Raw genomic sequence first — 72,089 nt, 5'->3', positions numbered from 1 at the left:
AAGAAGACATTCCATGGACAGAAATAGCCCAAAGACGGATGGATGAAGGAAGACTGGCAGAAAACCAAAAGATGAACATAAAGGCAAGTAAATATCAATTAACATCAATTATTTCAAACATTAATCTTCTCATTATCTTTCATCTCAGCAACGTGGACATCTTCATCCTGGTGACAGAAATGGACTGTGAAGTCCCCCAGAGGCAGTGACGACTCCGAAAAAGACGCTCCAGGGACAGAAATAGCCCAAAGACGGATGGATGAAGGAAGACTGGCACGAAACCAAAATAGGAACATAAAGGCAAGTAAATATCAATTAACATCACTTATTTCAAACATTAATCTTCTCATTATCTTTCATCTCAGCAGCGTGGACATCTTCATCCTGGGGACAGAAATGGACTGTGAAGTCCCCAGAGGCAGTGACGACTGGCAGGAAGACTGGCAAGAAGCCAAAAGAGGAACATAAAGGGAAGTAAATATCAGTAAACATCAATTATTTCAAACATTAATCTTCTCGTTATCTTTAATCTCAGCAACGTGGACATCTTCACCCTGGGGACAGAAATGGATTGTGAAGTCCCCCAGAGGCAGTGACGACTGGGAAGAAGACACTCCATGGACAGAAATAGCCCAAAGACGGATGGATGAAGGAAGACTGGCATGAAACCAAAAGAGGAACATAAAGGCAAGTAAATATCAACTAACATCAATTATTTCAAACATTACACTTATCATTCTCTTACTACTAGGACCATGGAAATCATCATCCTGGGGGGACAAATGGACTGTGAAGTCCCCCAGATGCAGTGATGACTGGCTTGAAGACTGGCACGAAGCCAAAAGAGGAACATAAAGGCAAGTAAATATCAATTAACATCACTTATTTCAAACATTAATCTTCTCGTTATCTTTCATCTCATCAACGTGGACATCTTCATCCTGGGGACAGAAATGGACTGTGAAGTCCCCAGAGGCAGTGACGACGGGCAGGAAGACTGGCAAGAAGCCAAAAGAGGAACATAAAGGCAAGTAAATGTCAGTAAACAACAAATATTTCAAACATTTATCTTCTCGTTATCTTTAATCTCAGCAACGTGGACATCTTCACCCTGGGGACAGAAATGGACTGTGAAGTCCCCCAGAGGCAGTGACGACTCGGAAGAAGACACTCCATGGACAGAAAAACCCAAAGTTGGATGGATGAAGGAAGACTGGCACGGAACCAAAAGAGGAACATAAAGGCAAGTAAATATCAATTAACATCAGTTATTTCAAACATTAATCTTCTCATTATCTTTCATCTCAGCAGCGTCGACATCTTCATTCTGGGGACAGAAATGGACTTTGAAGTCCCCAGAGGCAGTGACGACTGGCAGGAAGACTGGCAAGAAGCCAAAAGAGGAACATAAAGGCAAGTAAATATCAGTAAACATCAATTATTTCAAACATTAATCTTCTCGTTATCTTTAATCTCAGCAACGTGGACATCTTCACCCTGGGGACAGAAATGGATTGTGAAGTCCCCCAGAGGCAGTGACGACTCGGAAGAAGACACTCCATGGACAGAAATAGCCCAAAGACGGATGGATGAAGGAAGACTGGCATGAAACCAAAAGAGGAACATAAAGGCAAGTAAATATCAATTAACATCAACTATTTCAAACATTAAACTTATCATTCTCTTACTATTAGGACCATGGAAATGATCATCCTGGGGGCAGAAATGGACTGTGAAGTCCCCCAGAGTCAGTGACGACTGGCTTGAAGACTGGCACGAAGCCAAAAGATGAACATAAAGGCAAGTAAATATCAATTAACATCAATTATTTCAAACATTAATCTTCTCATTATCTTTCATCTCAGCAACGTGGACATCTTCATCCTGGTGACAGAAATGGACTGTGAAGTCCCCCAGAGGCAGTGACGACTCCGAAGAAGACGCTCCATGGACAGAAATAGCCCAAAGACGGATGGATGAAGGAAGACTGGCACGAAACCAAAATAGGAACATAAAGGCAAGTAAATATCAATTAACATCACTTATTTCAAACATTAATCTTCTCATTATCTTTCATCTCAGCAACGTGGAAATCTTCATCCTGGTGACAGAAATGGACTGTGAAGTCCCCCAGAGGCAGTGACGACTCCGAAGAAGACGCTCCAGGGACAGAAATAGCCCAAAGACGGATGGATGAAGGAAGACTGGCACGAAACCAAAATAGGAACATAAAGGCAAGTAAATATCAGTAAACATCAATTATTTCAAACATTAATCTTCTCGTTTTCTTTAATCTCAGCAACGTGGACATCTTCACCCTGGGGACAGAAATGGATTGTGAAGTCCCCCAGAGGCAGTGACGACTAGGAAGAAGACACTCCATGGACAGAAATAGCCCAAAGACGGATGGATGAAAGAAGACTGGCATGAAACCAAAAGAGGAACATAAAGGCAAGTAAATATCAATTAACATCAATTATTTCAAACATTACACTTATCATTCTCTTACTACTAGGACCATGGAAATCATCATCCTGGGGGGACAAATGGACTGTGAAGTCCCCCAGATGCAGTGACAACTGGCTTGAAGACTGGCACAAAGCCAAAAGAGGAACATAAAGGCAAGTAAATATCAATTAACATCACTTATTTCAAACATTAATCTTCTCGTTATCTTTCATCTCATCAACGTGGACATCTTCATCCTGGGGACAGAAATGGACTGTGAAGTCCCCAGAGGCAGTGACGACGGGCAGGAAGACTGGCAAGAAGCCAAAAGAGGAACATAAAGGCAAGTAAATGTCAGTAAACATCAATTATTTCAAACATTTATCTTCTCGTTATCTTTAATCTCAGCAACGTGGACATCTTCACCCTGGGGACAGAAATGGACTGTGAAGTCCCCCAGAGGCAGTGACGACTGGGAAGAAGACACTCCATGGACAGAAAAACCCAAAGTTGGATGGATGAAGGAAGACTGGCACGGAACCAAAAGAGGAACATAAAGGCAAGTAAATATCAATTAACATCAATTATTTCAAACATTAATCTTCTCATTATCTTTCATCTCAGCAGCGTCGACATCTTCATTCTGGGGACAGAAATGGACTTTAAAGTCCCCAGAGGCAGTGACGACTGGCAGGAAGACTGGCAAGAAGCCAAAAGAGGAACATAAAGGCAAGTAAATATCAGTAAACATCAATTATTTCAAACATTAATCTTCTCGTTATCTTTAATCTCAGCAACGTGGACATCTTCACCCTGGGGACAGAAATGGATTGTGAAGTCCCCCAGAGGCAGTGACGACTCGGAAGAAGACATTCCATGGACAGAAAATGCCAAGGACAGATGGATGAAGGAAGACTGGCATGAAACCAAAAGAGGAACATAAAGGCAAGTAAATATCAATTAACATCAATTATTTCAAACATTAAACTTATCATTCTCTTACTACTAGGACCATGGAAATCATCATCCTGGGGACAGAAATGGACTGTGAAGTCCCCAGAGGCAGTGACGACTGGCTTGAAGACTGGCACGAAGCCAAAAGAGGAACATAAAGGCAATAAATATCAGAAAACATCAATTATTTCAAACATTAATCTTCTCGTTATCTTTAATCTCAGCAACGTGGACATCTTCACCCGGGGGACAGAAATGGACTGTGAAGTCCCCCAGAGGCAGTGACGACTCGGAAGAAGACATTCCATGGACAGAAATAGCCCAAAGACGGATGGATGAAGGAAGACTGGCACAAAACCAAAAGATGAACATAAAGGCAAGTAAATATCAATTAACATCAATTATTTCAAACATTAATCTTCTCATTATCTTTCATCTCAGCAACGTGGACATCTTCATCCTGGTGACAGAAATGGACTGTGAAGTTCCCAAGAGTCAGTGACGACTCGGAAGAAGACATTCCATGGACAGAAATAGCCCAAAGACGGATGGATGAAGGAAGACTGGCACAAAACCAAAAGATGAACATAAAGGCAAGTAAATATCAATTAACATCAATTATTTCAAACATTAATCTTCTCATTATCTTTCATCTCAGCAACCTGGACATCTTCATCCTGGTGACAGAAATGGACTGTGAAGTCCCCCAGAGGCAGTGACGACTCGGAAGAAGACACTCCATGGACAGAAATAGCCCAAAGACGGATGGATGAAGGAAGACTGGCACGAAACCAAAAGAGGAACATAAAGGCAAGTAAATATCAATTAACATCAATTATTTCAAACATCAATCTTCTCATTATCTTTCATCTCAGCAACGTGGACATCTTCATCCTGGGGACAGAAATGGACTGTGGAGTCCCCAGAGGCAGTGACGACTGGCAGGAAGACTGGCACGAAGCCAAAAGAGGAACATAAAGGCAATAAATATCAGAAAACATCAATTATTTCAAACATTAATCTTCTCGTTATCTTTAATCTCAGCAACGTGGACATCTTCACCCTGGGGACAGAAATGGATTGTGAAGTCCCCCAGAGGCAGTGACGACTGGGAAGAAGACACTCCATGGACAGAAAATACCAAGGACAGATGGATGAAGGAAGACTGGCATGAAACCAAAAGAGGAACATAAAGGCAAGTAAATATCAATTAACATCAATTATTTCAAACATTAAACTTATCATTCTCTTACTACTAGGACCATGGAAATCATCATCCTGGGGACAGAAATGGACTGTGAAGTCCCCAGAGGCAGTGACGACTGGCTTGAAGACTGGCACGAAGCCAAAAGAGGAACATAAAGGCAAGTAAATATCAATTAACATCAATTATTTCAAACATTAATCTTCTCATTATCTTTCATCTCAGCAACGTGGACATCTTCATCCTGGGGACAGAAATTGCCTGTGAAGTCCCCAGAGGCAGTGACGACTGGCAGGAAGACTGGCACGAAGCCAAAAGAGGAACATAAAGGCAAGCAAATATCAGTAAACATCAATTATTTCAAACATTAATCTTCTCGTTATCTTTAATCTCAGCAACGTGGACATCTTCATCCTGGGGACAGAAATTGACTGTGAAGTCCCCAGAGGCAGTGACGACTGGCAGGAAGACTGGCACGAAGCCAAAAGAGGAACATAAAGGCAAGCAAACATCAGTAAACATCAATTATTTCAAACATTAATCTTCTCGTTATCTTTAATCTCAGCAACGTGGACATCTTCACCCTGGGGACAGAAATGGATTTTGAAGTCCCCCAGAGGCAGTGACGACTGGGAAGAAGACACTCCATGGACAGAAATTGCCAAAGACGGGTAGATGAAGGAAGACTGGCATGAAACTAAAAGAGGAACATAAAGGCAAGTAAATATCAATCAACATCAATTACTTCAAACATTAAACTTATCATTCTCTTACTATTAGGGCCATGGAAATCATCATCCTGGGGGCAGAAATGGACTGTGAAGTCCCCCAGAGGCAGTGACCACTGGCAAGATGACATTCCAAGGACCAATGTGGACCAATCAGGGACAAAACAAGGGAGGACAGATGCCACTAGGGCGACAGCGATCCAGGAAGGCAAGTGTTTCAATCTTTTGATGTTTACCATGACGTGATGTGCACCTTAAAACGTCTATTTTAGGATACAGTTTTTCCACAATTATGCATACATGTATATACATACTTTTGGCATTCCTTACCTATGTAGTCAATGTCCATGGCTTAAATCATTAACTTCTTCTTTATATATACAATTAGGACTGTGGACATCATCTTCCTGATGGCAGAAATAAACCATGAAGTCCCCCAGGGGCAGTGATGACTGCCAAGGAGACACTCCATGGACAGAGGTGGACCAAGGACGGAGGGATGAAGGAAGACTGGCACGAAGCCAAAAGAGAAACATAAAGGCAAGTAAATATCAACTAACATCAAATAGTTTAAACACTAAACTTCTCATTATCTTTACTATTATTACCGTGGACATCGTCCCGGGGGCAGAAATGGAGAGTGAAGTCCCCCAGGGGCAGTGACGACTGGCAGGAAGACTGGCAAGAAGCCAAAAGAGGAACATAAAGGCAAGTAAACATCAATTAACATCACTTATTTCAAACATTAATCTTCTCATTATCTTTAATCTCAGCAACCTGGACATCTTCACCCTGGGGACAGAAATGGACTGTGAAGTCCCCCAAAGGCAGTGACGACTGAGAAGAAGACACTCCATGGACAGAAATAGCCCAAAGACGGATGGATGAAGGAAGACTGGCACGAAACCAAAAGAGAAACATAAAGGCAAGTAAATATCAACTAACATCAATTATTTCAAACATTAAACTTATCATTCTCTTACTGTTGGTACCATGGAAATCATCATCCTGGGGGCAGAAATGGACTGTGAAGTCCCCCAGAGGCAGTGACGACTGGCTTGAAGACTTGCACGAAGCCAAAAGAGGAACATAAAGGCAAGTAGATATTAGCAAACAACAATTATTTCAAACATTAATCTTCTCGTTATCTTTAATCTCAGCAACGTGGACATCTTCACCCTGGGGACAGAAATGGACTGTGAAGTCCCCCAAAGGCAGTGACGACTGGGAAGAAGACACTCCATGGACAGAAATAGCCCAAAGACGGATGGATGAAGGAAGACTGGCATGAAACCAAAAGAGGAACATAAAGGCAAGTAAGTATCAATTAACATCAATTATTTCAAACATTACACTTATCATTCTCTTACTATTAGGACCATGGAAATCATCATCCTGGGGGCAGAAATGGACTGTGAACTCCCCCAGAGGCAGTGACGACTGGCAGGAAGACTTGCACGAAGCGAAAAGAGCAACATAAAGGCAAGTAAATATCAATTAACATCAATTATTTCAAACATTAATCTTCTCGTTATCTTTTATTTCATCCTGTTGACAGAAGTGGACTGTGAAGTTCCCAGGAGGCAGTGACGACTCGGAAGAAGACACTCCATGGACAGAAATAGCCCAAAGACGGATGGATGAAGGAAGACTGGCACGAAACCAAAAGAGGAGCAGAAAGGCAAGTAAACATCAACTAACATCAATTATTTCAAACATTAAACTTATCATTCTCTTACTATTAGGACCATGGAAATCATCATACTGGGGGCAGAAATGGACTGTGAAGTCCCCCAGAGGCAGTGACGACTGGCTTGAAGACTTGCACGAAGCCAAAAGAGGAACATAAAGGCAAGTAGATATTAGTAAACAACAATTATTTCAAACATTAATCTTTTCGTTATCTTTAATCTCAGCAACGTGGACATCTTCACCCTGGGGACAGAAATGGACTGTGAAGTACCCCAGAGGCAGTGACGACTGGGAAGAAGACACTCCATGGACAGAAAAAACCCAAAGACGGATGGATGAAGGAAGACTGGCACGAAACCAAAAGAGGAACATAAAGGCAAGTAAATATCAATTAAGATCAATTATTTCAAACATTACATTTATCATTCTCTTACTATTAGGACCATGGAAATCATCATCCTGGGGGCAGAAATGGACTGTGAAGTCACCCAGAGGAGGTGACGACTGGAAAGAAGACACTCCATGGACAGAAAAAGCCCAAAGACGGATGGATGAAGGAAGACTGGCATGAAACCAAAATAGGAACATAAAGGCAAGTAAGGATCAATTAACATCAATTATTTCAAACATTACACTTATCATTCTCTTACTATTAGGGCCATGCAAATCATCATCCTGGGGACAGAAATGGACTGTGAAGTCCCCCAGAGGCAGTGACGACTGGCAGGAAGACTTGCACGAAGCCAAAAGAGGAACATAAAGGCAAGTAAATATCAATTAACATCAATTATTTCAAACATTAATCTTCTCATTATCTTTCATCTCAGCAACGTGGACATCTTCATCCTGGTGACAGAAATGGACTGTGAAGTTCCCAGGAGGCAGTGACGACCGGGAAGAAGACACTCCATGGAGAGAAATAGCCCAGAGTTGGATGGATGAAGGAAAACTGGCACGAAACCAAAAGAGGAACATAAAGGCAAGTAAATATCAATTAACATAAGTTATTTCAAACATTAAACTTATCATTTTCTTACTATTAGGACCATGGAAATCATCATCCTGGGGGCAGAAATGGACTGTGAAGTCCCCCAGAGGCAGTGACCACTGGCAAGATGACATTCCAAGGACCAATGTGGACCAATCAGGGACAAAACAAGGGAGCACGGATGCCACTAAGGCGACAGAGATCCAGGAAGGCAAGTGTTTCAATCTTTTGATGTTTACCATGACGTGATGTGCACCTAAAAACGTCTATTTTAGGATACAGTTTTTCCACAATTATGCATACATGTATATACATACTTTTGGCATTCCTTACCTATGTAGTCAATATCCATGGCTTAAATCATTACTTTCTTCTTTATGTATACAATTAGGACTGTGGACATCATCTTCCTAAAGGCAGAAATAAACCATGAAGTCCCCCAGGGGCAGTGATGACTGCCAAGGAGACACTCCATGGACAGAGGTGGACCAAGGACGGAGGGATGAAGGAAGACTGGCACGAAACCAAAAGAGGAACATGAAGGCAAGTAAATATCAATTAACATCAATTATTTCAAACATTAATCTTCTCGTTATCTTTAATCTCAGCAGCCTGGACATCTTCACCCTGGTGACAGAAATGGACTGTGAAGTACCCCAGAGGCAGTGACGACTGGGAAGAAGACACTCCATGGACAGAAAAAGCCCAAAGACGGATGGATGAAGGAAGACTGGCACGAAACCAAAAGAGGAACATAAAGGCAAGTAAATATCAATTAAGATCAATTATTTCAAACATTACACTTATCATTCTCTTACTATTAGGACCATGCAAATCATCATCCTGGGGGCAGAAATGGACTGTGAAGTCCCCCAGAGGCAGTGACGACTGGCTTGAAGACATGCACGAAGCCAAAAGAGGAACATAAAGGCAAGTAAATATCAATTAACATCAATTATTTCAAACATTGAACTGATCATTGTCTTACTACTAGGACCATGGAAATCATCATCCTGGGGGGCAGAAATGGACTGTGAAGTCCCCCTAGAGGCAGTGACGACTCGGAAGAAGACACTCCATGGACAGAAATAGCCCAAGGTTGGATGGACGAAGGAAGACTGGCACGAAACCAAAAGAGGAACACAAAGGCAAGTAAATATCAATTAACATCAATTATTTCAAACATTAATATTCTCATTATCTTTCATCTCAGCAACCTGGACATCTTCATCCTGATGACAGAAATGGACTGTGAAGTTCCTAAGAGGCAGTGACGACTGGGAAGAAGACACTCCATTCACAGAAACAGCCCAAAGACGGATGGATGAAGGAAAACTGGCACGAAACCAAAAGAGCAACATAAAGGCAAGTAAACATCAACTAACATCAATTATTTCAAACATTAAACTTATCATTCTCTTACTATTAGGACCATGGAAATCATCATCCTCGGGGCAGAAATGGACTGTGAAGTCCCCAGAGGCAGTGACGACTGGCTTGAATACTTGCACGAAGCCAAAAGAGGAACATAAAGGCAAGTAAATAATAGTAAACTTCAATTATTTCAAACATTAATCTTCTCGTTATCTTTAATCTCAGCAACGTGGACATCTTCAATCTGGGGACAGAAATGGACTGTGAAGTCCCCCACAGGCAGTGACGACCGGGAAGAAGACACTCCATGGACCGAAAAAGCCGAAAGTTGGATGGATGAAGGAAGACTGGCACGAAACCAAAAGAGGAACATAAAGGCAAGTAAATATCAATTAACATCAATTATTTCAAACATTAAACTTATCATTTTCTTACTATTAGGACCATGGAAATCATCATCCTGGGGGCAGAAATGGACTGTGAAGTCCCCCAGAGGCAGTGACCACTGGCAAGATGACATTCCAAGGACCAATGTGGACCAATCAGGGACAAAACAAGGGAGGACGGATGCCACTAAGGCGACAGAGATCCCGGAAGGCAAGTGTTTCAATCTTTTGATGTTTACCATGACGTGATGTGCACCTAAAAACGTCTATTTTAGGATACAGTTTTTCCACAATTATGCATACATGTATATACATACTTTTGGCATTCCTTACCTATGTAGTCAATATCCATGGCTTAAATCATTACTTTCTTCTTTATGTATACAATTAGGACTGTGGACATCATCTTCCTAAAGGCAGAAATAAACCATGAAGTCCCCCAGGGGCAGTGATGACTGCCAAGGAGACGCTCCATGGACAGAGGTGGACCAAGGACGGAGGGATGAAGGAAGACTGGCACGAAACCAAAAGAGGAACACAAAGGCAAGTAAACATCAATTAACATCAATTATTTCAAACATTAATCTTCTCATTATCTTTCATCTCAGCAACCTGGACATCTTCAATCTGGGGACAGAAATGGACTGTGAAGTCCCCCACAGGCAGTGACGACCGGGAAGAAGACACTCCATGGACAGAAAAAGCCCAAAGTTGGATGGATGAAGGAAGACTGGCACGAAACCAAAAGAGGAACATAAAGGCAATTAAAAATCAGTAAACATCAATTATTTCAAACATTAATCTTCTCGTTATCTTTAATCTCAGCAACGTGGACATCTTCACCCAGGTGACAGAAATGGACTGTGAAGTCCCCCAGAGGCAATGACGACTGGGAAGAAGACACTCCATGGACAAAAATAGACCAAAGACGGATGGATGAAGGAAGAATGGCACGAAGCCAAAAGAGGAACATAAAGGCAAGTAAATATCAATTAACATCAATTATTTCAAACATTAATCTTCTCATTATCTTTCATCTCAGCAGCGTGGACATCTTCATCCTGGGGACAGAAATGGAGAGTGAAGTCCCCGGAGGGAGTGACAACTGGCAGGAAGACTGGCACGAAGCCAAAAGAGGAACATAAAGGCAAGTAAACATTAGTAAACAACAATTATTTCAAACAATAATCTTCTCGTTATCTTTAATCTCAGCAACGTGGACATCTTCACCCTGGGGACAGAAATGGACTGTGAAGTCATCCAGAGGCAGTGACGACTGGGAAGAAGACTCTCCATGGAGAGAAATAGCCCACAGACGGATGGATGAAGGAAGACTGGCACGAAACCAAAAGAGGAACATAAAGGCAAGTAAATATCAATTAACATCAATTATTTCAAACATTACACTTATAATTCTCTTACTATTACGACCATGGAAATCATCATCCTAGGGGCAGAAATGGACTGTGAAGTCCCCCAGAGGCAGAGATGACTGGCAGGAAGACATGCACGAAGCCAAAAGAGGAACATAAAGGCAAGTAAGTATCAATTAACATCAATTATTTCAAACATTAATCTTCTCATTATCTTTCATCTCAGCAACGTGGACATCTTCATCCTGGTGACAGAAATGGACTGTGAAGTTCCCAGGAGGCAGTGACGACCGGGAAGAAGACACTCCATGGACAGAAAAAGCCCAAAGACGGATGGATGAAGGAAGACTGGCACGAAACCAAAAGAGGAACATAAAGGCAAGTAAACATCAATTAACATCAATTATTTCAAACATTGAACTGATCATTGTCTTACTATTAGGACCATGGAAATCATCATCCTGGGGGCAGAAATGGACTGTGAAGTCCCCCTAGAGGCAGTGACGACTCGGAAGAAGACACTCCATGGACAGAAATAGCCCAAGGTTGGATGGACGAAGGAAGACTGGCACGAAACCAAAAGAGGAACACAAAGGCAAGTAAATATCAATTAACATCAATTATTTCAAACATTAATCTTCTCATTATCTTTCATCTCAGCAACCTGGACATCTTCATCCTGGTGACAGAAATGGACTGTGAAGTTCCTAAGAGGCAGTGACGACTGGGAAGAAGACACTCCATGGACAGAAATAGCCCAAAGACGGATGGATGAAGGAAGACTGGCACGAAACCAAAAGAGGAACATAAAGGGAAGTAAACATCAACTAACATCAATTATTTCAAACATTAAACTTATCATTCTCTTACTATTAGGACCATGGAAATCATCATCCTGGGGGCAGAAATGGACTGTGAAGTCCCCAGAGGCAGTGACGACTGGCTTGAATACTTGCACGAAGCCAAAAGAGGAACATAAAGGCAAGTAAATAATAGTAAACTTCAATTATTTCAAACATTAATCTTCTCGTTATCTTTAATCTCAGCAACGTGGACATCTTCACTCTGGGGACAGAAATGGACTGTGAAGTCCCCCACAGGCAGTGACGACCGGGAAGAAGACACTCCATGGACAGAAAAAGCCCAAAGTTGAATGGATGAAGGAAGACTGGCACGAAACCAAAAGAGGAACATAAAGGCAAGTAAATATCAATTAACATCAATTATTTCAAACATTACACTCATCATTCTCTTACTATTAGGACCATGCAAATCATCATCCTGGGGGCAGAAATGGACTGTGAAGTCCCCCACAGGCAGTGACGACTGCCAAGATGACATTCCAAGGACCAATGTGGACCAATCAGGGACAAAACAAGGGAGGACGGATGCCACTAAGGCGACAGAGATCCAGGAAGGCAAGTGTTTCAATCTTTTGATGTTTACCATGACGTGATGTGCACCTTAAAACGTCTATTTTAGGATACAGTTTTTCCACAATTATGCATACATGTATATACATACTTTTGGCATTCCTTACCTATGTAGTCAATATCCATGGCTTAAATCATTAAATTCTTCTTTATATATACAATTAGGACTGTGGACATGATCTTCCTGATGGCAGAAATAAACCATGAAGTCCCCCAGGGGCAGTGATGACTGCCAAGGAGACACTCCATGGACAGAGGTGGACTAAGGACGGAGGGATGAAGGAAGACTGGCACGAAGCCAAAAGAGAAACATAAAGGCAAGTAAACATCAACTAACATCGAATAGTTTGAACACTAAACTTCTCATTATCTTTACTATTATTACCGTGGACATCGTCCCGGTGGCAGAAATGGAGAGTGAAGTCCCCCAGGGGCAGTGACGACTGGCAGGAAGACTGGCACGAAACCAAAAGAGGAACATAAAGGCAAGTAAATATCAATTAACATCACTTATTTCAAACATTAATCTTCTCATTATCTTTCATCTCAGCAGCGTAGACATCTTCATAATGGAGATAGAAATAGACTGTGAAGTCCCCAGAGGCAGTGACGACTGGCAGGAAGACTGGCACGAAGACAAAAGAGGAACATAAAGGAAAAGTTAATATCAGTAAACATCAATTATTTCAAACATTAATCTTCTCGTTATCTTTAATCTCAGCAACGTAGACCTCTCCACCCTGGTGACAGAAGTGGACTGTGAAGTCCCCCAGATGCAGTGACGACTGGGAGGAAGACACTCCATGGACAGAAATAGCCCAAAGACAGATGGATGAAGGAAGACTGGCACGAAACCAAAAGAGGAACATAAAGGCAAGTAAATATCAATTAACATCAATTATTTCAAACATTACACTCATCATTCTCTTACTATTAGGACCATGCAAATCATCATCCTGGGGACAGAAATGGACTGTGAAGTCCCCCAGAGGCAGTGACGACTGCCAAGATGACATTCCAAGGACCAATGTGGACCAATCAGGGACAAAACAAGGGAGGACGGATGCCACTAAGGCGACAGAGATCCAGGAAGGCAAGTGTTTCAATCTTTTGATGTTTACCATGACGTGATGTGCACCTTAAAACGTCTATTTTTGGATACAGTTTTTCCACAATTATGCATACATGTATATACATACTTTTGGCATTCCTTACCTATGTAGTCAATATCCATGGCTTAAATCATTAAATTCTTCTTTATATATACAATTAGGACTGTGGACATGATCTTCCTGATGGCAGAAATAAACCATGAAGTCCCCCAGGGGCAGTGATGACTGCCAAGGAGACACTCCATGGACAGAGGTGCACTAAGGACGGAGGGATGAAGGAAGACTGGCACGAAGCCAAAAGAGAAACATAAAGGCAAGTAAATATCAACTAACATCAAATAGTTTAAACACTAAACTTCTCATTATCTTTACTATTATTACCGTGGACATCGTCCCGGGGGTAGAAATGGAGAGTGAAGTCCCCCAGGGGCAGTGACGACTGGCAGGAAGACTGGCAAGAAGCCAAAAGAGGAACATAAAGGCAAGTAAATATCAATTAACATCAATTATTTCAAACATTAATCTTCTCGTTATCTTTAATCTCAGCAACCTGGACATCTTCACCCTGGGGACAGAAATGGACTGTGAAGTCCCCCAGAGGCAGTGACGAGCGGGAAGAAGACACTCCATGGACAGAAATAGCCCAAAGACGGATGGATGAAGGAAGACTGGCACGAAACCAAAAGAGGAACATAAAGGCAAGTAAATATCAATTAACATCAATTATTTCAAACATTAAACTTATCACTCTCTTACTATTAGGACCATGGAAATCATCATCCTGGGGGCAGAAATGGACTGTGAAGTCCCCCAGAGGCAGTGACCACTGGCAAGATGACATTCCAAGGACCAATGTGGACCAATCAGGGACAAAACAAGGGAGGACGGATGCCACTAAGGCGACAGAGATCCAGGAAGGCAAGTGTTTCAATCTTTTGATGTTTACCATGACGTGATGTGCACCTTAAAACGTCTATTTTAGGATACAGTTTTTCCACAATTATGCATACATGTATATACATACTTTTGGCATTCCTTACCTATGTAGTCAATATCCATGGCTTAAATCATTAAATTCTTCTTTATATATACAATTAGGACTGTGGACATCATCTTCCTGATGGCAGAAATAAACCATGAAGTCCCCCAGGGGCAGTGATGACTGCCAAGGAGACACTCCATGGACAGAGGTGCACTAAGGACGGAGGGATGAAGGAAGACTGGCACGAAGCCAAAAGAGAAACATAAAGGCAAGTAAATATCAACTAACATCAAATAGTTTAAACACTAAACTTCTCATTATCTTTACTATTATTACCGTGGACATCGTCCCGGGGGTAGAAATGGAGAGTGAAGTCCCCCAGGGGCAGTGACGACTGGCAAGAAGCCAAAAGAGGAACATAAAGGCAAGTAAATATCAATTAACATCAATTATTTCAAACATTAATCTTCTCGTTATCTTTAATCTCAGCAACCTGGACATCTTCACCCTGGGGACAGAAATGGACTGTGAAGTCCCCCAGAGGCAGTGACGAGCGGGAAGAAGACACTCCATGGACAGAAATAGCCCAAAGACGGATGGATGAAGGAAGACTGGCACGAAACCAAAAGAGGAACATGAAGGCAAGTAAATATCAATTAACATCAATTATTTCAAACATTAAACTTATCACTCTCTTACTATTAGGACCATGGAAATCATCATCCTGGGGGCAGAAATGGACTGTGAAGTCCCCCCAGAGGCAGTGACCACTGGCAAGATGACATTCCAAGGACCAATGTGGACCAATCAGGGACAAAACAAGGGAGGACGGATGCCACTAAGGCGACAGAGATCCAGGAAGGCAAGTGTTTCAATCTTTTGATGTTTACCATGACGTGATGTGCACCTTAAAACGTCTATTTTAGGATACAGTTTTTCCACAATTATGCATACATGTATATACATACTTTTGGCATTCCTTACCTATGTAGTCAATATCCATGGCTTAAATCATTAAATTCTTCTTTATATATACAATTAGGACTGTGGACATCATCTTCCTAATGGCAGAAATAAACCATGAAGTCCCCCAGGGGCAGTGATGACTGCCAAGGAGACACTCCATGGACAGAGGTGCACTAAGGACGGAGGGATGAAGGAAGACTGGCACGAAGCCAAAAGAGAAACATAAAGGCAAGTAAATATCAACTAACATCAAATAGTTTAAACACTAAACTTCTCATTATCTTTACTATTATTACCGTGGACATCGTCCCGGGGGTAGAAATGGAGAGTGAAGTCCCCCAGGGGCAGTGACGACTGGCAGGAAGACTGGCAAGAAGCCAAAAGAGGAACATAAAGGCAAGTAAATATCAATTAACATCACTTATTTCAAACATTAATCTTCTCATTATCTTTAATCTCAGCAGCGTGGACATCTTCATCCTGGGGACAGAAATGGACTGTGAAGTCCCCGGAGGCAGTGACGACTGGCAGGAAGACAGGCAAGAAGCCAAAAGAGCAACATAAAGGCAAGTAAATATCAATTAACATCAATTATTTTAAACATTAATCTTCTCGTTATCTTTAATCTCAGCAACCTGGACATCTTCACCCTGGGGACAGAAATGGACTGTGAAGTCCCCCAGAGGCAGTGACGAGCGGGAAGAAGACACTCCATGGACAGAAATAGCCCAAAGACGGATGGATGAAGGAAGACTGGCACGAAACCAAAAGAGGAACATAAAGGCAAGTAAATATCAATTAACATCAATTATTTCAAACATTAAACTTATCACTCTCTTACTATTAGGACCATGGAAATCATCATCCTGGGGGCAGAAATGGACTGTGAAGTCCCCCAGAGGCAGTGACCACTGGCAAGATGACATTCCAAGGACCAATGTGGACCAATCAGGGACAAAACAAGGGAGGACGGATGCCACTAAGGCGACAGAGATCCAGGAAGGCAAGTGTTTCAATCTTTTGATGTTTACCATGACGTGATCTGCACCTTAAAACGTCTATTTTAGGATACAGTTTTTCCACAATTATGCATACATGTATATACATACTTTTGGCATTCCTTACCTATGTAGTCAATATCCATGGCTTAAATCATTAAATTCTTCTTTATATATACAATTAGGACTGTGGACATGATCTTCCTGATGGCAGAAATAAACCATGAAGTCCCCCAGGGGCAGTGATGACTGCCAAGGAGACACTCCATGGACAGAGGTGCACTAAGGACGGAGGGATGAAGGAAGACTGGCACGAAGCCAAAAGAGAAACATAAAGGCAAGTAAATATCAACTAACATCAAATAGTTTAAACACTAAACTTCTCATTATCTTTACTATTATTACCGTGGACATCGTCCCGGGGGTAGAAATGGAGAGTGAAGTCCCCCAGGGGCAGTGACGACTGGCAGGAAGACTGGCAAGAAGCCAAAAGAGGAACATAAAGGCAAGTAAATATCAATTAACATCAATTATTTCAAACATTAATCTTCTCGTTATCTTTAATCTCAGCAACCTGGACATCTTCACCCTGGGGACAGAAATGGACTGTGAAGTCCCCCAGAGGCAGTGACGAGCGGGAAGAAGACACTCCATGGACAGAAATAGCCCAAAGACGGATGGATGAAGGAAGACTGGCACGAAACCAAAAGAGGAACATAAAGGCAAGTAAATATCAATTAACATCAATTATTTCAAACATTAAACTTATCACTCTCTTACTATTAGGACCATGGAAATCATCATCCTGGGGGCAGAAATGGACTGTGAAGTCCCCCAGAGGCAGTGACCACTGGCAAGATGACATTCCAAGGACCAATGTGGACCAATCAGGGACAAAACAAGGGAGGACGGATGCCACTAAGGCGACAGAGATCCAGGAAGGCAAGTGTTTCAATCTTTTGATGTTTACCATGACGTGATGTGCACCTTGAAACGTCTATTTTAGGATACAGTTTTTCCACAATTATGCATACATGTATATACATACTTTTGGCATTCCTTACCTATGTAGTCAATATCCATGGCTTAAATCATTAAATTCTTCTTTATATATACAATTAGGACTGTGGACATCATCTTCCTGATGGCAGAAATAAACCATGAAGTCCCCCAGGGGCAGTGATGACTGCAAAGGAGACACTCCATGGACAGAGGTGGACTAAGGACGGAGCGATGAAGGAAGACTGGCACGAAGCCAAAAGAGAAACATAAAGGCAAGTAAATATCAACTAACATCAAATAGTTTAAACACTAAACTTCTCATTATCTTTACTATTATTACCGTGGACATCGTCCCGGGGGTAGAAATGGAGAGTGAAGTCCCCCAGGGGCAGTGACGACTGGCAGGAAGACTGGCAAGAAGCCAAAAGAGGAACATAAAGGCAAGTAAATATCAATTAACATCACTTATTTCAAACATTAATCTTCTCATTATCTTTAATCTCAGCAGCGTGGACATCTTCATCCTGGGGACAGAAATGGACTGTGAAGTCCCCGGAGGCAGTGACGACTGGCAGGAAGACAGGCACGAAGCCAAAAGAGCAACATAAAGGCAAGTAAATATCAGTAAACATCAATTATTTCAAACATTAATCTTCTCGTTATCTTTAATCTCAGCAACCTGGACATCTTCACCCTGGGGACAGAAATGGACTGTGAAGTCCCCCAGAGGCAGTGACGAGCGGGAAGAAGACACTCCATGGACAGAAATAGCCCAAAGACGGATGGATGAAGGAAGACTGGCACGAAACCAAAAGAGGAACATAAAGGCAAGTAAATATCAATTAACATCAATTATTTCAAACATTAAACTTATCACTCTCTTACTATTAGGACCATGGAAATCATCATCCTGGGGGCAGAAATGGACTGTGAAGTCCCCCAGAGGCAGTGACCACTGGCAAGATGACATTCCAAGGACCAATGTGGACCAATCAGGGACAAAACAAGGGAGGACGGATGCCACTAAGGCGACAGAGATCCAGGAAGGCAAGTGTTTCAATCTTTTGATGTTTACCATGACGTGATGTGCACCTTAAAACGTCTATTTTAGGATACAGTTTTTCCACAATTATGCATACATGTATATACATACTTTTGGCATTCCTTACCTATGTAGTCAATATCCATGGCTTAAATCATTAAATTCTTCTTTATATATACAATTAGGACTGTGGACATGATCTTCCTGATGGCAGAAATAAACCATGAAGTCCCCCAGGGGCAGTGATGACTGCCAAGGAGACACTCCATGGACAGAGGTGCACTAAGGACGGAGGGATGAAGGAAGACTGGCACGAAGCCAAAAGAGAAACATAAAGGCAAGTAAATATCAACTAACATCAAATAGTTTAAACACTAAACTTCTCATTATCTTTACTATTATTACCGTGGACATCGTCCCGGGGGTAGAAATGGAGAGTGAAGTCCCCCAGGGGCAGTGACGACTGGCAGGAAGACTGGCAAGAAGCCAAAAGAGGAACATAAAGGCAAGTAAATATCAATTAACATCAATTATTTCAAACATTAATCTTCTCGTTATCTTTAATCTCAGCAACCTGGACATCTTCACCCTGGGGACAGAAATGGACTGTGAAGTCCCCCAGAGGCAGTGACGAGCGGGAAGAAGACACTCCATGGACAGAAATAGCCCAAAGACGGATGGATGAAGGAAGACTGGCACGAAACCAAAAGAGGAACATAAAGGCAAGTAAATATCAATTAACATCAATTATTTCAAACATTAAACTTATCACTCTCTTACTATTAGGACCATGGAAATCATCATCCTGGGGGCAGAAATGGACTGTGAAGTCCCCCAGAGGCAGTGACCACTGGCAAGATGACATTCCAAGGACCAATGTGGACCAATCAGGGACAAAACAAGGGAGGACGGATGCCACTAAGGCGACAGAGATCCAGGAAGGCAAGTGTTTCAATCTTTTGATGTTTACCATGACGTGATGTGCACCTTGAAACGTCTATTTTAGGATACAGTTTTTCCACAATTATGCATACATGTATATACATACTTTTGGCATTCCTTACCTATGTAGTCAATATCCATGGCTTAAATCATTAAATTCTTCTTTATATATACAATTAGGACTGTGGACATCATCTTCCTGATGGCAGAAATAAACCATGAAGTCCCCCAGGGGCAGTGATGACTGCAAAGGAGACACTCCATGGACAGAGGTGGACTAAGGACGGAGCGATGAAGGAAGACTGGCACGAAGCCAAAAGAGAAACATAAAGGCAAGTAAATATCAACTAACATCAAATAGTTTAAACACTAAACTTCTCATTATCTTTACTATTATTACCGTGGACATCGTCCCGGGGGTAGAAATGGAGAGTGAAGTCCCCCAGGGGCAGTGACGACTGGCAGGAAGACTGGCAAGAAGCCAAAAGAGGAACATAAAGGCAAGTAAATATCAATTAACATCACTTATTTCAAACATTAATCTTCTCATTATCTTTAATCTCAGCAGCGTGGACATCTTCATCCTGGGGACAGAAATGGACTGTGAAGTCCCCGGAGGCAGTGACGACTGGCAGGAAGACAGGCACGAAGCCAAAAGAGCAACATAAAGGCAAGTAAATATCAGTAAACATCAATTATTTCAAACATTAATCTTCTCGTTATCTTTAATCTCAGCAACCTGGACATCTTCACCCTGGGGACAGAAATGGACTGTGAAGTCCCCCAGAGGCAGTGACGAGCGGGAAGAAGACACTCCATGGACAGAAATAGCCCAAAGACGGATGGATGAAGGAAGACTGGCACGAAACCAAAAGAGGAACATAAAGGCAAGTAAATATCAATTAACATCAATTATTTCAAACATTAAACTTATCACTCTCTTACTATTAGGACCATGGAAATCATCATCCTGGGGGCAGAAATGGACTGTGAAGTCCCCCAGAGGCAGTGACCACTGGCAAGATGACATTCCAAGGACCAATGTGGACCAATCAGGGACAAAACAAGGGAGGACGGATGCCACTAAGGCGACAGAGATCCAGGAAGGCAAGTGTTTCAATCTTTTGATGTTTACCATGACGTGATGTGCACCTTAAAACGTCTATTTTAGGATACAGTTTTTCCACAATTATGCATACATGTATATACATACTTTTGGCATTCCTTACCTATGTAGTCAATATCCATGGCTTAAATCATTAAATTCTTCTTTATATATACAATTAGGACTGTGGACATGATCTTCCTGATGGCAGAAATAAACCATGAAGTCCCCCAGGGGCAGTGATGACTGCCAAGGAGACACTCCATGGACAGAGGTGCACTAAGGACGGAGGGATGAAGGAAGACTGGCACGAAGCCAAAAGAGAAACATAAAGGCAAGTAAATATCAACTAACATCAAATAGTTTAAACACTAAACTTCTCATTATCTTTACTATTATTACCGTGGACATCGTCCCGGGGGTAGAAATGGAGAGTGAAGTCCCCCAGGGGCAGTGACGACTGGCAGGAAGACTGGCAAGAAGCCAAAAGAGGAACATAAAGGCAAGTAAATATCAATTAACATCAATTATTTCAAACATTAATCTTCTCGTTATCTTTAATCTCAGCAACCTGGACATCTTCACCCTGGGGACAGAAATGGACTGTGAAGTCCCCCAGAGGCAGTGACGAGCGGGAAGAAGACACTCCATGGACAGAAATAGCCCAAAGACGGATGGATGAAGGAAGACTGGCACGAAACCAAAAGAGGAACATAAAGGCAAGTAAATATCAATTAAGATCAATTATTTCAAACATTAAACTTATCACTCTCTTACTGTTAGGACCATGGAAATCATCATCCTGGGGGCAGAAATGGACTGTGAAGTCCCCCAGAGGCAGTGACCACTGGCAAGATGACATTCCAAGGACCAATGTGGACCAATCAGGGACAAAACAAGGGAGGACGGATGCCACTAAGGCGACAGAGATCCAGGAAGGCAAGTGTTTCAATCTTTTGATGTTTACCATGACGTGATGTGCACCTTGAAACGTCTATTTTAGGATACAGTTTTTCCACAATTATGCATACATGTATATACATACTTTTGGCATTCCTTACCTATGTAGTCAATATCCATGGCTTAAATCATTAAATTCTTCTTTATATATACAATTAGGACTGTGGACATCATCTTCCTGATGGCAGAAATAAACCATGAAGTCCCCCAGGGGCAGTGATGACTGCAAAGGAGACACTCCATGGACAGAGGTGGACTAAGGACGGAGCGATGAAGGAAGACTGGCACGAAGCCAAAAGAGAAACATAAAGGCAAGTAAATATCAACCAACATCAAATAGTTTAAACACTAAACTTCTCATTATCTTTACTATTATTACCGTGGACATCGTCCCGGGGGTAGAAATGGAGAGTGAAGTCCCCCAGGGGCAGTGACGACTGGCAGGAAGACTGGCAAGAAGCCAAAAGAGGAACATAAAGGCAAGTAAATATCAATTAACATCACTTATTTCAAACATTAATCTTCTCATTATCTTTAATCTCAGCAGCGTGGACATCTTCATCCTGGGGACAGAAATGGACTGTGAAGTCCCCGGAGGCAGTGACGACTGGCAGGAAGACAGGCACGAAGCCAAAAGAGCAACATAAAGGCAAGTAAATATCAGTAAACATCAATTATTTCAAACATTAATCTTCTCGTTATCTTTAATCTCAGCAACCTGGACATCTTCACCCTGGGGACAGAAACGGACTGTGAAATCCCCCAGAGGCAGTGACGAGCGGGAAGAAGACACTCCATGGACAGAAATAGCCCAAAGACGGATGGATGAAGGAAGACTGGCACGAAGCCAAAAGAGGAACATAAAGGCAAGTAAATATCAATTAACATCAATTATTTCAAACATTACACTTATTATTCTCTTACTATTAGAACCATGGAAATCATCATCCCGGTGGCGGAAATGGACTGTGAAGTCCCCCAGAGGCAGTGACGACTGCCAAGATGACATTCCAAGGACCAATGTGACCAATCAGGGACAAAACAAGGGAGGACGGATGCCACTAAGGCGACAGAGATCCAGGAAGGCAAGTGTTTCAATCTTTTGATGTTTACCATGACGTGATGTGCACCTTAAAACGTCTATTTTAGGATACAGTTTTTCCACAATTATGCATACATGTATATACATACTTTTGGCATTCCTTACCTATGTAGTCAATATCCATGGCTTAAATCATTAAATTCTTCTTTATATATACAATTAGGACTGTGGACATCCTCCTCCTGATGGCAGAAATAAACCATGAAGTCCCCCAGGGGCAGTGATGACTGCCAAGGAGACACTCCATGGACAGAGGTGGACCAAGGACGGAGGGATGAAGGAAGACTGGCACGAAGCCAAAAGAGAGACATAAAGGCAAGTAAATATCAACTAACATCAAATAGTTTAAACACTAAACTTCTCATTATCTTTACTATTATTACCGTGGACATCGTCCCGGGGGCAGAAATGGAAAGTGAAGTCCCCCAGGAGTAGTGACGACTGGCAGGAAGACTGGCACGAAGCCAAAAGAGGAACATAAAGGCAAGTAAATATCAAATAACATCACTTATTTCAAACATTAATCTTCTCATTATCTTTCATCTCAGCAACGTGGACATCTTCATCCTGGTGACAGAAATGGACTGTGAAGTCCCCCAGAGGCAGTGACGACTGGCAGGAAGACTGGCACGAAGCCAAAAGAGGAACATAAAGGCAAGTAAATGTCAAATAACATCACTTATTTCAAACATTAATCTTCTCATTATCTTTCATCTCAGCAACGTGGACATCTTCATCCTGGGGACAGAAATGGACTGAGAAGTTGCCTAGAGGCAGTGACGACTGGGGAGAAGGCACTCCATGGACAGAAATAGCCCAAAGACGGATGGATGAAGGAAGACTGGCACGAAACCAAACGAGGAACATAAAGGCAAGTAAATAACAACTAACATCAAATATTTTAAACATTAAACTTCTCATTATCTTTACTATTATTACCGTGGACATCATCCCGGGGGCAGAAATGGACTGTGAAGTCCCCCAGAGGCAGTGACCACTGCCAAGATGACATTCCAAGGACCAATGTGGACCAATCAGGGACAAAACAAGGGAGGACGGGTGCCACAAAGCCGACAGAGATCCAGGAAGGCAAGTGTTTCAATCTTTTGATACTTACCATGGCGTGATGTGCACCTTAAAACGTCTATTTTAGGATACAGTTTTTCCACAATTATGTATACATGTATATACATACTTTTGGCATTCCTTACCTATGTAGTCAATATCCATGGCTTAAATCATTAATTTCTTCTTTATATATACAATTAGGACTGTGGACATCATCTTCCTGATGGCAGAAATAAACCATGAAGTCCCCCAGGGGCAGTGATGACTGCCAAGGAGACACTCCATGGACAGAGGTGGACCAAGGACGGAGGGATGAAGGAAGACTGGCACGAAGCCAAAAGAGAAACATAAAGGCAAGTAAATATCAGTAAACATCAATTATTTCAAACATTAATCTTCTCGTTATCTTTAATCTCAGCAACGTGGACATCTTCACCCTGGGGACAGAAATGGACTGTGAAGTCCCCCAGGGGCAGTGACGACTGGGAAGAAGACACTCCATGGACAGAAATAGCCCAAAGATGGATGGATGAAGGAAGACTGGCACAAAGGCTAATGAGGAACATAAAGGCAAGTGAACGTCAATTAACATCACTTATTTTAAACATTAATCTTCTCATTATCTTTCATCTCAGCAACGTGGACATCTTCATCCTGGGGACAGAAATGGACCGTGAAGTCCCCCAGAGGCAGTGACGACTGGCAGGAAGACTGGCACGAAGGCTAAAGAAGAATATAAAGGCAAGTAAATATCAATTAACATCACTTATTTCAAACATTAGTCTTCTCATTATCTTTAATCTCAGCAAGGTGGACATCTTCATCCTGGGGACAAAAATGGACTGTGAAGTTCCCCAAAGGCAGTGACGACTGGGAAGAAGACACTCCATGGACAAAAATAGCCCAAAGACGGATGGATGAAGGAAGACTGGCACGAAACCAAAAGAGGAACATAAAGGCAAGTAAATATCAACTTACATCAAATATTTTAAACACTAAACTTCTCATTATCTTTACTATTATTACCGTGGACATCATCCCGGGGGCAGAAATGGACTGTGAAGACCCCCAGAGGCAGTGATTACAGCAAGGATGACATTCCAAGGACCAATGTGGACCAATCAGGTTCAAAACAAGGGAGGACGGATGCCACAAAGCCGACAGAGATCCAGGAAGGCAAGTGTTTCAATCTTTTGATACTTACCATGGCGTGATGTGCACCTTAAAACGTCTATTTTAGGTTACAGTTTTTCCACAATTATGCATACATGTATATACATACTTTTGGCATTCCTTACCTATGTAGTCAATATCAATGACTTAAAACATTAATTTCTTCTTTATATATACAATTAGGACTGTGGACATCATCCTCCTGATGGCAGAAATAAACCATGAAGTCCCCCAGGGGCAGTGATGACTGCCAAGGAGACACTCCATGGACAGAGGTGGACCAAGGACGGAGGGATGAAGGAAGACTGGCACGAAGCCAAAAGAGAAACATAAAGGCAAGTAAATATCAACTAACATCAACTAGTTTAAACTCTAAACTTCTCATCATATTTACTGTTATTACCGTGGACATCATCCCGGTGGCAGAACTGGACAGTGACGTTCCCCAGAGGCTGTTACCGCTGGCAAGAAGACACTCCATATACAGAAATAGTCCAAAGACGAATGGATGAAGGAAGATTGGCACGAAGCCAAAAGAGGAACATAAAGGTAAGTAAATATCAACTTACATCAAATACTTCAAACACTAAACTTGTCATTATCTTTACTGTTAGGACCGTGGACATCATCCCGGGGTCAGAAATGGACCATGAAGTCCCCCAGAGGCAGTGATGACTTTCAAGAAGACGCACCATGGACAGATGTGGACCAAGGATTAATTGATGAAGGACGAATGCCACAAAGGCAAAAGAGGAACATTTATTCAAGTAAATATCAACTAACATCAATTATTTCAAACATTAAACTTATCATTATCTCACTATTAGGACCATGGAAATCAGAAATGGGTTTGCAGAAATTTACTGTGAAGTCCCCCAGAGGCAGTGACGACTGCCAAGATGACATTCCAAGAGCCAATGTAGACCTAGGAGTCAGGGAGGACGACTGCCACGAAGCCGACAGAGGTCCAGGGAGGCAAGTGTTTCAATGTTTTTATGTTTACCATGACGTGATGTGCGCCTTACAATGTCCATTTTAGGATACATTTTTTTCCACAATTTCGCATACATGTATATACATACTTTTGGCATTCATTACCCATGCAGTCAGTATCAGTGATTTAAAACATTACGTTATTCTTTACATATACAATTAGAACTGTGGACATCATTATCCTGATGGCAGAAATGGACTGTGAAGTCCACCAGAGACAGTGATGACTGCCAAGAAGACACTGCATTGACAGAAGTGGCCCAAGGATTAAGGGATGAAGGACGACTGGCACGAAGGCGACAGTGGACTATAAAGGCAAGTAAATATCAATTAATGTTAATTATTTCAAACATTAAACGTATCATTATCTTTAATCTCAGCGCCGTCGGCATCATCATTCTGGTCTGCAGAAATGGACCGTGAAGGTCCCCCAGAGGCAGTGACGACTGCCAAAATTACATTCCAAGGACAGATTTAGACAAAGAATCCTTCTGGAGGCAGAACGGGTGCCACGAAGTCGAGAGATGATCACTCAGGCAAGAGTTTCAGTGTTTTGAAGAAAACATGTAAATTATCCTTGTTCACCATAAGGTCGTGTGCATGTTATTGCTTCCGTTGTGGGCTACATCGATTTTTCCACAATTCCGCATATAAAAATACGTTTGACATTCAGTATGTATGTAGTAAATATCAGTGATTTGAAACATTAAATTATTTTTTAGACATACAATAAGGACCGTGGAGCAGAATTGGATCGTGAAATCCCCCAGAAGCAGAAACGACTGGCAAGAAGACACTCCATGGACAGATGTTGGGTAAGGACCCATCTGGAGGCAATACGAGTGCCACGAAGCCGACAGAGTGGTGAGTGTTTAGGGTCGATTCCCTACTTAGAAACTTTGTGTGACGTCCACTTCTGATGTCTCCTGTTGGGATCTTTCTAAAAGCGACAGAAACCACACCTGCTGACTGTCTTTAAACAAATCTACATACGTGAGAAGTGTGATTGCTGATGCTAATACATGACTCATTTCTTTCAGGAGCTGAAACCCGGGCACATTTTGGATTTGGTTTTGGTCCCTCCACACACGCTTCTACTCGGACTTCAGTACACTGCTTCTCTGAGAGACCGATGGGATGAGTTCATGTCTAATGGTGGCTCTACAGGGTTACCGCTTTTCGTGTAGCACCCCGCCGATGGTACTGTGGAGTAGGTTCGGTGCTAAGGTCTGATTGTCCATTCAGGATGGTTGTTGTAGCAACAGACCCGCTACTTAGGGTTGGTACACTCTGTGCCCCCAGTCTTTCTCAGCATTCCCCAGTAGGCCCAATGGTGACTGCACTTGACTGGTAGTTCAGACGGTTAGGTAGATATGGCATCCTCATGCATGCCCTGCATGATGCTGTCATAGAGATGGCATGAGTTAGTACTTACCCACCATTAATTCCTTCAGTAGGTAGTTCCCAGACAGAGCCAGTCCGATATGATCACTTTGGGGGCAGCGTACTGGCCAACTGTGACCACCATCTGGTAAAGTATTGCAATATTTCAGTTTGATATTCAAGTTTAATCTTGTTTTTCACGATCCGACATATTTCTTTTGCATGTATCATCTGTGGGGATTGTGGGATAACCTAGTGGTTAAAGCATCCGCGTCTATCTCCCCAAACCACCCTAATTCGATTTCCCATATGGGTACGATGTTCCCGTGCAGTCATAACCTGTCCGGTACGTATGAATGATGTAAACTAGTTTTTACCTTTATTAGTAAGACAGTCGCCCAGACAGGCAGGTTTTTCTAACAATATTTAAAAGAGGACGTAAAATGAATCTATTGTCACCATGACCTGTAGTGGAAAGCTCCAATTAGAGTTTTAGGTTTGAGTTTTTCTTTACCTGTGGACATATTTTGTGCATTTATAAACTGTATAGTAAGTGCCACTGATGAAATGTATTTTCTGTGACTACTTCTGTTTCAGGCTACAGCGTTTCTTTCAGAATTCAGCCTGTGCATTTACTTTTGTCATTCATTATCTCTGCAATAAGTATCAATGATGTGACACATTCAAATATTCTTTACCTTTACTCTTAGGACCGTGGACACCATCGTCCGAGGACAGAATTGGACCCTGAATTTCCCCAGAGGCAGGAATGACTGCAAAGAAAACATTCCATGGACACAAGTGGAGCCAGGACGACTGCCACGAAGCCGACGAGTGTACTGGGCAACAACAACCACCTTCTATTAAACTATTGGAGTACTTCATTTTGATATTCTTGTTAAATCTTGTTTTTCACGAAATACGATTTGATGTTATAATCAGTGTCTTGAGAATCATTGTGAAATATTTTTTGCCTTCTCTTGTACCACCTTTACATAAGTGAGAAGTTTAATTCATGATGTTTATTCTTGGCCTTTCAGACACATGAACGTCAGCATGTATGCGCCTTGTTCCTCTCCCTCCTCCTTGACCATCTCACAAAACGGATACTGGGTTCTCCTTGCAAAGCAAGACTAAGGCATGGAGCGTCCAGAGGGCAGGTCCCCTTTAAAGGGAACAAAACCACGATCCAGGATGAAGGTGTATGCACTCCCAAACTCTTGTAGTTGTAGTTTTTTCCATCTCCACACATGTACATATATGCATATGCTCCGTTATGTTCGTTCCATGTGGCCAAGGTGCACGGATATCTGGAAAGGGTGCCAGGATTTAGTACATTTGTGACAATATATTATGCGTGTCTACTATTGTAAACCTCACAGTAGAATATGACTTGTTGCATACGTTGAGGGAATACGGTTCTTAGGGTGTTTTTCAAAAAAGTTTTATACCTGGTTTTACGTGTCGGGCTTCAAGTACCTTTGACCATTTTCAAATGTACATCTAAGATATACATACATGTTATGAAGGAACAACCAAATGTTGGTGGTTTTTGTGCGTATTCTTTCTTTGTGTTCGAGAATTTGGCATTGTGCCATGTTCAGAATGGTGACAATAAAAACCCGTGAACCTCACACAGTTGTGCTTGTTATAATTATGTTTTTGTTGAATATGGGAAAGTTGTGCGCTCAAGGAGAACTGTGTTCGTCAACGGACACCGTCCAACTCATCAAAACGTTCCACTTTTCTTGCAATATTGCAACATTTAATAGGCAGTTTTAATACCGGGGAAAAACGTACATGTAAAGCGATGCTAATTTTAAAATGTTCTGCTGGACAGTTCCTTCCAGCTACCTTACTCACTGACAAAGGAAATAAGGCAAGACCAAGATTCAAACAAAACTACAACAGCAAGAGGAAGTAGTAACTACAAACCAAAAGTTGCAACACAAAATACTATCAGCATTACCAGACCACATCGCTTTGATTATTATTGTACAGCGATTTCTTACTGTTAAGTGGCCACATTCACGAATTTGAACAGATAAGGCACACACTTTAAAAGAGCAACTGAAATAATAAATACAGAACAGTTTTCGATATGGTCATGATACATTCTATGTATCTCATTCCCAGTAAATAATCCAGTCACGGGATATTTCGATTGTTCCACGCTTGATTGAGGTGGAAGGACCCATGTCCTCGTCCGTTTCGGGAACCACCTTGATTGGGCATCGTATACATTTTCTCACGTACAGTCTTAATTGCTGTTTGTTCTTCGTCTGTATCATCTTTGTATTACATTGTTCAAACCTCACATATCATCAAATCTGTCTACAGTATGTGCTACGTTACAGTATTATGCATCGTTCTGTTTTTAGTACACTCGCGTTTAGTGAAACATACAAATATGGTATCCTTTACTTCCCTCCGTTTTGAAAACAGTATATACTACTTTACAATGTTCAATCAATCTTTATTCATACTGAAAGCCACGGGTACAAAGTGCGCTACATCATAGAAAGGAATAATATAGTCACAACACATCATATCGCATCAAACGTATCACATCATATAACATCACATTGCACATACTTTCTCGTACCACATCATATAACATCCCACATCATCCCATCATATCTCACATCATACCATACCATAGCATGTCATAACACATCGTACAATATCATACCATATCACACCATATTATACCATATGATATTATATAACAATATAAGTACATGCTTTCTATACTTTATTATTTCTATTTCGTCGAGACAATGCCTGGTAAATAAATGTTGACATCTTCCAGAGAAGGGCATTGTCATCAGTAATCATTAGCAAAGAAAATTTCAGGACATCCATAATAATATTTTGGGATTTTTTTTCTTAACTCCCAAAAGAATTTCACAAATTAAAAGGAAGTGATATCCAGCTTCTACACAATTAAAATCACAAAAATGTACAAATTCTATTTTCTCTCTCTACTTTATGGTATCCCCCTGTTTTGATTACCACGTCATGTGAGGAACGCCTAAACCGATCGAATGCCTGTCGAAGTTTGTTGAAAACAAACTTTCTGTACATAGGCTCTCCTTCATAATACCACTTGTCCGCCTTAGTTCGGTTGCCCCCACTTTTGAATACAACTATTCTAGTTTTCTCAATATTAACAATTAATCCTGCCTCATTGCAATAATGTTCCAACTCATGTATATAATCGAACAACAGCAGTCGCAAACAAAACCATATCATCCGAAAACAACAATAGTAACAACTGTGTCAAACTGGGGTGTAACTGGATACCACTTGTACCATTCTGTTGCATGTATATGGTCACACTGGTCGTACCCCATGCTGTCATAGGCGATTTCTGGTGAGACTCCACGAAGTCCTGGAATATTGTTGGCTGTGTATCTTGCACTGAGTGTCCGGTTGCGCAGATGCAATACCCGGATGACGCCGTCCTGCACCGGAGTTGTGCCTCTTGGCCTACAAGTTCTCGGTCGATCTCTTGTTGATGAGTTGTTGAGTCTGTCTCGCTGCCACAGACGGGAGATAGTACCCTGTCTCACGTTGAAGTGCCTGGCTACTGATGACTGACTTTCTCCAGCTTCCAGATGTCCAACGACTTTGCTTCTGCATTCTTCATTCACTCTTGGCATCTTGAGGGTCGCAGCTTCGAGTGATTCCGAATGAGACTGTCACAGTTTTATACCCATCGGTATAAAGCTTTATTACCCGTATTGCCGTTCAACATGCTTACAGATTTTGTATTTTGGCCATAGTGCCCCAAATGTTGTGTTCGTGCGCAATAAATTGGTTTATGGGCTGTATTGACAGTTAGCAATGCCATTTATATTGATTTCAAGCATTTTTATTAAAACATTCTACTTTGAAAAACATATTTCAGCTATGTGTTCCTGTTTTGCCCAGTTTGAACTAAATGACCTAAATGTACTTACCCGGCAGTGCATTTACAACACCAGCATAGACACGGCCTGTAAACTGTGACAAGGACACTCACACATCATAATCTGGTTTCTGTTTCATACTCTGACTTGTATGGTAGGGATCACTTTGGCAATGGCAAAACAATGAAAACAGTCGGCGGATATATGGTGATATCGAACTGAATTTACCTGTCTATCTTCATAGAACACTTTAGCTTTCAACTGACGTTTAGCGTTGTTATGGTCAGTGTCTGGTGTCAGCCAAACAATTATACAAATAACTTGAACTAAATGACGGCATAAATTCAACACTGCTATTTAAGTTATTTTTCTAGTGTAGTGGGTCTGGCAAAAGTTCCCCCAATGGTGACAGAAACTTCTGAAATCGTCTTTGTCTCATACTGACCACGTCGATTGTACTGGCATCTTCGATCGACCGTTTGCCAAGATCACTTACACATTTGGCGCGCAAAACTAAGTCTGACTTATTCCCCGAAACGTGTTCTCCGTGATTCCTAAGTAGGTCTTCAGTTCACGCAAATTCAGTTTATCAAAATTCAGATTCACGTCTTGATCTCCCCCGCCCTCTTTCTCTGCTATCGACGACATTTTGAACAGAAAACACGAGTGGTCACGAATGGGGTGATATTCCTGTTTCACATAACTGATTACAGATGGGAACGGTTTCACTGACTGTGCAAATAAAATTTATGAAGCGATAAAAAAACACACAGCTACATCAAATCCCAAAGCAGAACTAAATCATTAAATTTTTTTCTCTAACTGCATATTTGAGTATCCTTGCTACCATACCCCAAGTGGAATTTTTTATGAATTCGCGGAAAAATATATGAATGCCCAAAACAGTCAGACTAAAGTATTTCCAGATATGTGAAATATTTGCCTAATATTAAAGACTGGAGTTGATTACTTACATACAGATATAATATCAATGTTTTCAAACTCGTAATTACATTTCTTAAATCTGTTACAATCACCCCCAACAAGCCCGCAAGGTCGTCAGAAAAACACTGACCGACGTTGTCAACAAACACACGTGCGTGTCTTTGAATGTCTTACCGTCAGTCGCATGACGTTTTATCAAAAGCTTCACACTAGACAACGCAGTCCTGTTAGCTACGTTCTTAGTACTTTCAATATGATGATGTATATTTTTCACGATTTTTAAACAATACCGTAAGAGCATAAAAGGTTTAAGTAGTCTGGCCTATTTTCATCAAAACACCTAACCCATTACGCGTTCTGATTGGTTTAACGTATGGTGTACCGATGTTACCGATGAAATTACCGATGTCTTGCCAATGCAAAAAAGGGAGACAAATCTAAATGTGGTTTTCTTGTCGTCCGTCGTTGTCGGTTATTGGTTAACTGCCAAACTTTGGTACCCCTCAATATGATCCGATACCCGTAATTCGAACCTGGGTGTTCGATGAGATAAATACATTATTCACCGGTCGCTCGGAGCCCATTGTTTTAGTACCTCAATCCATGTCCTGTCGTGACTAGTGATCAACTTGTGACAAGGTGACACTCCTCTATTGTTGAGCCGTAATGAATTTTGTTAGACTGATGTGCATCACGACGCATAAGTTAGTAGAAAGTTCTTTACTCAGTTCTTTTTCTTGAATCTGACACATTCGGTCAAGAAAGTATAGCTCATCTGATTTTTGCTGAGTGAATTTAGTTTTACGCCACACTGAGCAACATTCCAACTACATGGAGGATACATTGGGTATATAACATTCTGGGTCTAGTCTCAGATATAGCTGATCATTCTTAAACAGTTCTCTATGAACTAAGTGAGTAAGTGAGTTCGGTTTTACGGCGATATTCACGGCGAGAGACACCAGCAAGTGAAAACATTGAACAGTCTCGTTTCCTGTTTACTGGGTTCCGTGCCAGTGCGCAGCTTAGCGCGATAACCGATCCAGATCAGTATGATCTGATACTTCGAAGTACTTGTATTTTGCAACAGTACTTGCACATCGAGCCCCGATAAAACGGAAACCTTAAAATTGTGGAAATCTCAAAACGAAGCTCTGCTTCTAGAAACCTTGGCGGTCTGTTACCGACTTTATCTTGTATAAAGCTCACTGTGCATTACAGAACTACATTGAATAAATACACAACAGATGTAACCAGTGATCCAGATGCATTGTGAATCATTTTTTGACCTCATCAAACAGAGACAGTCTGTGATTTCTTAGTTAAACTTAGGGTATGCTGCTTCAACCTCGAAATAAAATATAGAAAAATATATTAAAGTTTAAAATTAAAATAGATTTTGTAAATACGATTTTCTTAGGATACACGGAATGGGACTAGTTTCTGGTGTCTGTTTTCACTTTCACACGAGAAACTTCGGATCGACTGAAAAGTAGGAAATTGTCTGAATAGGTGAATGAGACTCGTGTTTTGGTATGAAAGGGACCTCACACATTGTACCAATGACGGAAATCCAACCCGGGTTAACCGCATTACCCCTTATATAATAGTAATAATGCCATTTACCAACCAACTTTATGGATGTTCGACTTCTTTATTCAGATTCGTTTCGAAACAGATTCTTGTATCGTTGTCAAGCAGGTATACAAGATACCAGGATCTGTACTGAATCGTCGTTTCACCCGAATATAGAAGTTGTTAATCCATAATGTTTGTCCTTATTTGGTTCATAAACGTTTAAACATGCCACTCAAAGAGGTAATGCCATTTACATTACTCTACCATTCCGCAGGACCATGCTGATAGTCTTATGTTTTAATATGTCAATGGATCAGAGTGCAGTGTATTGTCAGTCTCAATCTCCTGAGGAGTACGACTGACATTCGATTTACAGTTTCACACTAGTCATTGTATACATGGCGATTAGGAACACATGTCGAACAGAGCGACTGGGTATGGTGTTACTCCGCCATTATTATTATCAGGTTTGTTAATAATAATAATAATTATTATCAGGTTTGTTAATAATAATAATTATTATTATTATTATTTACAGATTAGAAATGAAATGCAGCAGAGAGGGTTTGGGTGATCTTGGCACAGTCAGGCTGGTCAGGCTCATCATCAGCTCAGGGCCCTCGCCCCCTCTGCAGCCCAGACAGCGAATGGGACTTCTCCCAGGAAACACTGCCTAGTCGAATCCATCAAGAACTTTCCGGAGAATTTGGAGGCTCCCCAACACTGCAGCCTTCCGCATTACCCAGATTGTCAGAAGGGCTGTGCTCCCGGTGGAGAACCCGGGCACTCTCCTCATCTGCGCCAAGAGATCAGGAGGTACCAAACCAAGGGCACCGAGAACAATGGGGAGCCTGACGACAGTGTACTTGGGATGCAAGCGAGACATTTCAAAGGCGAGGTCAGCATATTTATCATGCCTTTCTTGATGGGGAATCACGTTGCTGTCAAAAGGGACAGAAAATTCTATGATATAAATAATTTCATTTGCGTTATCAAAAAGGACAAGATGAGGTTTGTTGGCTGGAATTCGTCTCAGGCTGTATATTGGCCTATTCCAGAGACGTTTGTAGCTGGCATTTTCCAGGACGCCCTGGACATGTTCAGGGTCGTACCATGGATGGACCTCGGAGTCAGAGCCACAGGCATGGCGGAGACGATATTAAAAGCAGCGAGCCATGCCATCATGTCTTTTAAGATATGCTGTTTGTGCCAATGAAGGGCATCCACTGACAAGGTGTTGGACAGTCTCTGTAAATTTATTGCAAAGACGACATTTCATATTGATATTTTCTTTAAGAATCACATTCTGGCGACTGCGAGTGGGAAGTGACTGGTCCTGAGCAGCAAAGAGGAAGCCCTCAGTTTCACATCTGAGACCAGCCGACTTCATCCAGACGAAGGAGTCGGTTGGATTGCTGTTCTGTTCTACACACTGCATGTACACTCGATGCAATGGTTTCTGAGACAGCTTCTCCACAAAGGACCGACTCTGGGCAGATTTGGTGAAAGACTTCACCTGGTTTACTCCCATCACTGTACCGTCCAGCAGTACATCGTCATCAACAAAATCAACTTCAAATTTCAGATTGTGTCCAACAACCCTGGCACGCTTAAAATAGCTGTGGAATTCCTTGCTTTCATCGTGAGTCTTGACGTGCATCACCAGAGGATCATCCGATAAATAAATGTGTGTAAAAGTACACAATAAAATTCTGTCATGAAGAGCTTCCACATTAATCAAACCCCGACCTCCAGAATTGATTGGCATATATGAACGATTAAGAGAGGAGTGAGGGTGGTGTGCTCTGTTATCAGACATGATCCTTCTAGTCAGGCGGTCAAGACCCTGGATGTCTTGTTTTGTCCAATCAACTACTCCAAAGAAGTAGGAGAGGACTGGCACAGCAAAATTATTGGTGGTTTTGACCTTGTTTCGAGCATTTAGCTGTGAACTCCAGATTTTCGTTAAACGAGATTTATACTCGGCCCGAAGTTTATCTTGAATCTGGGCATTCTGGAGCTTGTCTCGAACTTGCATTCCGAGATAGGTGTAGGCCTGATCTTCCACAAGATGCTCAATAACTCCTCCCCCTTGTAACTTGACCGATCCATCATTAGTTACCTTGCCACATTTCAAATGAAGAGTATTACATTTGTCGAGTCCAAATGTCATGCCAATATCATTAGAGAAGGACTCGACAAGGAGAACCTGTTCTTTCAAATTGGTCTCTCCTTTGGCAAGGAGCTCGATGTCATCCATGTAGAGAAGATGAGTAAGAGGTGTTGGGGATCTGTGCTGAGGAGGTCCGGGATGGTACCCTTCCTCCCTGCTGAGCAGACAACTCAAAGGATTTAGAGACAGACAAAAAAGCAAAGGACTGAAGGAGTCCCCCTGAAATATTCCCCTTCTGATTGCAATATATTCCGAAATCTGCACCTGCCCTTGCGAGTACATCTCAAGTTGAGTCGACCAGCAACTCATTCAAGACTTGAGTAAATCAAGTAGTCGTTCAGGGAGGTCAATACACTGAAGAGACTTCAGAATCCATTCGTGAGGGACAGAGTCGTATGCCTTTTTGTAGTCTATCCAGCACATGAAGAGGTTGCGGTGGTATGTTTTAGCCTCTTCCAAAATCATTTTCTGTACAAGAAGTTGATCCTTGCACCCCCAACATCCCTCTCTCGCCCCCTTCTGCTCTCTGTAAATTATCTCATTAGGTATAACATTTCAATCATGGCCCTGAATCCAAAATTTCAAGAAGGTTTCAAACCCTTACATGAAATACAAATGCTGACAAAAGAAAAGATGAATGTCAAGATTTTATGTGTACATCTGCGCACAAAGATGGAACTATGCTGTATTTTGTACAATAAAGGGAATAAGTGATTTAGTTCATGCGAACAGTTGAAAACGCCGTTTAATTTCCTGAAGAGCACCAAAAAAATCATTGTCATAAATTAACCATAAGAATAAAGAGATCAATTTAAATTTCACACGTCCTGAAGACTTGCTCACTCAAAGTTTGATTCCACTTAAAGAGACAGTATATATGTATGCACCACCATGTCTACATGTATATTCCAGTATGTCTACATGAACCCTCCGGCATGTCTAAATTCCAACATGTCTACATGTAACTTTCCAGTATATGTACATGTACATTCCAGCATGTCTACCTGCAACGTTTCAGCATGTCTACTCGTAACCATCTAGCATGTCTACGTGTAGATTCCAGCATGTCTACATGTAACTTTCCAGTATATGTACATGTACATTCCAGCATGTCTACATGTAGCGTTTCGGCATGTGTACATGAACGTTCCAGCATGTCTGCATCTAACATTCAAGAATGTCTACATGTAACTTCTCAGAGTGTATACATGTACGCTCCAGCATGCCTACATGTACATTCCAGCACGTCTGTATAAACGCTCAAGAATGTGCCAGCATGTACATTCCAGCATGTCTACATTTACATTCCAACATATCTATATGTAACGATCCAGCATGTCTACGTAAATGTTCCAGCATGTCTACATGCAACGTTCAAGAATGTCGTCATATAATGTTCCAGCATGTTTACGTGTACATTCCAGCCTGTCATCATGAACGCTCCAGCATGTCTACATGTAACGTTCTAGCATGTCTACATGTAACGTTCAAGAATATCTTCACATAATGTTCCAGCATGTCTACATGTAACGTTCCAGCATGTCTTCATATAATGTTCCAGCATGTCTTCATATAATGTTCCAGCATGTCTACACGTAACGTTCCAGTATGTCTACATGTAGCGTTCCAGCATGTCTACATGTAATGTTCCACTACATGTAACGTTCCAGAATGTCTGCATGAAACGTTCAAGAATGTCTACATGTAACGTTCCAGCACGTCTACATGTAACGTTCAAGAATGTCTTCACATAATGTTCCAGCATGTCTACATGTAACGTTCCAGCATGTCTACATGTAACGTTCCATCATGTCTTCATATAATGTTCCACTACATGTAACGTTCCAGCATGTCTACATGTAACGTTCCAGCATGTCTACATGTAATGTTGCACTATATCTAACGTTCCAGCATGTCTACATGTAACGTTCCAGCATGTCTACATGTTATGTTCAAGAATGTTTTCATATAATGTTCCACTACATGTAACGTTCCAGCATGTCTACATGTAACGTTCAAGAATATCTTCACATAATGTTCCAGCATGTCTACATGTAACGTTCCAGCATGTCTACATGTAACGTTCCAGCATGTCTTCATGTAACGTTCCAGCATGTCTACATGTAACGTTGCAGCATGTCTACATGTAACGTTCCTCCATGTCTACATGTAACGTTCCAGCATGTCTACATGTAATGTTCCAGCATGTCTACATGTAACGTTCCAGCATGTCTACATGTAACGTTCCAGCATGTCTATATGTAACGTTCCAGCATGTCTACATGTAACGTTCCAGCATGTCTACATGTAACGTTCCAGCATGTCTTCATATAATGTTCCACTACATGTAACGTTCCAGCACGTCTACATGTAACGTTCCAGCATGTGTACATGTAATGTTGCACTATATGTAACCTTCCAGCATGTCTACATGCAACGTTCCAGCATGTCTACATGTAATGTTCCAGCATGATTTCACATAATGTTCCACTACATGGAACGTTCCAGCATGTCTACATGTAACGTTCCAGCATGTCTTCATATAATGTTCCACTACATGTAACGTTCCAGCATGTCTACATGTAACGTTCCAGCATGTGTACATGTAATGTTGCACTATATGTAACGTTCCAGCATGTCTACATGTAACGTTCCAGCATGTCTACATGTAATGTTCCAGCATGATTTCACATAATGTTCCACTACATGGAACGTTCCAGCATGTCTACATGTAACGTTCCAGCATGTCTACATGTAACGTTCCAGCATGTCTTCATGTACCGTTCCAGCATGTCTACATGTAACGTTCAAGAATATCTTCACATAATGTTCCAGCATGTCTACATGCAACGTTCCAGCATGTCTACATGTAACGTTCCAGCATGTCTACATGTAACGTTCTAGCATGTCTACATGTAACGTTCCAGCATGTCTTCACATAATGTTCCAGCATGTCTACATATAACGTTCCAGCATGTCTACATGTAGCGTTCAAGAAAATCTTCACATAACGTTCCAGCATGTCTACATGTAATGTTCCAGCATGTCTACATATAACGTTCCAGCATGTCTACATGTACCGTTCCAGCATGTCTACATGTAACGTTCAAGAATATCTTCACATAATGTTCCAGCATGTGTACATGTAACGTTCCAGCATGTATACATGTAACGTTCCAGCATGTCTTCATGTAACGTTCCACTACATGTAACGTTCCAGCATGTCTTCATATAATGTTCCAGCATGTCTACATGTAACGTTCCAGCATGTCTACATGTAACGTTCAAGAATATCTTCACATAATGTTCCAGCATGTCTACATGCAACGTTCCAGCATGTCTTCATATAATGTTCCAGCATGTCTACATGTACCGTTCCAGCATGTCTACATGTAATGTTCCAGCATGTCTACATGTAACCTTCCAGCATGTCTACATGCAACGTTCAAGAATATCTTCACATAATGTTCCAGCATGTCTACATGCAACGTTCCAGCATGTATACATGTAACGTTCCAGCATGTCTACATGTAACGTTCAAGAATATCTTCACATAATGTTCCAGCATGTCTACATGTAACGTTCCAGCATGTCTACATGTAACGTTCCAGCATGTCTACATGTAACGTTCAAGAATATCTTCACATAATGTTCCAGCATGTCTACATGTAATGTTCCAGCATGTCTACATGTAACGTTCCATCATGTCTACATGTAACGTTCAAGAATGTCTTCACATAATGTTCCAGCATGTCTACATGTAACGTTCCAGCATGTCTTCACATAATGTTCCAGCATGTCTACATGTAACGTTCCAGCATGTCTTCACATAATGTTCCACTACATGTAACGTTCCAGCATGTCTTCATATAATATTCCAGCATGTCTAGATGTAACGTTCCAGCATGTCTACATGTAACGTTCAAGAATGTCTTCACATAATGTTCCAGCATGTCTACATGTAACGTTCCAGCATGTCTACATGTAATGTTCCAGCATGTCTACATGTAACGTTCCAGCATGTCTACATGTAACGTTCCAGCATGTCTACATGTAACGTTCCAGCATGTCTACATGTAACGTTCCAGCATGTCTACATGTAATGTTCCAGCATGTCTACATGTAACGTTCCAGCATGTCTACATGTAATGTTCCAGCATGTCTACATGTAACGTTGCAGCATGTCTACATGAAACGTTCCAGCATGTCTTCATGTAATGTTCCACTACATGTAACGTTCCAGCATGTCTACATGTAACGTTCAAGAATATCTTCACATAATGTTCCAGCATGTGTACATGTAACGTTCCAGCATGTATACATGTAACGTTCCAGCATATCTTCATATAATGTTCCACTACATGTAACGTTCCAGCATGTCTTCATATAATGTTCCAGCATGTCTACATGTAACGTTCCAGCATGTCTTCATATAATGTTCCACTACATGTAGCGTTCCAGCATGTCTTCATATAATGTTCCAGCATGTCTACATGTAACGTTCCAGCATGTCTACATGTACCGTTCCAGCATGTCTACATGTAACGTTCAAGAATATCTTCACATAATGTTCCAGCATGTCTACATGCAACGTTCCAGCATGTCTACATGTAACGTTCTAGCATGTCTACATGTAACGTTCCAGCATGTCATCATATAATGTTCCAGCATGTCTAGATGTAACGTTCCAGCATGTCTACATGTAACGTTCCAGCATGTCTACATGTAACGTTCAAGAATATCTTCACATAATGTTCCAGCATGTCTACATGCAACGTTCCAGCATGTCTTCACATAATGTTCCAGCATGTCTACATGTAACGTTCCAGCATGTCTACATGTAACGTTCCAGCATGTCTTCATATAATGTTCCACTACATGTAACGTTCCAGCATGTCTACATGTAACGTTCAAGAATATCTTCACATAATGTTCCAGCATGTCTACATGTAACGTTCCAGCATGTCTACATGTAACGTTCCAGCATGTCTACATGTACCGTTCAAGAATATCTTCACATAATGTTCGAGCATGTCTACATGTAACGTTCAAGAATATCTTCACATAATGTTCCAGCATGTCTACATGTAATGTTCCAGCATGTCTACATGTAACGTTCCATCATGTCTACATGTAACGTTCAAGAATATCTTCACATAATGTTCCAGCATGTCTACATGTAACGTTCCAGCATGTCTTCACATAATGTTCCATCATGTCTACATGTAACGTTCCAGCATGTCTTCACATAATGTTCCACTACATGTAACGTTCCAGCATGTCTTCATATAATATTCCAACATGTCTACATGTAACGTTCCAGCATGTCTACATGTAACGTTCAAGAATGTCTTCACATAATGTTCCAGCATGTCTACATGTAACGTTCCAGCATGTCTACATGTAATGTTCCAGCATGTCTACATGCAACGTTCCAGCATGTATACATGTAATGTTCCAGCATGTCTACATGTAACGTTCCAGCATGTCTACATGTAACGTTCCAGCATGTCTACATGAAACGTTCAAGAATGTCTACATGTAACGTTCCAGCATGTGTACATGTAACGTTCCAGCATGTCTACATGTAACGTTCCAGCATGTCTTCATATAATGTGCCACTACATGTAACGTTCCAGCATGTCTTCATATAATGTTCCACTACATGAAACGTTCCAGCATGTCTACATGTAACGTTCCAACATGTCTACATGTAACGTTCCAGCATGTCTACATGTAACGTTCCAGCATGTCTACATGTAACGTTCCAGCATGTCTTCATATAATGTTCCACTACATGTAACGTTCCAGCATGTCTTCATATAATGTTCCAGCATGTCTACATGTAATGTCCCAGCATGTCTTCACATAATGTCCCAGCATGTCTACATGTAACGTACTGATGCGACATACATTTTGTCGCATTGTGCAGTGTCGCGTTTTAGTGAAATTTTACACATTTTAGATAGGGCGACGATGCAACATATTTTGACCTCGAAAACTGTCGCTATGTCGCGTGAAGCAGTTAAGGTGAAAAGAAACACGAGACATAGGCTTTGGTTAATGTTTCTCCTATTTGAGAGGTTGACAACGCGACAATGTCCCTTTTCGGATTCCATAGGGCGGTGTAAGTTCCAGCTTTAACGCAGAGGAGATTTGTCTTTATCTAAAATGTTTTATATGCCTTTAAGACACAATGTCCTAGCCTGAGGCGTGTTAAAACAACTTCATACTTCATCTCTGCTACAACACCGACCGAACTGAAAATGTTTGTTTACTACAAGACAAGTACATGTGTCTACCTGTACTTTCATTCTCATTTATCTTGCCGAGAGGCATTTACTGACGATGAAGTTACAAACCAGTAACCTCTTGGAATGGGCTAAATTGAGCGAATATCTGGCTGTGTTCTGTTTTCAAGCCATCTTAGCAAGTGTGTTAACTACTTCCTTCCCATAAATACCAACATGTGCATGAATCCAAACAATATCACAGCTGATGCACACTGAGTTAAAAACCGTATCAAGATACAACATGCCGTATAGAATGTCACTGCCTGGACCTTGGATACCTGAATGAAGTGTTTGTATAGCTGGCAACGAATCAGTAAAACAGATATTCCTTCGTGTTCAGTATCTTTTACTCATTTTATAGCATGAAGTATGACTGTCAGTTCTGCTGCAAACAAAGAAATGTGATTAGTCAATCTAAGTATTTTCGATAAACCAAGATTGGAAATATAATAGGCTCCACCAGCCTGACCAGCTCTGGGATCCTTTGAAGCATCCTTGTAAATATAAGTTAGGTTACTATATCGGGTGTGAATGTACAGTCCGTATGATTCCATTTGAGACCTATGAATTGCTCACTAACACACAATCTAATAATTGCAACAAAACCAAATGTTGCACAGCCACATGAAATCGACAGGCCAACAGTCAATAGACACCATCACGCAGGAAACATGGCAAAAGTGCGTTGAGAAAGTTGAGAATGAAATAGAAAGACATTATTGGGAACAAAGTGGACTGGACCATGCCACCACCAAGCCAGTCGTCATCAGGGTAGACGCTGACGGCAGCGACACCGACTCGGACAACAGCGTATTCTGAAAGTGGCAACACTCACTCCCATTGAACATCTCAAGTGGTAACCAGATAACGGCTTTTCAAATGACTCCATCTTCACAACAAAAACACGTGTTGATTACTTGGCTGCTCTACCAGCAAGTGCACGATGAAGTTTAGCCAAATGATATTTTGCAGCATTCATGAAAACGTGACAACTGTATTCTAATCTAGACAACATTAGTGCTTTGTACAAAAGAAGCAAGGACGATTTATCAGCACCCCACTTTCTGGCAGACACGCTTTTCAGTAAATTGAGATCACAAGTTTCTGATGTAAGAGTGTCTTCCCTTTTCGTCTACTGATACCTGGCTGTGATGCAGGCAAACCCGGTGAAGGAAAATGTATTTGTATTGAGTGGTACTGAAATGTGGCATTACACAAATTGAATAAATTGTTGAATGTAATACAAAGTATTTTATGTAATATATCTCTGTGTGAGTGCAAAGTTGACTCAGGTTTCGTGGTCATATGGATTAATGAGGGGACATAGCGTTGCTTGGTCTGATCTGTTGTTTGTTTCCGCCTGTATGGAAAATGCAATCACTGGTATTACGATAACATTTGCAAAATGTGTATATTTTTACCTAAAATAATTCAGATATTTCGCACCAAATTCAATGTTATATTTCGTACATTTTGTTTAAGTATTCACGTTGTAGCAGACTTGTTATCGGCAACTTGCGTAACTGACAGCTGTCTATGCTACTGGCATCGCCCCATGCTGCTAAAGGTCTGATTGAGTATACACTCCAGTGTTTGTAGTGACTGCTCCGGCCACAACTTAATGGTCAAATATTCACGCCTGTACACGCTGTAAAGTCAGACAGATGTAGATGCGTAGGCTTGACCAGGTACAGTGCTGGTTATTACTCAACTTTTCCGACAACGCACGGCCAAAGCAGTTATAATCTCTAAAGCTATCTGTCAAAATTGAGTAATGTGTTGATGGCACACGTTTTCAAAAGACAGGCAAAGCGTCGTCTCCATTTTAGGGAAACTGGTTATGCCATACAAGCATAGGGTTCAGCTATATAAGGACTAGGGTCTGAAACATACATCAGTCTGACCCTGGAACCCTTAAAAGCTTCTGTTTGTATTAAGGTAAGCCATAGTTACTTAATGCTTTGCTGTTTTCATATGTTTGCTTAAAATGCGTCTTACTTGAACAATGAACCTAGTTCTGCACGTTATCAAGTCATGTTCTAATCTTGTACCTTGGCCGCGTTGGTATGGTTGTTGTAATTTGGTATCATTACTACGGTAGTGCTGTATGCCGTCACATTGTAAGCCTAACATAGCTATAACTTAAACACACATTTCGGCTGTATGACAGACATGGTTTACAAGTTAGGCGTCTATTATTTCTAAACTAGCGCAATATGTGTCCTGGCAATGTACATACGTGCGTTCTGTAATTTAGAATATGTACCGGTGACACGCTGTGAGAATGTGTTTTAAGTCGCCATCTGGCACTGACTGTAATATTCATATGTGTAGAATTCGTCGTTTCTAATATAATGGAAAATGTTGAATAACATGACGCACTTGCCCTGCCCATATTTTCCGGCGTCAATTCACAGTTCAGTTTCATGTACAATTCCTGCCAGACTTCAATTCAGATATTTACCATCGCATATTGTGACTAGCTGCTTTCGTAGATATTGTAATTTTAGGTAACTACGTTGTGACTGCGTATGTTCAGGAGAAATACTTGAACGTTAAGTTATTCTCACTAAATGCGTACATCAATAGCAACGCCTAAGTGAATATATATTTTCCATTTGATATACGCTACTATCATTCACTATCGTGACTTATTAATTCGCAAAATATCAGGTAAATAGCAATCACTTGGAAGCTACGAAACTTAGTGTATGTGTATTGTAGGTGAGTTCGTAAAGAACCGGGGTTTTCAGATTTCCAAACTGACAGACATATTCTTCAGAACCTTACATGGAGCCTGTTAACAGCTTAATTGTTAAAATACTTTTAGGGAGTTTGTTTGTCTTTTTAAAGTGCTTCAGTAGGTTTAACGAATAACTGCTAAGGCTGTAGAATCTGTGCAGCAACGCAACGGTCACGGTTCATTAGCATGCCGCCACACTGGTCTGCACAGCCAGCACGCGGATAGATTGTTTACTTGTGACGTAACGTACCGTAGTCAGTTTCAGTGCGTTCTAATGATCAGTCACATAGTATTTTATTTATTTAAGTGTATGTCAGTCACTATTTTGAACCGATCCAAAGATATTTATTTGTCAAATACATCACGGCTTAGGTGTAACTGTTACGTTAAATTTACCGTACATCGAATAATAATTGTACATGTTAAAGAACACTGTACGGGCGTACCATATTTGAAGTAAAGGACGCCCTTATATTGAAACATGATTGCTGTTCAAGAATGGTGCAATGTTTATTAGTAATGTACATGATAAATTAATACTGAGCATGTTATGTCAGATATTGTTAGTACAGACATGCACTTGTTAATTATAACTTTGTTTGATTAATTATGAATTTGTTTGTATTACACCTTCGTAACGGTAAAAGAACTGTGTATTGAGTTTAACTGAAACTGATAATGATCTATTATATAAAGTAAGGTTTATATGTTTATTCTACACCCTTCTCAAGTACATCGATGACATTTTATATCATTGTTTCTGAATGATTTTGCGATATCGAATCCATATATTGAATAAACAGCCTGAACCTGGAACCCTTCTGTTTGTATTAAGGTGTGGAGATCCCCCGGCTAATTCCCCAATTCTAGGTACGAAGTATCCTTGGTGATAAACCAAGCATGACTTCATTACCATCAACTTCCAAAAACCCTCACTGGCACAATGATAATAAATTGGGAGATAAGTGATAAATGAAAAGAAAGAATCTAGACATGTGCAGTTGTTACAGACTGATGTTCCAAATTACACGTGCTGGTTCCCATGCGTGTGAATAGAGCATGTTTTTATCACTTTGTGTCATGAAGAATGCAGTGGAAATTCCTTTCAAGGATAACATGCGATAAGAAGATCACGGCAATGTATAAAAGTGGTCTTGACCTAGCTAATCAGAACTGACGGAACCTTAGAACAGAAGGTGTGTTGATAGCCAGGCGAATTTTGAATCATGCTTATTGTGAGTATAAACACCTTTGTTGGTCCCAATCTGTGATGCATGTTCATGGGATAACCGACAGACAATTCCTAGTATGGAAAGACAATATTTAGAACTATTTCGAACCCGAAAGCACAACCTTTGCTTTATTATTTTACATACACGTGTTGTGCTTATGTTTTGTGTTTCATGATTGATTCGTCACACGTCATATCCTTAAGGCGTTTTAAGTTCGCTTCCAATCACTCTCTTAGATTTCGGTCCAAAGGTTTCGCCAGTTAGAGTTGCACTGACACTAGACTTTTTGCTCTGGTGGAAATCATGTTCGGTACAACGTTTGCTGTCAGACGTTGGGCGAACACAAGGACATGGACCAACAACATATTAGATATTTGTAACATGAGGAACACTACGTCGGCACACTGTGAAGGCGTGCATATTCTTTGTGCATTAACCGTACTCTGAATCAAGGATGGACCTATAAATAACACATTTGAGACAAATATTCGTCTTTAGCTACTATAGAGTCAGGATGTCAGCACTTCAATTAAATGTGTGATGTACTTATTTGTAAACACATGGCATGTCATGTCATGGCATCTTTGTTGTCCAATATAAACAGGTACCAGCGATATGACTTCGAGGGACACCAGATATGGTCTTCACGCATTGTTCTCTTGCCGGGAATCGAACCCGGAACTTCAGCGTGGCAGTCGAATGTTATAACCACCAGGCTACCCTTCCACCCCTCAAACAGCTGTATGTGCAGATTTCTATTTATATATATCCTGGTTCAAAAAGTTGAGTCCGTATCAAGGTCACAATCACATTTAACTAAATGTCAGTTTCATATTTCACAGAAAATTAAATGGACACTGGTCTACGTCACTTTGTCCCTGGCAGTCGTCGGTGTATACAGTGACACGACGGTGACAATATACCCTCAGTGGCTGGCACAGGGAGGTAGTGTTCGCTACGACAGCAACAGATGGAACAAGCACAATAGCCTAGATCATCAAGACGTTATAACCAAATGTCGGAACCTTCGGACTGACGCTGGGCGCTGGAATAACAATGGCCTACGGTATCAGCTCTTCGCAGATGTGAGACCATATTTTACGCTTTTACTTAGCTATGATCACTCTTCATTGTGATACAACTTACTCGACTTCAATTTGTGCTGACAGGGATATTGCACCTGAACATGTTGACATTCCAGTGTCGATTAATCTTTGATGGATTCTATTCGTTTCAATGAACATGACGATATATTACTGTGATAAAACCTAGATTCACCAACCTTACCAACAACTTATTGCTTTCAACAATACGTTTCTATTTCAGGGGCATATTTTGTTGCTGACCGCTAGGAGCGGTGCTACATGTCAACAATAGCAGTTCTCTGTATAATTACTGCGCGTAGGAATGAGTCTGACACAGTATGATTTCAGCTCCTTTGATATGATATATACATTACAAAAGAATAGGGAATGTGCTGCTATATAACATATTTAATATGTTGTTAAATGGGATTTCAAAAGCGACCTCCTGCGTTATTGTCCATTTAGTTGAAAGGTGTCGAATTCCATCTTTGGAAAGCATAGCATTGCACATGCGAATAAGAATGAAGTATGCGTGTTTTATTGCGATTGACATTTCTAAGAAATGCTGAGTTGTTTTCGTTATGGAAGCATATGGCGTCATCTAAGCTGTTTAATTATGCGTCGAAATAGACACACAATTTATAAGGGCACTTATAAAATTGGCATGCTCTAGGCACATACAGGATAACTGACATTATTACCCCGAAACTACCAGTAGTCAAGCTCCCAAAGACGGTCAAGCATCCAATTACTCGCCGGGACCACGTCGCTTCACTTCAAATGATTTGTGACATGTGTTCTGTGCATAAGACTTCCATACCCATTTCATAATGGTGTCCCCTCAAATCGGAGACCATCATCAGACCCCCAAAAGTGAATGTTAAAATGATGGAATGAAACTTCATTTCAGTGGCCCGAGGACCCAAACCGTAGCGGCTATCCAGATCCCAACTACCTGAAGAATGTCACCAAACAGAAGGAAGTGTTTTCCGTGTACCTTGATAACATCAACAGTGGTTATGAGAACGACATGATCATGATGTCAGAAGGTAAGACAATATTTATGTACTGAAATGAACATAAACCACCAAATGATCAATACGTAAACATCCAATAAGCATGATTCACAGAATGTTTTAGAATTACAGTTCGAATGCCTATCTTTGCTGAGTACGAATAATGAAGCACGCTTTGGTAGTGTTTCAGTTGTTAAGATTGACTTCATAATTCTACGTCTGCTGTAACATGATATTGAGGTTTACATGAGCAGTAGGTTAGAAAGATTAGTATGCGTTTACTTAGTTATCAAGCTCCTGGATTTGATGTTGCCTATAACCCTTTCATTTAAAATCAAAACATCAAATCCTCATCATATATTTATAATGAACGTTACATCATAAGGCTACTGCAGAAAGGGCGTATTGAAAGATGCAAAATTTACACGAGATGCAGGAAGAATAAATTCGCTGATGCTTATTAACCAAATAACACGACACGCGCCAATGATTATTAACATACACTGCATATAAAATAACCTGCCTTGCCAAACATTAACCGATATGAGACTTACGCTGCTTGGTGATAATAATTGTTGGAGCCAATATTAGAAAGGAGATTAAACCAATATTAGATTCATGGGAAAATCATCTAAAGTGTCAAACCATGAAATGCGGGATTAAACACTATTCATAAACACGGTCGAAAAAGCTTCTCATTAAAAACACTCAAAAATATTTATTGTTTTTTAAAATCCTTCTGCCTGTGTTTGTTCATGCCATTTACAGGTCTTAGTATTTACCCGAGTTGGATGAACCAGTCTGAACATGCAGGTCAGTTCCCAAACAACATCGATGCTGCTGCAGAGTTCATGATGTTGATGGTGCAAGGTGTTTACGACTTCACCAACGGACGGATCCCACCCTACATTGAACCCATGAATGAACCCGACCCCAAATATAAAATCTTGAATTTAACGACTGCTGCTCTATTCCACAAACTAGTTGCAGAGAAAATCCATTCAAAATTCAACATGAAGGTCGCTGGCCCTACACTCGACGGTTACGCCAGAAATTCAGATCAACACAGCTTTGCTACTTGGAAAGCTGTGGCAAATTTCATGGACATCACACGAGGCTATATAGACGTGTTTTCCTTTCATTCGTACAACGCACTCATTGTTTCTGGAAAATCTCACAAGTTTACTGGAATGAATGAAGCACGATTAGTAGCATTTGTCGACTTGGTTGAAAGTTATGCCTATCAAACCACAGGGAAGCTTATACCGCTTGTTATCAGTGAATATGGTCGCGGCAAGGTGGAAGGAATTAGCAAAACGGATCCATCACCAATAGTGGATTTTGCAACAATTTATCACGCCAATGCCCACCGATTCACTCACCTCGGGCTCCGTGAATACATTGACAGATCGGTGGCGTTTCTTATAGCCCGAGTAGGATATCCATTTAACAACTGGTCACTTTTCACTCGCCAAGGACAACCTAACAGTGTCGTCGACGTATACAAGTTTTGGTACAAATTTAACTCAGACTACTCATTTATCAGAACTACCAGCCAGTATGATGAAAAGCAACGAATCGTTTCGCCGTTAGCAATGTCTAGTACACGGAATAACGAAACGGTCATTCTCTTGCATAGCTATTCACAGAAGTCACAGAATGTCAAGCTTGACTTTAAAGACGACTGGATCAAACCAACCACGGGAGAAGCTACCTGTGTCACCATCAAGGACGACTGGTACCCAGTTATCACCTTCAATGTCACATTTGACATCCAGAAGACACAAGGAATAGTTGATCTTCCCCCTGAAGCAACATGTCATTTTACATTTAAGACCCCGTCTGATCAGCTACCCAAGGTCACACTCAATGAAACGACATACTACGGATCTGATATACTAATTCCCGTAAAGGGCAATATTGCCATGACAGTAATATCTCTACCGAAAGCCCAATATGAAAGCGCTAGACTGCGAGTTGCAGCCAGCTGGCCGGACAATGAAATAAATATTGTATCATATATTACCTTTAATAACCACCGCCTTGACTCTTACTATCAATTGTTTGATGCCAACATGATTAAAAGCACCACCTACTGGGAGGTTTGGGAGTTTGTAGTCCCTACCTCCCTGTTTGTCTCTGGGGCTAACCAGGTACAGGTTTACTTCTCGAACAACATGACGGGTGGACATGTTTCTTCGGTTGCTCTTGTCACAGCTGAGCTCGCTTCTTCCGATTTCAAGTGAAGATAATGATAAACATGTGGCAAATTCCACAAACTGGACGTCATTAAATCATTTCCATCAATAAACCGTTGATGTTCCTATAGACAGATTGATTTGTTTGTACTGAGCCTGAATGTTGTATTCATCGGTTGACTGAAATTACTGTTACGCCGTATTCAGCAGTATTTCATCTAAATGGCGGCGGTCTGTAAGTTATCGAGTCTGGACAGACAATCCGGTGATCAACAGCATGAGCACCGATCTTCGAAACAGCCATATAACAATGGACACAATGTAAAATATCCGTCGCCGAGGCGCAGTAAAACTAACTAGACTATCACAATACTAGGGACCATGGGGACATACATTTGCTACCTGCATGAGTATAAAGAGTGTCAGGGTCGACCTTTACATTCTCATTCCATTCATTTGTTGGTATACCCATTATGGAAACTAATCGGAAATAATTTCTTCTGGGTTGTCTAAAGTTTGTCCAGAGAAACGTTTAACCGTTTCGGAAATACTATGGAAAGTCCATGGAACCATCCACTTTGACCTCTTATAGAGAATACTGTCCATCAAAATACTGAGGTGGCCAGTGACTCATGTGGCATGTTATTTAGTTGAAATCGTGAATGTGATGTGTATTAATCTCTATTTACGTGGCTTTCCTGAAAGAAAGAGTCACCAACAAACAGTGCATATCTCTAAATTCGAATAGTCATTGTACATGATGACATCATGTGAAACAATTCTTTGAAACTGGAGCCAAGGTTGAACAGGTTGTGAAGCCATTTTGTAAGTGTAGACTTTTCAGTTTTCGTTTGAGATAAGCTTTAGTCTTGAACTTACTTCATGACTGCAGTCTCACCATACCACATATGACAACGCAATTCTTTATTCTGTAGTGCACATATTTCAGAACGAAAGTAATTTGTGTTGTTGTTTTTTTCATCGGTAAGATAGCGATTCTGACATTAAACATCAGTTACGACATATCAGTGGCAGAGAAATAAGAACGAATCATAGTTAATGCATGAGTGTAACACTCCTCTGAAAATAGAGTTACAGAATGACATGCACTTTCCCCAAACCTTCTCTCTCGCCACACCTACATACAAAGGCATGCCCTTATCATTTGCAGACATTTATGGAACGTCACCGCCAAAGGTGCCACAATTTTTCTATGAAATCAAACTACAAGGACTCTCGTTCTCAGTGTAGATTAGATCCTGAACCATCTCGTTAGTATGCTTTATGTTTGCCACGCCGAATAATGAATGCCTAAGGCAACTGGTTCTACTGGAAGTCTTGTGCTTTCAAACGAACTAGCCAACAAAGTCATTATCACTGAGTGTAACTGTCCAGCATCATGGACTATGACCACATGGGGGAATCATACCTTAAATGCTTCTTTTGTCGTTTCCCTGTTACCACTTAAGCATGACACGTAGGTGTGGGAACACAGTTTCAATCTTGCTTATTTTTTAACCATTTTTGTACTTGCATATGTGATATTGTGATGTAGTGAGTATTGTTTTACACCGATTTGAACAATATTCCAGGAATATCACTGTGGGGGACACCAGAAACAGGCTTCACACATTGTACCCATGTGGGGAATCGAACCCAGTGACGAGCGAACGCTTTATCGTCAGGCTACCCCGTAGTTGTCATATATGACATTGTGTGTAGGTGAGTGTGAGTGCGTGCGTGTGAGCATTTGTGTGTGTTCGTGTGTGCAGACAGGCAGGTATGTAGATGCATTTGGAACATGCATGGCTTGAGACATATTGATCCAGGTGTGACAATGTTGACGCCACGCTCTATGGCTAACAGACTTTTCATTTCTTGATTCTTCAATGAAACTAGGTCACCCTACACTAATCACTTCACTAAATGTGATATATGTTACAGAAAATGAAACAGACACAGGTCTTTTTCGCTCTGGGTCTGAATGTGGGCGGAGTCGGGGTGTTTATAGTGACAACAGTCACAATCCACCATCAACGACTGGCACAGGGAGGAGAGAGTGAGTGAGTTAACATTTAACGTCACATCACCAATATTTCAGCCATATCGTGACGAGTGAGTGAGTGAGTGAGTTAACATTTAACGTCACATCACCAATATTTCAGCCATATCGTGACGAGTGAGTGAGTGAGTGAGTGAGTTAACATCTTAACGTCACATCACCAATATTTCAGCCATATCGTGACGAGAACATATTTCCCAGTGAAATGGAATGTGTGTATAGTATACAATATGTCGTCAGAGGACAGTGCAACAAGTAGAGCTGACTAAAGTACCAGGCTAGTGATGGAGCGAGGATGAGGTGTCGGGATAGAGACCACCTGTGGCCGGGTGTAAAAACCTAGGAGTCAACTCTTTAAGTGACTCTTTAAGTGTTGTCACAACTCCTGGCGTAAAGTACACAACCCTGTCCACTTAAAAGAACCCACGAATCCGTTGGTATATCACCAGATGGTGGCCACATGAATACGTGCAAACACCTAGTTGCGGGTATACCAAACGTACAGTGAACTTGGACAAAGTAACTATGTGTCCCAGTCCACCTAGCTGTTAATGGGTACCTCGTTAGGATGAGAGAGCCTCAATAAACTCGGTGCGCCAAGTGGCAGCAAGAGTTGTATACTCCCAAGGGAGTGAAGATTGAAACACGATGTGCTGTTAAGGTTGACATCCAATGGGCGATGGGAAAATACCAGCGCCTTGAGAATGCACTAGTGAGTGGATATGTGCGCTATATAACTATCCTATGCCCAAGTCCAATTGGCCAGACATAATGCACACACTAGGTAAATGGAAAGATTCGATATAACAAGTATGTCTGGTTGAAGCTCTTCAATACGCAATCTTTCACCATAGGGAATATAGCCCAACTGAGAGTGAAAGTAATGTGTTTAGTCGAATCCGGGTTTGGATTATATGTTTACACATTTAAGTGACAGATAAAAACCTATAAATCAAAAACATTCTGTGTATGTGTTGGTGTTACAATTCTTCTTGACTTTCTGAGAGACATGGTGACATGTACTTTTGTGAAGGCTGCTCTATCAACATACTTACCTACATACGCATTATCATTTGCAAATATCTATGGAACGTTAGGGTCGAAGGTCGCCAAGACCTTATAAATGACTCCCTTGTTGTGTGAGGTGTTGAGACGACAAGATGAGTGTGGAACGTCTGGTGAGTATGCCTAATGTTCACGTCAGATTGGATGACTTATATCAATGAGTACTGTATGGGTTTATATGTACGGGAAAATGACTGGTTAACAATAGGATAAACTGTGAGATTAGAAATGCAAAATTATCATCGAAACCATCGAACTTTGGAATCCTATTTTAAATATTTGCTAACTTAGTCATGTTAGCACTAAATCGTCCTTATTGTCTGTAATATTTGACGACGCAACATGAATAACAGATATCGGAAATAAACGCACATACATTCTGTGACAGATCACGGATTTACTATCATTATTGAATTATTGAATTGTATAATTGCATTTCAATCTGTGGGAATATGACCTGTGAAGATTCAGGTTACATTTGGTCTTGAGCATCCCATTCTTGTCGTAATATGCTTTCAGGATCAGGCCCTCTGACTTGGTTGACACACGTCATCGAACCCATTTGCACAGATCGGTGATCATGATGTTGATCACTGGATTGGCTTGTCCATTATTTACAGATTGCAATCATGTAGTCAGAAATTTGCCGAATGCGGTGATAAACAACCAAACAACTCAGCAGGCAACTAAGAAGATCGGGTGGTCAGACTCTCTGACTTTATTAGTGAATGTCACCGCATAACATTTGCGTAGATCGATGCTCATGATGTGAATCACTAGACTGTCGGAACCACTCATGATTGTTTTCAGACCCCACGTATAGCTGGAAACGTGCCCGGTGCGGCGTTAAACAGCTTGCAATCAGTCTGTATCAACAGGCATACCAAACTCGAAGGTCCAAAAGGCGCCATCTACATGAAGTGTGCACTGATGAACCTCGTTCGGTGACAATGACTTGGGCCACATTTGATCCGATTTATGATGTTCATTTGATATCAGACTCTGGTCCACAATGGTATATAAAAGAAACATGTACAAGTTACATTTGGTCTTGAGCATCCCATTCTTGTCGTGTTAGGCTTTCAGGATCAGGCTCCCTGACTTGGTTGACACACGTCCAAGTCAATGCACTGACCGAGGTTCACCATGGCACTCACCAAACAATCTAATGCAAAGGTGGTGATTCTCAACATCATATATGACCCTCGTGAGAGCCCAAAACTGCCTGGAACAGTCGCCCTATCGAACCAGTCAGATTACGAAATCACTACTGGGGAATGTTTATCCACTCCTCATGCTGGGTTTGCGTAGTGTCAAGGTTCTGTGACCGTTTCTGACAAGATCGGAGACGTTGATTAACGGTCAGCATCTCATGACTGTCCGATCTGGAGATCAAGAGGGCCATGTAAGTACTGGAGGTTGTGATTCTTCAAGAAGTCTAGATGTGTGAGCTCAGTCGTCGTCGTGTTGAAAAATGACGTTTACATGTTCTTTGATGGAAAGGAAACATTCATTAGTGTAACGTTGTGCCACGGTCGCGTACTATGTCTGTTCTACTTGTATGAGATAGCTCCCCACATCATTACACTCAGTACTTGCGACATGTAGATGGATCCTCAGTGGCCGGACTGGAATACTAGAACGTAAACGTGGTAGCTGTAGAGGTGGCTGTGGTGAGTCTACCAAATAAGTGATGAACCCATACCAACCTGTCTTGGATTTCAATTGTGACACGTGGTCGTGTTCACCTCTTAACCTCTTGAATTCTGCGTCTGATAACAGTCACGTGTCTTGTAATGGGTCTGGGCAACACGTGGATATATACATACCTAACGTGGTTCTCATTAAACAGCATGTCAACAGATTTATTGCAAACTAATAATGTCATTACAATATGATATTTGTCACAGATAATGATGTGGACACAGGTCTTCTTCACCCTGGGTCTAACCGTAGGTGGTGTCGGGGGTGTATACAGTGACACAACTGTCACAATCCACCCTCAATGGCTGGCACAGGGAGGAAGCGCTCGCTATGACAGCAATAGATGGAACAAGCACAATGGTCTTGATCGAACATCGCTCATCCCCAAGTGTAGGAGCATTGGGACTGACAGTGGGCGCTGGAATAACAGAGATCTTAACGGTCGTCTCTTCCAAGACGTGCGTGAGTTATAATTGGGGTCCCATCGACAACATTTTAGCCATATCGTGGCTATTACAAGCTAAAAATACTTGTGAGTTATAAAAAAACATGTCGTTGATGGACAATAAAACCGACTAGAATATCGTTGTATCCAGAATTAAAACTAGCATCTCTCTCTAAGTTTGGATTTTAAATTAGGACAATACATTATGAAAATGGGCTATAGATGGCCGACAATGGATCCAAGACGTGAGAACAACCACTAAATAATGATAAATACGTTAATTTAGTCCAACCCTTACACTTATACGGTGTCTTAAGTTATTTCTACGTCAGACATAGTAGTGTAAATAATCAAATTTGAAGATGGAATATTATTATTTATTGAAGTGGCCCGAGGATCCAAACCGTAGTGGCTACCCTGATCCAAACCATCTGAAGAACGTCACCTTTCAGCACAAACTGTTCTCCAGTTACGTTGAGAATATCAACAGTGGTTACGAAAATGACATGATAATGATGGCGGGAGGTAAGATTTCAGTTTGGAGGAGCTGGAGCGATTGACAAAAGCCTAGATCAATTTTTGAAAGGGTCGTTGCCTTCATAAGCATTTTACTTTCTTTCTCTGAATCAAAACGCAGCATATGCGCATTAACGTGAATGCCATCCTGCCTAGTTTTCCGTTGTAAATTGTCATTTGGTCCACTCATAATATGATCTTAATTGAATGTCACAGATCTCACATCAGTGCCCACTTTCAATTCCTGCATTAACCCATCCATATACTAGAAATTAAGCATACAATCTGATCACGTTTGGAAAGAAGAGTACAGGACAAAGTCACACAGAATAGATATTTCCTACAGTTGTGATCACACAAGGAGTAACTGAGAGGACCATGACCTAAACTGCGACACATATATTCTGCGTTATTAATTCTTTGACATTAAAATTCGTCCATTACAGATCTTTTCAAACCGTTATATTTCAGTCATTTTCGAATTCATATAAACTCATGATATCTTACAGGTCTTTATTGGCCGAGCTGGATAAACACTTCTGAACATATGGGTCAGTTTCCGAACGATGTCGATGCTGCTGCAGACTTCATGCTGCTGATGGTGCAGGGGGTTTCCGACTACACAAAGGGGCAGATACCACACTATCTTGAGCCTATAAATGAACCGGATGGTAAATGGCGTATAATGAATTTCACAACCGTTGCCAAATTTCACAAATCAGTTGCTGAAAAACTCCATTCCAGATTTAACATCAAAGTGTCTGGTCCTACACTCGACGGAGAAACAGGAGCGTCGGATCGAAACAACTTTTCATACTGGAAAAAAGTGGCAAATTTCATGGACGTCACATTGGGATATATAGATGTCTTTTCGTTCCATTCATACAACACGCTCGTTGTTTCAGGAAAATCGCACAATCTTACCGGTATGAATGAAGCCCGCTTGGTTGCATTCGTCGACCTTGTTGAAAGCTATGCCTCTAAGAAAACCGGAAAGATTATTCCCCTTGTTATCAGTGAATATGGCCGCGATATTGTACTGGGAATTGACAAATATGCCCCATCAGGTATAGTTGACTTTTCAACAATATACCAAGCAAATGCCCACAGGTTTACCCAACTAGGACTCAGGGAATACATTGACAGAACAGTGGTGTTTCTTTTAGCCAACGAAAAATATCCAGGACATGATAGCCTCAACTGGTCACTTTTCACACGTGAAGGAAATGCCACTCGTATAGTCGACGTCTTCAAGTTCTGGTATAAGTTCATGTCAGGATACTCCTTTATCAGGACTACCAGTCAGTACGATGGACAGGAGCGCACAGTGTCTCCCTTAGCGATGGCCAGTCCAGTGGATAACGAAACTGTCATTCTCTTGCACAGCTATTCTCAGAGGTCACAGGCTGTCAAACTAGACTTTGCAAATGACTGGATTAAGCCATCCACGGGAGAAGCTACTTGTGTCACCATTAAGGATAACTGGTATCCAGTCATCACCTTCAATGAGTCCTTCGACATCCAGAAGACCCAAGGAATTGTAAATATGCCACCTGAAGCAACGTGTCACTTTACATTCAAGATCCCCTCAGATCAACTACCTAGTACCACACTCGATGAAACTACATACTACGGATCTGACACACTCATTCCGATGAATGGTAATGTAGTCTCGACATCAGTATTACTACCAAATGGCCAATATCAAAGTGCCAGACTGAGAGTTTCAACCAGTTGGCCCATCAGTGAAACAAATAGTATATCATACCTCACCTTCAACCGACGTCGCCTTGACGCTTTCCACAAGCTGTATGATTCCGACAAGTTTGCCCGGACAACCTATTGGGAGGTTTGGGAGTTTGTAGTCCCTACCTCCATGTTTGTCACAGGGTCTAACCAGGTACAGATTCAGTTTTCAAACAGCATGACTACGGGATATGTGGCTTCCGTTGCTCTTGTCACAGGCAAGCTTGTCCAATCTAATTGGAATTCTTCATAATGATGCTTAGAAATGTCTCAAATGTTTCAGTATTAAATACATCTAATCAAAGTATTTTATGTTATTGTATTTCAGGGTCATCATAAAAACAGTTGCTACAGCAATCTATAGATGTAGCTTGTGCAGCTTTCTTGCGTGTTTGCAGTTTACCGCAGTGTTTCGCTGGATGAGGAAAATAGACTGCTGTACACTTTGATGAAAATTGAAGTGTAGTTGCATTTATCTTTTTCATTTAACCTCGTTGTCGTTTCAAGTGTCCTACCCAAAGGTAGTAGAAGAAAGTCACCAACAACTTTACCAATTGCTTAATGTTAATTCTAACACCAACTGAGATGGACAATACGAACACGTACGGCTGTGACTATAAACCTATAGCAAGTAGGATAGCAACAGATTGAGAAAGTGCAGTGTCTAAATGGCCAGTCGTTACAAACGCCTCCATTATCGTTAATGTTAACTCACTGATTAATTTGACTTAAATATGTTCTACACAATTGTATATGTACGTGGCATGCGAAATGATATACAATAAGCGTTTTAGGCACAGTGTGTATGTTCTAGTGAGATATGACGTTTGACTTCCAGGTAAACCTATTTAGCATATCCGATTGCAGGTTTGGTCTCAGCTCGTATGCTTTAGACAGCACAAAATTAGTTTCCAAAATAACTTTCACGTAATGTCACATTGATTTCATGTTCAACATCATTTAAACGACATGGTCTTTGGACTTTCTGATTGAAACATGACCTGAAAGTCGAATGGGGAATCTTTTCACATTTACAAAACATCCAATAGATTGACAAAGGTAAAAGAATCTAAAGTTATGCAGAAGAAATATAAATTGAACACAGCTGGGTGATTGACAATGACTTGCACTTATTGTCACTGCGTCTCCCTACCTACACATTAGTGTTTTTATCTTAACATATTTATAAAGCGGTAGTGTCAGGGCCAGAGATAACGTCTGTGAATTCTGACTATATAGGCTGTCGCTATCCCATACATTACTCATCATGAAGGTACGTGGCGTCCCAGGCACAATGAAGGTGACAATGGTCTATTTAACGCTGATAATGGGGTGTGTATACAGTGACACAACTGTAACGATATATCCTCAGTGGTTGGCACAGGGACGTAGTGTTGTCTATGAGACTGACAGGTGGAACAAGCACAATGGTCTGGAACCGGAATCCCTCATGGCTGACTGTCGGAGCATTGGGACTGACAGTGGGCGCTGGATACACGAAGATTATAGTAACCGACTCTTCCAAGATGTAAGATTTTCTGTTTGATTTGATTGCTTGTTTTCTTCCATTGCTGTTCATATAAATAATTTCAAACTTGTAACGTATAGTAGTCTCAAATGATAGATGTGCAACTTGATAAGCAAATTCGAGATACATTAAATCTTTTGTAAAACATAATTATTTACTCTTTTCTTTCACAAACTTGGAATTTAGTCTTTTTCGTGTGCTTTGATTATTTTCTCACTATTTCTCACTAAATCTTGCGAGTTTGTGAAAGAAACATCGCATAACTATATCGACGAAATATTATTCGAAGTAAAAACATTACTGAAATAATCATAATCGAAATGAGAATATAATCGACCCGACGAGAAACTAATCATAACATCAAGAACTTGAACAATAAAGAATTATTAATAAAAAGACTTTATGCTACACACGTTGCAGCACCAGGATACAGAAACAAGTACAAAGTCTGGCCCCCTGCTGGACTCTGAGAGATCTAACGCCAGTGTTAAACTCTATAACCTATATCTGTGAACTTTCAGTTTCCATATATTGCCCCGTGCTTCACCCTTTGTTTCACGTCATGCTGGTTGTTGGGGAAGAATATAGGCCAGCTCTGATACAGACTGGTATGTTTTCCCAGAAGGAATTTTTAACCTCCGTGGGCGTTTGAATAATTGCATGACAAATCAGATTTCAGTTTCTCCTCAATGCTAGTGATAAAATAATGGCAACAAATACCTTTTTTCTACTCCAACTTATTTCTGTATATTCTCTCTCGCAAGAAGGTTTCCCTGACGGAGTTCGATTTTAGGCCGCTTTTAGGAATAGTCCAGCACTATTAGGGCGGTCAACACCAAAAATGGGCTTCACACAATGTACCCATGCGGGGATTCGAACCCAGGTCTTCCACGTGACAAACCAACGTTTTATCCACTGGTCGACCCCATCAAGATTTTTTGGAGAGGTGATGTTAGTAGTCTTTGATATCTAGAAATGGAATGTCTGCGCATGTATCACAAAACAAAGACATACACAGAGACACGCATACGGGTGAAGTAACGTATATATGTCTGTACGGGCTTTAGAGTAAAACAAAAACAAGGACATACACAATCAATCACACACAATCAATCAATCAATCACACACACACGCACGCACGCACAGACACAGGCTCAAACACTCACGCAAGACGGATACACATTCACAGTAGAGGGGTAAAGAACCAAGCACTGAATCAATATTCTCAATGTAGCTATCATATTTTGAACAGACCAATGTAACAGATATGAGACGTTGGAAGAGCATCACTAGCTTTTATTTTATTTTTGATGTTTGGTGAACTGAAATACTAAAGTTGTTATCCACAACGTGATGTCTCCACGGGTTTTCGTGTCTTCACGTAATGATGGGAAAGAAGAAGGTTCGACGTATTGTCACAATCAACAAACAAGTGATTATCCACAAAGATTCATGTCTTCAGGTCGACTTTATATTGTCATGATATCTTAATTTACAATTCGTACAGTGGCCAGAGGACCCAAACCGTAGTGGCTACCCTGATCCTACCTATTTGAAGAAAGCCACGAAACAGCAGGAATATTTCTCCACCTATCTTGCTAACATCGAAAGTGGTTATACGAATGAAATGGTCATGATGGCGCGAGGTGAGCACGTTTTGATATAAGCATTCAAGGTGATTCCCAGGTTGACACTAAACACTTATCGTGAAGAGAGAGAGAATCGGGAGAGAACTACGAGGATAACCAACACACAACAAACAACTGTTTTGAAATTAACAATTGTATTCTAACATCAGCTATGTAACATCAGAATGGTACATATTTTTAGTGAAAGCGGAAATATGTTGGTTATTTATATTTACTGAATGTTTCGTCATTGTGTTGCTTTCAGCTCATAACTGGCCAACTTGGATAAATCAATCTGAACATGATGGTCAGTTCCCCAACAATATTGATGCTGCTGCAGAATTCATATTGTTGATGGTGCAAGGAGTATATGACTATACCAATGGAGAGATCCCACCCTACTTTGAGCCAATAAATGAACCGGACGCTAAATATTACATCTGGAATTTTACTACCGTTGCCAACTTCCACAAGTTAGTTGCTGACAAACTCCATGCTCGATTTAACATCAAGGTCATTGGTCCTACACTTGACGGAGAAACTGGGTTGGCAGATAGAAACGACTTTTCCTATTGGAAGAAGGTGGCATACTTCATGGACCTCACACAGGGCTATTTAGATGGATTTTCCTTCCATTCTTACAACTCACTCATTGTTTCGGGGAAATCTCACAATTTAACTGGTATGAATGAAGCACGTTTGGTTGCATTCGTCGACCTTGTTGAAAATTATGCTTCTCTAAAGACAGGGAAGCAGGTTCCCCTTGTTATCAGTGAATATGGTCGCGATATTGTACTGGGAATTGATAAATTTGCCCCATCAGGTATAGTTGACTTTTCAACAATATACCACTGTAATGCTCACAGATTTACCCAGTTAAGTCTGAGGGAATACATTGACAGAACAGTGGTGTTTCTTTTAGCCAATGAAAAATACCCAGGACATGATAGCCTCAACTGGTCACTTTTCACACGTCAAGGAAATGCTACCCGTATTGCTGATGTGTACAAGTTTTGGTACAAATTCACTTCTGGTTTCTCCTTTATCAGAACTACCAGCCAATATGACGGGGAGGAAAGAACGGTGTCACCACTAGCAATGTCCAGTTCCCTGAATAACGAAACTGTCGTTCTCTTGCATAGCTATTCTCAGAAGACACAAAATGTCCAGTTAGTATTTCAAGACGACTGGATCAAACCAACAAAGGGACAAGATACTTGTATCACCATCAAAGACAACTGGTATCCAATCATGACTTTCAACACACCCTTTGATATCCAGAAGACAAAGGGAATTATTGAACTTCCTCCTGAGGCAACATGTCACTTTACATTCAAGACGACATCAGACCAACTACCAAGAGTCACACTCAACGAAACCACATACTACGGAGCTGATACTCTTATACCAGTAGAGGGCAATTTGGCTTCGACAGAAATAAATCTACCGAAAGGCCAGTATTACAGTGCAAGAATGAGAGTTTCAACCAGCTGGCCAATCAATGTTACGAACAGTGTATCCTATCTTACCTTTAACAACCATCACCTGAACTCGTTTTACAAACTCTACGATTCTGACAAATTTAATGCCACCACTTACTGGGAGGTTTGGGAGTTTGCAGTACCTACCTCCATGTTTGTATCTGGGACGAACCAGGTACACGTTCACTTCCTAAACAACATGACAACAGGGTACGTTTCTTCAGTGGCTCTTGTCACCGGCAAGCTCGAGTAATTGTAATCATCCTAATTCTCAGACATTCTTCAAAACTGACATCACTGAATAAATTTTGGCAATGTGTCTCTTGTCGTTCTTGTTAACATCAAAGGTAATTAGACAAATGTTTATTTCAGCAACTTCAACTATTTTCCTGATCTGGAATGCTACTTTAGCCTGTCTATGATAGCCCTTTTCAGTGCAAATGTAGTTTTCATCTGATTTGAAGTCATGATATCGGTAACCTGTGACTCTCGGTTAGAACTCGTCTCCACCAGGTATGGTCCCAGCTTTAAAGAGCACAAAATCCATTTCCAAAATGACATTTCCGTAATGGCACTTGTCAGACTGTCTTCATGTTCAACATCATTGAAACGACATGGTCTCTGCACTTTCTGATTGAAGGATGACCTTAAAGTCGAATGGGAAATCTTTTCACATTTCCAAAACATACAAAAGATCGAAACAGGTGAAATCTAAGGTTATGCTTGACAAGCATGAATTGAGTGAGTGAGTGAGTTAATATTTAACGTCACATCTGCAATAGTGCAGCTATATCGTGACGAGAACATACTTGACATTGAAAGGAATATAATGTATATTATGAAAAACATATCGACGAGGACAGAAAAACTGCTAGAATATCACAGTTAGAATCTAAAACTAGCATGGGAGGTTAAAACTAATAACACTGTTGGGACAGTACAATACGAAACCTGGCTGTTGATCGCCAACATCTGAAGATAGATCAACAAAAAGTGATCATATAGGGACTTACATTACTTTTGCTTTACATCATCCCTTCAGATGCAACAATTGTAAAAAATGTTAGCAAACGTTCAAACAAGAATACTACATTTAGTAAGCCTGGTAAGTTTAAATTGACTTGAAAGTTTTGGCACTTACGCACTCTCCAGGGACAACGACATTTCAGTACTCTAACCCCCACTCACAATCGAAGGTACCAATATAAACTTCCAAACAGACGCAATAATTAAATGAGAACTGTTATTATTATAAACATCCTTCAAAGTTTGTGATTTGAAATAGGTATCCCTTGAGATTGAAAAACCAATGCAGTCATGCAGGACTTTCTTGACCGTGATATTTTTATCATTATGGATACAAAAGGGAGGATCCTCATCTGTCATGTGTATATCGTGTGTGGCCATCGTTCTGTCATGACCTCCTCAAATCTGGACCGACAAAGCAACTAGGTGTAGTCAATACAGTGTTCTATAACATGTAATTTATTAATACCTACTTCAATGGTCCACTTCTTCTGCATCAGACCATGGATGTAAGATCTAATGGCTGCTTTATAATCTGAGTATGGGATAAAAATTGGTGTCACAGATTTGTCGAGTGCTGCCTTAATCGGCCTTTGTATTCCCAGAAATGCCAACGTGACTCGGTAACCAACAGAAGACGATGTCGCATTGGCCAGTAGCAAGATCATAATACAATTCAAAAATTTCAATTAAAATTAAAGTGGATGTTGACATGATCAGTTTGTAATCACCTGAAGGCAACAAAGAGTATCTGAGTAGATTATATATTGTTTATGTTTATGATGTCTTTGAATACATTTAAGAGCCGCTAGGGTGAAACCGCATTATCAGTGGTTCGAGTTGCGAGGGGAGCCAACTCTAAATACAGCTTGGAGCTGTGACGTTTAGTTTCGTACCTGAGGAAAACATGGCGCTGCGAAAGCGATGTACGATGTCGTCCGTCAGGTTTATCATTAAACATGCTCAGGTTATTCTGCTTAGAGAGCCATTTCCATCACTATGAATAACATTATTGAGCTTCAAGACTTCTCTGCGTGTTTGTCAAATAATACCGAATTCTAGATCACCCACTTGCTGGTTACTTGAGGGACTCGGATGTGGGCCCCCATTGTATAGATAGAGGTATTTCCTTAGTAATCTTACTCGAGTTATAAAATTACCCCATGATGTTGACGTAACCGATGTCTGAGCCAGGAAAGGTAGGCTATTCCATTGTCCTTGCTGAACAATTGCATATCAAGCAGTACTACTTCGATGTCAACCACACAACCACGATACTGCATTGACACGAAAACACATGTGTACCCACTCATTTGTTTTATCCCTACAGAGCAATTTGTGGGCGAGCCCACATTTCAAGAAGATAAATAAATCTGCATACTGTGATTATGGATCGAGCTCACCTTCTAAACTGAAGTTCTTAAAGTGGACAGATGTATGTGTCCTCTTATGTGTTTTTCTTCAGAGATTTTTCAGGTGGATCCACATTTTGAAAACCAAATAAATCTACTTTTCTTACCATTCAAATATTACAAAAATGAATAACTCTCACAGTGAAAACATAGCACATTCTGAAGATTCTAAATTTTATCAGCGCCATATATGTAAAATATTAATTTCTGGGCGTCGTGGACATTTAGAAGAGTAACAACATGAACCCTTTAACAAGAACTGATGCTAGCTATATTCACTATAGTTGATGGAAACCTTTCAGTATTTTCATACAAAATGAAGTATACTTCATAAATTGATTCATAATGTGTAATATTTGGCAATAAGACGAAGCATGATTGTGAACATAGAACCATCTTTGTTGTTCCATCTAAACATGATCTCATCAAGATGAGCAGCCAGCTGTTCTTTTGGGACACCATGCATTGTCTTGAACATTGCTTTTGCATTGCCCCCAAATCCTTCAATTGAATTTATGTCAGCCCCAGTTTTTTTATATACATAACCATCTTTGTGTTTAACAGAGTCATGTTCATACTCTGTATTTTGAAGACAAGTATATGATTTGAATTCATCTGTAATAATTTTGGTGCCAACTTCTACATGGGCAATGATTATTGGCAACAGAGTTTCAGTTGTTCTGTCATATACATTAACACAAAGGCTCTTACAGCAGGTTAAATTTACACAGCATTCTCGGAACCCGTCCACGATCCATAATTATGAATCTAATATATCGTCGTGTAGACCTGTCGTAGTAAAAATTCGGTAGACGTAGTAAGGCAATTACCATATGACCCTTATCTATGACGTCAAAGTTCACAATCTCAACCAGTGGCGTAGACAGCGTGAGAACCTTTCCACAAAAGGAAGCAATGCATGGATATTAATGAGTCCACGGCCTAGTTTCGCTGGGCACTGCCTTGTGCCTTTTGGTATTGTTTGACTTTATAGGAATTAGTTCATACATTGTAGGTCAATATGCCACAATTATATTGAATTTTTGAGTATTTATTTGTGATACATAATTTATTTGATGTTTTCAAGGTACATTAGTTTCGAATGTGGGCCCACATTCGCCTGAACGAGGTAGAGGGAGAGAGTAATCTCCCTTGAACCACTGATAATGCTGTTTCGCCGCCGTTAGCGTGGTGTTAGCTTCAGCTGTGAAAACAGAGCTGAGATCCGGTAATCGATAAGATGTTGTTCTGGATTTAGTGACAGTGGCACAAGCTACTGCGCCACCGTCCTTGAACCCATCTGTAAATAAGGATTTGTAAATCAAAGTTTTACATGGCAACTTGATTTGTAATTGCTATATTTACTTAATAATTGATAATGTTGTTCATGGCATATTTCGTTTCTGACTTCTCAGATGTGGTCAATGTTAGGTCAACCTGAGGCCTAACCAATTACCAAGGAGGATCGGAAAGACGGGAAAGAGATTATATTCTCCAGATCAGTGTGAAAATGAAAGGTTTAATTCTGAGCCCAAGAGGCGGAACAAGAGAAGGTTTCTTATTGTATAAATCATCATAAAGAGGACGAAAGACGCAGTTATCGGAAGGGTAAACAATGAATTGAAAACAGCTGGTTGACTGACAGTGACGTGCACCTATTGTCACTGCGTCTTCCTACCTACACATAAGTGTTTTTATCTTAACATATTTATAAAGCGGTAGTGTCAGGGCCAGAGATAACGTCTGTGAATTCTGACTATATAGGCTGTCGCTATCCTATACATTACTCATCATGAAGGTACGTGGCGTCCCAGGCACAATGAAGGTGACACTGGTCTATTTAACGCTGATAATGGGGTGTGTATACAGTGACACAACTGTAACGATATATCCTCAGTGGTTGGCACAGGGACGTAGTGTTGTCTATGAGACTGACAGGTGGAACAAGCACAATGGTCTGGAACCGGAATCCCTCATGGCTGACTGTCGAAGCATTGGGACTGACAGTGGGCGCTGGATACACGAAGATTATAATAACCGACTCTTCCAAGATGTGAGATTTTTTTATTTGATTGCTTGTTTTTGCCGTTGCTGTTCATATATATATATATATATACACACACACACACACACACACACACATATATATATATATATATATATATATATATATATATATATATATATAATTTGAAGATTGTAACATATTAGTAACAGATCTAATTATATCTGTACAGCTTGATAAACAAAGTCGAGGTACATTAAATCTTTTGTAAAGCACAACTTTGAATTTAGAGTATGTCCTTCTGCATTGATTATTTTCTCACTATTTCAACTTTCAACTTCCAAAACTATAAAACGTCCAGGTTGTGAAAGAACTTCAGATAGCAGAACAGATATTTTAGTCGAAGTAAAAATATTATGAGAATGTGATCGACCCAACGAAAAACTAACGGTAACAGCAAGAAAAAATAACATAACACTAACTGAAGTGAACAGAGAAACAACTTGAACTTGAAACAACAGTGAATTTCAACTAAAAGCACTGTAACAATTACCTTGCCTTTGTACACAGTCATGCCACCTGCTGGACTATGTATGTGGAATATGAGAAATCTAACGTCAATGTTAAACTCTACAACATCTGTCAACAAATATCTTCTCCCACTTTTGTCTGTATATTCTCCCTTGTAAGGTTTGCCTGACTGAGTTTGGTTTTGGGTCGCTTTTAGAAATATCCCACCACTATCACTATACCCATGTGGGGATTTGAACTCGTGTCTTCGGCGTGGCGAACCCTATCAATATGGTTTGGAAAGGTGATGTTGGTAGTCTTTGGCTGGCAAAAATATCTAGAAATGGGAATGGAACGTCTGCACATGCGTCAGAAAACAAAGCCATAAACAAACATAGACTCGCATACGGATGAAGTAACGTTTATAATCATGTCTGTACGGGTTTTAGCTGTAAAACCAAAACAAGGACATACACACATAATCACACACACACAATCGCACACGCGCTTGCGCACTAACAGGCACACATACACACGCAAGACGAATACACACTCATAGTAGAGGGGTAGAAATCAAACGCTGAGTTAATGTCCTCAATGCAGTTGACATATTTTGAACACACCAGTGTAACAGTTATACTTCGGAAAAGCATCACTAGCATTTATTTTTCTTCCTTGTCAGGTGAATTGAAATACTAAAGTTGTTATCCACAGCTTGATGCCATTACGGTTTTCGTGTCTTCACTTAATGAAGGGAAAGGAGAAGAGGGTTCGACGTATTGTCACAATCAACAAACAAGTGATTTCACGTCTTCAGGTGTCAATTCTTCACTTTATATTGTCATATCTTAATTTACAATTCGTACAGTGGCCAGAGGACCCAAACCGTAGTGGCTACCCTGACCCTACCTATTTGAAGAATGCCACGAAACAGCAGGGATATTTCTCCACCTATCTTGCTAACATCGAAAGTGGTTATACGAATGAAATGGTCATGATGGCGCGAGGTGAGCATGTTTTGATATAAGCATTCAATGAAGATGCCTAACATAGAAGAATTGCATTCATAGTTACATCTCTGTCACATATGAGACGTTTTGGAGACTTGTATGGTGCGTATTACTTAAGTCTCAAGAGGTCTAATGTACATGCTGTTAAAGGTGATTCCCAGGTTGACACTAAACACTTATCGTGAAGAGAGAGAGAATCGGGAGAAAACTACGAGGATAACCAACACACAATAAACAACTGTTATAAAATTAACAGGTGTATTCTAAACATTAATGAATCAATGTAAAGGCATCATAATGACAGTACCGAAACGTGTGTAAGTACGCAATGGATAGATGTCTGGAGTAATCCAAGAGCAGTGATTGTGATTATAAAGGTATTTACGTTACTATTCCTCGCTCGATGACGCCTCTACTATCTGAAGGTAGTCCAGCAGTGTTCCCTGGGTGTAACCACTCCCAATGGCTGTACGGTACAATGTGTTGCAAGTGAAACATCGCTGCTTAACGTATAACATTGCTTCTTAAACAATGCCAATGTATTATTTAGAAAACGCATAAAAATTATGAGAATCAATTTCATGTATCTTGGTTAGGTGAAAATGATATCCTTGCAAAGAGTTAAGTAGGGACAAATGTTTTTAAGGGATGTTTTTTTCATCTATGGTTAGCCAAATTGTTCCTCTTCAGAGATGCGTCCCATGGGCATAAGAGAAACTTCTAATTGTTGGTTCGATTCGAAGTGCGTCCTGACTACGATTCTTTTTTTCTCAGCGACACATCGTGCTTATAGATTTGACCAAGAAAGTACCTGTCATCTGCATTACTTCCGAATTTCCACCTACATTAAGACACGCCATGGAAACAGGAATACTGTTAGAAATGCTGTTAAAACCAACTTGCCCAATCATGGCGGTTTCAATGCAAGACACTCGATAATGGAAAATTTCCCAACATGAATTTTTATCAAACAGGAATGTGCATATTCGAATTCAAAGCGGAAATATGTTTTTATGTTTACTGCATCTTCCGTCATTTTGTTGATTTCAGCTCATAACTGGCCGACTTGGATAAATCAATCTGAACACGATGGTCAGTTCCCCAACAATATTGATGCTGCTGCAGAGTTCATATTGCTGATGGTGCAAGGAGTATATGACTATACCAATGGAGAGATCCCACCCTACTTTGAGCCAATAAATGAACCGGACGCTAAGTATTACATCTGGAATTTTACTACTGTTGCCATCTTCCACAAGTTAGTTGCTGACAAACTCCATGCTCGATTTAACATCAAGGTCATTGGTCCTACACTTGACGGAGAAACTGGGTTGGCAGATAGAAACGACTTTTCCTATTGGAAAAAGGTGGCGTACTTCATGGACCTCACACAGGGCTATTTAGATGGGTTTTCCTTCCATTCGTACAACACACTCGTTGTTTCGGGGAAATCTCACAATCTTACTGGTATGAATGAAGCACGTTTGGTTGCATTCGTCGACCTTGTGGAAAGTTATGCTTCTCAGAAAACCGGAAAGATTATTCCCCTTGTTATCAGTGAATATGGCCGTGGACCTGTGATAGGAATTGACAAATATGCCCCATCAGGTATAGTTGACTTTTCAACAATATACCAAGCAAATGCCCACAGGTTTACCCAACTAGGACTCAGGGAATACATTGACAGAACAGTGGTGTTTCTTTTAGCCAACGAACAATATCCAGGACACGATAGCCTCAATTGGTCACTTTTCACACGTCAAGGAAATGCTACCCGTATTACTGATGTGTACAAGTTTTGGTACAAATTCACACCCGACTACTCCTTTATTGGAACTACCAGCCAGTATGACGGAGAGGAAAGAACGGTGTCACCATTAGCAATGTCCAGTTCCCTGAATAACGAAACTGTCGTTCTCTTGCATAGCTATTCTCAGAAGACACAAAATGTCAAGTTAGTATTTCAAGACGACTGGATCAAACCAACAAAGGGACAAGCTACTTGTATCACCATCAAAGACAACTGGTATCCAATCATGACCTTCAATGCTCCCTTTGATATCCAGAAGGGAATTATTGAACTTCCTCCTGAGGCAACATGTCACTTTACATTCAAGACGACATCAGACCAACTACCAAGAGTCACACTCAACGAAACCACATACTACGGAGCTGATACTCTTATACCAGTGGAGGGAAATTTGGCTTCGACAGAAATAAATCTACCGAAAGGCCAGTATTACAGTGCAAGAATGAGAGTTTCAACCAGTTGGCCAATCAATGTTACGAACAGTGTATCCTATCTTACCTTTAACAACCATCGCCTGAACTCGTTTTACAAACTCTACGATTCTGACAAATTTAATGTCACCACTTACTGGGAGGTTTGGGAGTTTGCAGTACCTACCTCCATGTTTGTATCTGGGGTGAACCAGGTACACGTTCACTTCCTAAATAACATGACAACAGGGTACGTTTCTTCAGTGGCTCTTGTCACCGCCAAGCTCGAGTAATTGTAATCATCCTAATTCTCAGACATTCTTCAAATTTGACATCACTGAATAAATTTTGGCGTTCTTGTTAACATCATAGGTCATTAGATGAGAGTATATTTCAGCAACTTCCACTATTTTCCTGATCTGGAAAGCTACTTTAGGCTGTCTGTGATAGCATTTGTCAGTGCAAATGTTTCTCATCTGATTTGAAGTCATGATATCGGTAACCTGTGACTCTAAGTGTTAGAAATCGTCCTCACCAACCCATCCATGTTGGGCAACTGACGGGATGACCACACAAATTTATCATGTATCAAAGTCACTATCATGTAGTTTACTGTATACATGCGCGGGTGCACAGGTGTGCCTTTCGCTTCTCATGCAAACGACCTTAGCCTTACGATCGTAAGCTAAGATACTGGAATGATACCCGACACAAAGTTGGTTGCTTGCTACGTTGTTTAACGCAGTTATATGGTAGGTGTCTGTAAATAATCGATTCTGCACCAGACAATCCAGACATCAACAGCATGATCATCAATCAAATAAACTGGAATATGATGACATGTGTCAATCAAGTCAGCGAGCCCGACCATCGGATCCCGTTTGTCGTCTCGTACGACAAGCAAGGGTTACTAATAAACAATACTAACCCGGATCTTTACTGGTCCCCTATGCAAAGCAAACTGGCATGTGATAACGGTAGATTTTGTTACATACTGCTTCGTTGTGTCCATAACTGAGTCATCACACGGGATAAATATTTCAATGTAAAAGCAGTGAAGGATCTTTTCAGTGTAAATTATCGTGATGTTTAATTCTGGCTAAAGTTTCTTGCAATCGCCAGCAGCACCAACCAACATGCACCAA

General features: G+C 40.8%; 4 protein-coding genes across 4 annotated transcripts; all 4 read left to right on the top strand.

Moving 5' to 3' along the window:
• Nucleotides 1-46,223: 46,223 nt before the first annotated feature.
• On the top strand, nt 46,224-50,721 carry LOC137287078 (beta-porphyranase A-like). Its single transcript, XM_067819198.1, has 4 exons — nt 46,224-46,289; nt 47,129-47,371; nt 48,282-48,420; nt 49,156-50,721. Exons 1-4 carry the CDS (start codon nt 46,281-46,283, stop codon nt 50,631-50,633), a joined length of 1,869 nt encoding a protein of 622 aa, XP_067675299.1. The 5' UTR covers nt 46,224-46,280; the 3' UTR covers nt 50,634-50,721.
• A 4,904-nt stretch (nt 50,722-55,625) lies between these two features.
• On the top strand, nt 55,626-58,376 carry LOC137287811 (beta-porphyranase A-like). Its single transcript, XM_067820199.1, has 3 exons — nt 55,626-55,874; nt 56,248-56,386; nt 56,887-58,376. The coding sequence occupies exons 1-3, from the start codon at nt 55,626-55,628 to the stop codon at nt 58,374-58,376; spliced, it is 1,878 nt and encodes a 625-aa protein (XP_067676300.1).
• A 1,017-nt stretch (nt 58,377-59,393) lies between these two features.
• LOC137287369 (uncharacterized) lies at nt 59,394-63,078 on the top strand. Its single transcript, XM_067819627.1, has 3 exons — nt 59,394-59,651; nt 61,160-61,298; nt 61,546-63,078. Exons 1-3 carry the CDS (start codon nt 59,418-59,420, stop codon nt 63,012-63,014), a joined length of 1,842 nt encoding a protein of 613 aa, XP_067675728.1. The 5' UTR covers nt 59,394-59,417; the 3' UTR covers nt 63,015-63,078.
• Nucleotides 63,079-66,972: 3,894 nt separating this feature from the next.
• LOC137287281 (uncharacterized) lies at nt 66,973-71,308 on the top strand. The gene is made up of 3 exons (XM_067819516.1): nt 66,973-67,252; nt 68,583-68,721; nt 69,775-71,308. The coding sequence occupies exons 1-3, from the start codon at nt 66,992-66,994 to the stop codon at nt 71,235-71,237; spliced, it is 1,863 nt and encodes a 620-aa protein (XP_067675617.1). The 5' UTR covers nt 66,973-66,991; the 3' UTR covers nt 71,238-71,308.
• Nucleotides 71,309-72,089: the final 781 nt, after the last annotated feature.

The sequence above is a fragment of the Haliotis asinina genome, chromosome 6 (assembly GCF_037392515.1).
Source record: "Haliotis asinina isolate JCU_RB_2024 chromosome 6, JCU_Hal_asi_v2, whole genome shotgun sequence".
NCBI lineage: Eukaryota > Metazoa > Mollusca > Gastropoda > Lepetellida > Haliotidae > Haliotis > Haliotis asinina.
This window is presented reverse-complemented; position numbering and strand designations above follow the sequence as displayed.

Bases quoted from the DNA above. Each gene is read 5' to 3' on its own strand.
- LOC137287078 (XM_067819198.1), top strand. The intron at 47,372-48,281 runs GTGAGACCATAT...ACTTCATTTCAG, and splicing joins GGTATCAGCTCTTCGCAGAT to TGGCCCGAGGACCCAAACCG. The intron at 48,421-49,155 runs GTAAGACAATAT...TGCCATTTACAG, and splicing joins CATGATCATGATGTCAGAAG to GTCTTAGTATTTACCCGAGT.
- LOC137287811 (XM_067820199.1), top strand. From the start codon at position 55,626: ATGATGTGGACACAGGTCTTCTTCACCCTGGGTCTAACCGTAGGTGGT. The intron at 55,875-56,247 runs GTGCGTGAGTTA...TATTTATTGAAG, and splicing joins ACGGTCGTCTCTTCCAAGAC to TGGCCCGAGGATCCAAACCG. The intron at 56,387-56,886 runs GTAAGATTTCAG...GATATCTTACAG, and splicing joins CATGATAATGATGGCGGGAG to GTCTTTATTGGCCGAGCTGG.
- LOC137287369 (XM_067819627.1), top strand. From the start codon at position 59,418: ATGAAGGTGACAATGGTCTATTTAACGCTGATAATGGGGTGTGTATAC. The intron at 59,652-61,159 runs GTAAGATTTTCT...CAATTCGTACAG, and splicing joins GTAACCGACTCTTCCAAGAT to TGGCCAGAGGACCCAAACCG. The intron at 61,299-61,545 runs GTGAGCACGTTT...TGTTGCTTTCAG, and splicing joins AATGGTCATGATGGCGCGAG to CTCATAACTGGCCAACTTGG.
- LOC137287281 (XM_067819516.1), top strand. From the start codon at position 66,992: ATGAAGGTACGTGGCGTCCCAGGCACAATGAAGGTGACACTGGTCTAT. The intron at 67,253-68,582 runs GTGAGATTTTTT...CAATTCGTACAG, and splicing joins ATAACCGACTCTTCCAAGAT to TGGCCAGAGGACCCAAACCG. The intron at 68,722-69,774 runs GTGAGCATGTTT...TGTTGATTTCAG, and splicing joins AATGGTCATGATGGCGCGAG to CTCATAACTGGCCGACTTGG.